Genomic DNA, 72,089 nt, shown 5'->3' with positions numbered 1-72,089 from the left:
TTTGGCTGAATATTTGAATAGGAACTTGAAGCATCCGGTAAATTTCTGCACCTCAAATAGAGGGGAACTGATTAGCAAACTTTTAGCCTTGACAATCCAAAAGGGTACCTCCCTGGTTTCATTTGATGTAAAAAATATGTATGCAAGGATCCCAACCGATCAGCTACACGAAATAATTAGTAAAAATTTAAAGAAAAATAGTGGCACACTATTAGAAGAGATAGAAGAGGTATTGCAGCTTCTCAAATTGGTATTAGGGTATAACTATTTTAAATTTGGGGATAGTACATACATCCAAAAACAGGGCTTGGCAATGGGAACTCCACTGTCTTATTGACTTACCAACATTTCTATAACATTTTTTGAGCGTAATATGATGGTCGACTTAGGCAGGTGCTCTGAAAGGATAATTTGTTGGGCTAGATATGTGGACGACATAATTTTACTGTATAACGGTTCTTTCCAGGATTGTAAGGCTTTCCTAGGTGAACTAAACAAAATACACGAGAGAATCCAATTTACTATGTAACAGAGCATTAACGGCAGCCTTCCCTTATTAGATCTATTGGTCAAAATAAATGGGAACTCGGTTAGTTTTGATATTTTCAGAAATCCCACCACTTCTGACGTCGCGATACATAGATCGTCTAATCATCCTTTGCAATTGAAAAATGCCACATTCAGGGATTTACTACACATGATGCTTACGGTCCCATTATCTCAAGGAGCCATGGATCGGGAATATAAAGTAACACAGTTTATCGCCTTTTCGAATGGATAAGACGCGGATTTTGTTGGAAAGATTAACAGGAGTGTATTATGGAAGATAAACATGAAGCATAACACTGCTCGCATACCAATCACACCCGGAACATTCACTAACCTACAGGCAGCAAATAGCGGATTAGCTATTGGGCGTAAACTCCACAGGATACCTTTCTATGGTAACATTTCAAGCAGAATCGGCAAATGCTTAAGATCTAAGGGAATAAATCCGGCCTTTTATGTTCCTAAAAACAATGGGCAGAAGTTCACGCAGAAGGAGGCTGTAATAGTTTCAAGTCGTCGGGGCCTGTGATGATTGTGATGCCGAGTACGTAGGCCAGAAAGGAAGAAGTTTTGAGACCCGCTGTAAGGACCATATCAGCGACTCAGGCTCAAAACTGGCCGTGCTTTTCACTATCTACACTCCTGGAAATTGAAATAAGAACACCGTGAATTCATTGTCCCAGGAAGGGGAAACTTTATTGACACATTCCTGGGGTCAGATACAACACATGATCACACTGACAGAACCACAGGCACATAGACACAGGAAACAGAGCATGCACAATGTCGGCACTAGTACAGTGTATATCCACCTTTCGCAGCAATGCAGGCTGCTATTCTCCCATGGAGACGATCGTAGAGATGCTGGATATAGTCCTGTGGAACGGCTTGCCATGCCATTTCCACCTGGCGCCTCAGTTGGACCAGCGTTCGTGCTGGGCGTGCAGACCGCGTGAGACGACGCTTCATCCAGTCCCAAACATGCTCAATGGGGGACAGATCCGGAGTCTTGCTGGCCAGGGTAGCTGACTTACACCTTCTAGAGCACGTTGGGTGGCACGGGATACATGCGGACGTGCATTGTCCTGTTGGAACAGCAAGTTCCCTTGCCAGTCTAGGAATGGTAGAACGATGGGTTCGATGACGGTTTGGATGTACCGTGCACTATTCAGTGTCCCCTCGACGATCACCAGTGGTGTACGGCCAGTGTAGGAGATCGCTCCCCACACTATGATGCCGGGTGTTGGCCCTGTGTGCCTCGGTCGTATGCAGTCCTGATTGTGGCGCTCACCTGCACGGCGCCAAACACGCATACGACCATAATTGGCACCAAGGCAGAAGCGACTCTCATCGCTGAAGACGACACGTCTCCATTCGTCCCTCCATTCACGCCTGTCGCAACACCACTGGAGGCGGGCTGCACGATGTTGGGGCGTGAGCGGAAGACGGCCTAACGGTGTGCGGGACCGTAGCCCAGCTTCATGGAGACGGTTGCGAATGGTCCTCGCCGATACCCCAGGAGCAACAGTGTCCCTAATTTGCTGGGAAGTGGCGGTGCGGTCCCCTACGGCACTGCGTAGGATCCTACGGTCTTGGCGTGCATCCGTGCGTCGCTGCGGTCCGGTCCCAGGTCGACGGGCACGTGCACCTTCCGCCGACCACTGGCGACAACATCGATGTACTGTGGAGACCCCACGCCCCACGTGTTGAGCAATTCGGCGGTACGTCCACCCGGCCTCCCGCATGCCCACTATACGCCCTCGCTCAAAGTCCGTCAACTGCACATACGGTTCACGTCCACGCTGTCGCGGCATGCTACCAGGGTTAAAGACTGCGATGGAGCTCCGTATGCCACGGCAAACTGGCTGACACTGACGGCGGCGGTGCACAAATGCTGCGCAGCTAGCGCCATTCGACGGCCAACACCGCGGTTCCTGGTGTGTCCGCTGTGCCGTGCGTGTGATCATTGCTTGTACAGCCCTCTCGCAGTGTCCGGAGCAAGTATGGTGGGTCTGACACACCGGTGTCAATGTGTTCTTTTTTCCATTTCCAGGAGTGTAGATAAATGACCTAGTAGATAGTGTCGGAAGTTCCATGCGGCTTTTCGCGGATGATGCTGTAGTATACAGAAAAGTTGCAACATTAGAAAATTGTAGCGAAATGCAGGAAGATATGCAGCGGATAGGCACTTGGTGCAGGGAGTGGCAACTAACCCTTAACATGGACAAATGTAATGTATTGCGAATACATAGAAAGAAGGATCCTTTATTGTATGATTATATGATAGCGGAACAAACACTGGTAGCAGTTACTTCTGTAAAATATCTGGGAGTAAGCGTGCGGAACGATTTTAAATGGAATGATCATATAAAATTAATTGTTGGTAGGGCGTGTACCAGGTTGAGATCATTGCGAGAGTCCTTAAAAAATGTATTCCATCAACGAAGGAGGTGGCTTACAAGACACTCGTTCGATCTATACTTGAGTATTGCTCATCAGTGTGGGATCCGTACCAGATCGGGTTGACGGAGGAGATAGAGAAGATCCAAAAAAGAGCGGAGCGTTTCGTCACAGGGTTATTTGGTAACCGTGATAGCGTTACGGAGATGTTTAGCAAACTCAAGTGGCAGACTCTTCAAGAGCTTGCTCGCCAGGTTTCGAGAGGGTGCGTTTCTGGATGAGGTATCGAATATATTGCTTCCCCCTACTTATACCTCCCGAGGAGATCACGAATGTAAAATTAGAGAGATTAGAGCGCGTACAGAGGCTTTCAGACAGTCGTTCTTCCCGCGAACCATACGCGACTGGAACAGGAAAGGGAGGTAATGACAGTGGCACGTAAAGTGCCCTCCGCCACACACCGTTGGGTGGCTTGCGGAGTATAAATGCAGATGTAGAAATGTAGATGTAGATGTAGGTGCGCATTTGCGGGAAACGGGTCACCATATCACCGGTATCCAGAACAAGATGAGGGTGTTACACTTGGAATGTAAGGGCAACACGCTTAATGTTTGAAAGAGGTTGAAATCTTCAGAGTTCTGAAGAAATCCCTTCGCTCCTCAGTTAATGCCCAGACCGATTTGAGGCACGAGCGTCTTTTAGAAAATTTTGATTACTTAAACACGTAGCCTTACCCCTATAGCTTACTTGTTAGTAGGTTCTGTCCAATATATTTTTATGCGTACTCCTGGCCTTAAGCATTCAGAACCACCACATCTATTATTCTTATGGTTTTAACTCATCATCATCATCATTTAAGACTGATTATGCCTTTCAGCGTTCAGTCTGGAGCATAGCCCCCCTTATACAGTTCCTCCATGATCCCCTATTCAGTGCTAACATTGGTGCCTCTTCTGATGTTAAACCTATTACTTCAAAATCATTCTTAACCGAATCCAGGTCCTTCTCCTCGGTCTGCCCCGACTCCTCCTACCCTCTACTGCTGAATCCATGAGTTTCTTGGGTAACCTTGCTTCTCCCATGCGTGTAACATGACCCCACCATCTAAGCCTGTTCGCCCTGACTGCTACATTCCCAGTTTTTCTTTGATTTCCTCATTGTGCACACCCTCCTGCCATTGTTCCCATCTACTAGTACCTGCAATCATCCTAGCTACTTTCATATCCGTAACCTCAACCTTCTTGATAAGGTAAGATACGACTTGGTTTTAACTAACTGCCCATTTTTTAAATTGGCCACCTAGTATGGTATTAGACTTTTTTTAAAAAAATAGACTCAATGAATCGTTTATCAAATGTTGAGTAGCCCCAACTGTTCACGCCTTGTACACGTCATCCGCCCTCTGGCGGTTCCCGAGCAACTGCGTGAGCGCTTTCCGGGTTTCGGCCAGTCAGTCAGTCAGGCCGCGTCCTCTCAACGCGCACGGTATCTTCTGATACGTTTACACGGCCGTAATTCCGCTGTTTGTTCATGCTAATGATCCGCTCTTCGTCGTTCGTTTTTAGGGGAGTTTCATCAGCAACGTATTTTATTTTTATTTTCTAGTTCATTGCCGCTCCCATCATTTAAAAAAATATTTAAAAAAGATTTTTAAATTTTAGCTACCGCTTTCACCAGATGACGGTATATTGGACGTGAATGGTGGGGAGTGGATACAGGGAAATGTTCAACGTTACTATGTTATAAATAGCGTATGTGAGTACTTTCTTGTTTCATTAAAAAAACTGGCTATTTAAAAGTTTAATTTACACCTCAGAAATGGGGGATCGAATAGTTTATAAGAGCTCTTATTGTATTATTTTTTGTACAGATTGCCTGAGGATGCACCGGTAAGTGCTGCTAAACCGGCCACACATCTAATAAAAATCATTCATACAGCCAGTGCGGAGTTTTCTTTGAAAATGTGTCCAAGTTTGGCTGTGGTTGCTCGCCCTACAAAACAACATTAAACAACAGCTTGTCTTTATACAGTAATGTCGTTACTTCCCCAGTATGTCATGAAACTACAATTCTTTCCATTTTTCTCGTTTTGTTGGTTTCTGTGTCCTAATGTAGCACAAACGTATTTGTTAAACTTGTATCATAACCACGTTCTACCGCTATTCGGCTGTTTTCATTGATTCTTCCTTATTCTTATAGCTTACTATTTTATGTTTATGGGAGTGGCATGGAGTCCTATCGTCAACGTGGGTTTCCTTTGTTACTACTCTAGCTTGTTATTCTTGTTCTGTCATCAAATCAAGGTCGTTTAATAGTCCCTCTTCCTCATGCTCTACTATAAGTACGATATTCTTATACACCTTGTTAAGGTCCGTAACCAATTCATTTATTTCTTCCTCTGATGTTCGAGATGCTATTAGTATTTTGGCAACAAACCTTCTGTACATGCGTAGTGTATAGCTGTACTTGGCATTTTTCAATAAAAATGCTCTTTCATTGGTGTTGAAAAAGGTGGCAGTCATCTGTAATGCTTCTGGTTAACATATTGATAAACAACTTTCTTGTACGTAAGACATTAGTTTAATGATAAGACAAACTTTAACAGTTCTATAAACCGATACTTTTCCATGTTCACTTAAGTTGATTTCTTTAATGTCTATCATTTCCTCAGCCACCGCAGATATGCGAGCAGACAAATTTGTTACGTCTAACGAAGCCAGCCTTGTAGCCCCATTAAATTTGCGCTCTTGTATTAATTTGCTACCTCCTGTTTTTAACCAAAAAGATTTCACTGTAGAAATATCATTTACGAAGCATCTCTTAATCGTTTGCTTAATTTTGCTCCAGGTACAGCAGAAACTCCTCTGATAATCGTAAATGTACTTTAAACAACTCATTGCCTAACATGGAGTGCTTACACAATGCTCTAATTTCGCTGGCTGTTAATATTTTCCAAAGAATTATTAAGTGGTTGTCTGAAAATGGACTCTCCCTAAATTGTGAATAAACGCACTATATTCAGTTTTGTGGAACAAATAGAGTGATACCAACAACTGATGCAGCACATGAGCCTGTGTCAATAAATGGGGCAGAATACTGCGAACTTTTGTGTGTACATATTGAAGAAAACTTGAACTGGAAGAAGCATATCACGGAGCTTCACAAACCAAAGTTCGGTTACCTTTGCTCTTCGCACAATTGCTAATCTTGGAAATAAACGTATCAACCTTCTGATATATTTTGCATATTTCCACCCAATAATGTCGTACGGAATGATTTTCTGCGATAAATCATGATTTAGAAAGGAAGTATTGATTGCAAATAAGCGAGTAGTAAGAATGATATGTGGTGTTCACCCACGGACGTCACGTAGCTCTTCAAAGAGCCACGCATTTTAACTGCTCCGTCAAAATACATCTATTTTCTAATGAAATTCGTCATACATAATCTATCACAATTTGAGAAGAACAGCGATGCACATACCTACAAAACTAGAGGAAAAAATAACGTTTATTACCGATTGTTACAGCTGTCAGTGGCTGAAAAGGCGTTCAATATGGAGCAACAAAATTTTTTGATCATTCACCCAATAACATAAAATAAAATGTCTGACAGACAGCGAAGCAAGTTTCAAATGTAATTTTATACAATTCAATCATGTTTCCAAACACAACCTGTAGAAGCAGTGAAAGTGGATATTGCAGTTTTCAATTCAACGATCGATTTTGGACTGTTTTTATAGACAGTTGCTTTCGCTGCACCCCAGAAGAAAAAGTCAGGTGGTGGTAGGTCAGGCGATCGTGGAGGCTGAAGTCCCTGTGAAATTACGCGATCAGCAAAAACATCAGCAAGCAGTGACACTGAATGGCGAGCTGTATGCACGGTTCCACCATCTTGTTGAAAATAACCGTTCAGTATTTCACTTAACACAAATTCTCCTATGAATGGGTACAGAATGTCACTGCAGTATCGTGCGTTTATTGTTTCGTTGAAAAATATGGGACCCACAATCCGACGTCTAGAAATTGCAAAATTGCAGTCCAGACTCCTGTTTACACAGAATGCTGTGGTTCCTCATGAATACACAATGGATTTGCAGTACTCCACATACGAGAATTTTACGAGTTCATTTGCCCGGATAAATGAAATCACGCCGCATCAGTGTAAAACATTTCATTAACAATATCCCTTCCATTTTCTTGAACGAACCATTGACAATAATGCAGTCTCTTGCCCTGATCAGTATTTTTCAGTTCTTGCACGACTGTCACTTTGTATGGGAAAAGCTCTAATTTTTTCCTTACAGCTATATGGGCCGTTCTGACACTAACATCGTTTTCCTGGGCGAGTTTTCTTACTGACTCGTCCGGACTTATGGGAATTTCATCGGAAATATCGAGTAGTTTATCCCCAGACAATTTGTACAGAAACCAGATGGCAGTTATAAGAGTCGAGGGGCATGAAAGGGAAGCAGTGGTTGGGAAAGGAGTGAGACAGGGTTGTAGCCTATCCCCGATGTTATTCAATCTGTATATTGAGCAAGCAGTAAAGGAAACAAAAGAAAAATTCGGAGTAGGTATTAAAATTCATGGAGAAGAAGTAAAAACTTTGAGGTTCGCCGATGACATTGTAATTCTGTCAGAGACAGCAAAGGACTTGGAAGAACAGTTGAATGGAATGGACAGTGTCTTGAAAGGAGGATATAAGATGAACATCAACAAAAGTAAAACAAGGATAATGGAATGTAGTGGAATTAAGTCGGGTGATGCTGAGGGAATTAGATTAGGAAATGAGACACTTAAAGTAGTAAAGGAGTTTTGCTATTTGGGGAGTAAAATAACTGATGATGGTCGAAGTAGAGAGGATATAAAATGTAGACTGGCAATGGCAAGGAAATCGTTTCTGAAGAAGAGAAATTTGTTAACATCGAGTATAGATTTAAGTGTCAGGAAGTCGTTTCTGAAAGTATTTGTATGGAGTGTAGCCATGTATGGAAGTGAAACATGGACGATAACTAGTATGGACAAGAAGAGAATAGAAGCTTTCGAAATGTGGTGCTACAGAAGAATGCTGAAGATAAGGTGGGTAGATCACGTAACTAATGAGGAGGTATTGAATAGGATTGGGGAGAAGAGAAGTTTGTGGCACAACTTGACTAGATGAAGGGATCGGTTGGTAGGACATGTTTTGAGGCATCAAGGGATCACAAATTTAGCATTGGAGGGGAGCGTGGAGGGTAAAAATCGTAGAGGGAGACCAAGAGATGAATACACTAAGCAGATTCAGAAGGATGTAGGTTGCAGTAGGTACTGGGAGATGAAGAAGCTTGCACAGGATAGAGTAGCATGGAGAGCTGCATACAACCAGTCTCAGGACTGAAGACCACAACAACAACAATCCCCAGACAAAACGCTAGGACGACCACTTCTCGGTGCATCTGTCACTGAACCCGTACTTCGAAATTTGTTAATCAAATCTCGCACGGTATCGCGATGTGTGAGTGTTGTCTCTGTGAAAACTGAATTAAATCATACGGCACGCGCGGCTAATAATCATGCGGCACTGCGGAGACTCTTATCCAACCTTCCAGTGCCCTCGTCCTAAAAGGCAGTGGTCTGTCTGTAGCTCGTTGCCTGTGCCAAAATGTCTTCATAGCCAGCGGTTCATGTGAGCAAAAACAAAACTCACTGGGAGCCAATTACGGGCTGTATTGTCGGTAATCAAACACTTTCCGTCGAAAACGTCTCAGGAGCGTCTTTATTTCCCCTACAGAGTGCGAGCGAGAACTGTCATGAAGAAGAAAACGCATGACAACCACGTTATGTGGGTTGAATAGCTAGGTGGCACTTTTCTCTGGGCCTCTTTACGTGTTCACTGAGCGCACAAAACTGAAAAGAGCGACTTGCGAGCGACGGGTATATTAGAGACACTAACATCATGTCGATAGGAAATCGTTCGAATGATCTGTGGAAAATGTAACTAACTATGCACATTTTACAAAACACTTTATCCAACCTACAACTTAAATCGCTCTTTACATCCACAACTCATGTTACGGCAATTTCCACACGTTGTTTTTGATGTACTTCATAATTTTGCGACGTAGACGAAAATGCCTGTTTATGATTACACGTATTTCCTTGTCGGAAGTAATAAGCTTCGTATCTTGCAGTCGCTCCACTTTTAATTTGTTAATGGTGTGTGGCCGGCTCGGTATATTCCAAGTTATCTGTTGTGAAGCCGTCCGTACAGCTTTCAAAACATAGAAAGCAATTAGCCGACGATACAGGTATCGGAAAGTTACTGACAGAAACTACATGACGGAGTCGGTTGCGTTCTTTAACCAACGTTCCCCGTCGTGAAGATAACGTTTGTCAGTCAGCGCATTTCAGTTTAGTACTAAGCCGTTTTTTTTTTTTTTTTTTTTTTTTTTTTTTTTTGTTTGATAGTGGTGCCGAAAGCGTCACTCGAATGTTATTAGCTGTGTGACCACTGGTCAGCTGCGCATTGTACGACGAAGAGCAGAAAAATATAGTAGAGCACCCGATATACTATATACGTTTCATTTCTTCCGTTGTCAGCACTGCTACAGAAGACGCGGAGATTACAGACTCATTTTTTCTGTCTGCTACGCTCGACGAGTGCCGAAGGAGAAGTTACTACTCTAGATTTGTCTTTAAGAGTGGTAAGTAGCTTGCGCAAGTTATTATTCGCGCTCTTTGTTTAATTTATTATTATCTCATAAGCTTACATAGCTAATCGAACATCGTAAATGGGAAATGATTCGACACTTAATACGAGTGTCATTTGATGAAAATTTCGTCCCAGTAAGCCAAACTTTCGAGTTACAGAACAGAAAGAAGTCACTTTGGGCCAAGTCTAGTGAATGGAGTCGATGAGGAACCAATTCAAAACCCATTCCATGCTCTTTCGCCATTGTTATCGCCGATGTGTGGGATGGTGCATTATCCTGGTGAAAGAGCACTTTTTTGCCAGCCAACCTTGGTCTTTTTCAGCCAGACCAAGTCTCAAAAATTCCAACAATGAAGAGTAATAGGATCTAGTTATGATCTTCTCATTATCTAAGTAATGTATAAGGATTATTCCTTGGGTATCCCAAAAACAGTGGTCGAATGTTACAAATGGCCTTAAGCACTATGGGACTTAACATGTGAGGTCATCAGTCCCCTAGACTTAGAACTACCTAAACCTAACTAACCTAAGGGCATCACACACATCCATGCCCGAGGCAGGATTCGAACCTGCGACCGTAGCAGGAGCGCAGTTAACAGTGGTCACCATCTCAACAGTTGACAAAATGGTTTTTCTCTTCTTCGGTGCACTTTCACCAGTCTTTGTCCACTGATTTGACTCTGATGTGTAGTGCTGAGTCCAGCTTTCATCAACATTCACAGATCTGCGCTAAAGGTCTTGCAGACTATAATTAAACATCGCCAGACATTGTGTTGAAACGCTTTTGGTCGACTGAGGGCAATAGCGTCACTTTTCTCGCACACAGATTTCTCACACCGAATTCTCTGTACAGGATATTATGCAGTCACTCAGTTGCGATGCCTGTTTTTATTCGGCGGTCTTGCATTACGTCAGCACGTACTTTGTTAGTGGTTTCCTTTGGGAGACCTTAACTGGGCGACGTGAGCGCGCTTCGTCTTCGATGCTTGTCCGTCCTCGCCTAAATTCGTTGAATTCAAAAGTATATGGTCTTCAGTGATGGTGCAGAGTCCGCGTGGACTTCGTCCAGTTCTGTTTTGATTTATATGGCAGTCCAGCCCTTCAAACAAATAAGTGTGATAACAACACGAAACTCGGTCTTCCATTTTCAATCACAGTCGATACGCCGATCAGGTGAGACTGCTGTCAAGAAGGAATTGCATGCTGTACGTTGTTGAAATTCTTTATACGATCCATGGAATAATAGAGCATACCAACATTCAAGGGCAACAAAAACGTTCCATTCTTTCATGGAAATTTAGTAGATTTGTCAAACCAACCTCGTACAAGAAACTTCCTGACAGATTAAAACTGTGTGCCGGACCGAGACTCGAACTCGGTACCTTTGCCTCTCGCGGCCGAGTGCTCTACCAACTGAGCTACCCAAGCACGACTCACGCCCCGCCCTCACAGCTTCACTTCTGCCAGTACCTCGTCTCCTACCTTCCAAACTTCACAGAAGCTCTCCTGCGAACTTTGCAGAACTAGCACTCCTGAAAGAAAGGATATTGCGGAGACATGGATTAGCCACCGCCTGTGGGATGTATCTAGAATGAAATTTTCACTCTACAGCGGAGTGTGCGATGATATGAAGCTGTGAGGACGGGCCGTGACTCGTTTTGGGTAGCTCAGTTGGTAGAGCACTTGCCCGCGAAAGGCAAAGGTCCCGAGTTCGAGTCTCGGTCCGGCACACAGTTTTAATCTGCCAGGAAGTTTCATATCAGCGCACACTCCGCTGTAGAGTGAAAATTTCATTCTACACCCTCGTACAGTTTACTGGTAGGCCTCTTTACACTGGCTGTTGTTGCGTCTTGATTTTGATAGGAGCCCTTCTATTTGCTGTTGTTAAACAGTTTTTTGGCCTGTCAGGCTGCCGATATTCACCACAATTCTTTTGAACGCTGTCATTAAAAAGTCCACTAAAATTTCTTGATATTTTGGTGTTTTCCGTATCTTCTCATGTTGGTTACATATACAAATTGTTGTTGTTGTGGTCTTCAGTCCTGAGACTGGTTTGATGCAGCTCTCCATGCTACTCTATCCTGTGCAAGCTTCTTCATCTCCCAGTACCTACTGCAACCTACATCCTTCTGAATCTGCTTAGTGTATTCATCTCTTGGTCTCCCTCTACGATTTTTACCCTCCACACTGCCCTCCAATGCTAAATTTGTGATCCCTTGATGCCTCAAAACATGTCCTACCAACGGATCCCTTCATCTAGTCAAGTTGTGCCACAAACTTCTCTTCTCCCCAATCCTATTCAATACTTCCTCATTAGTTACGTGATCTACCCACTTTATCTTCAGCATTCTTCTGTAGCACCACATTTCGAAAGCTTCTATTCTCTTCTTGTCCAAACTAGTTATCGTCCATGTTTCACTTCCATACATGGCTACACTCCATACAAATACTTTCAGAAATGACTTCCTGACACTTAAATCTATACTCGATGTTAACAATTTCCTCTTCTTGAGAAACGCTTTCCCTGCCATTGCCAGTCTACATTTTATATCCTCTCTACTTCGACCATCATCGGTTATTTTACTCCCCAAATAGCAAAACTCCTTTACTACTTTAAGTGTTTCATTTCCTAATCTAATTCCCTCAGCATCACCCGACTTAATTTGACTACATTCCATTATCCTCGTTTTGCTTTTGTTGATGTTCATCTTCCTTTCAAGACACTGTCCATTCCGTTCAACTGCTCTTCCAAGTCCTTTGCTGTCTCTGACAGAATTACAATGTCATCGGCGAACCTCAAAGTTTTTATTTCTTCTCCATGAATTTTAATACCTACTCCGAATTTTTCTTTTGTTTCCTTTACTGCTTGCTCAATATACAGATTGAATAACATCGGGGAGAGGCTACAACCCTGTCTTACTCCTTTCCCAACCACTGCTTCCCTTTCATGCCCCTCGACTCTTATAACTGCCATCTGGTTTCTGTACAAACTGTAAATAGCCTTTCGCTCCCTGTATTTTACCCCTGCCACCTTCAGAATTTGAAAGAGAGTATTCCAATTAACATTGTCAAAAGCTTTCTCTAAGTCTACAAATGCTAGAAACGTAGGTTTGCCTTTTCTTAATCTTTCTTCTAAGATAAGTCGTAAGGTCAGTATTGCCACACGTGTTCCAACATTTCTACGGAATCGAAACTGATCTTCCCCGAGGTCGGCTTCTACTAGTTTTTCCATTCGTCTGTAAAGAATTCGCGTTAGTATTTTGCAGCTGTGACTTATTAAACTGATAGTTCGGTAATTTTCACATCTGTCAACACCTGCTTTCTTTGGGATTGGAATTATTATATTCTTCTTGAAGTCTGAGGGTATTTCTCCTGTCTCATACATCGTGCTCACCAGATGGTAGAGTTTTGTCATGACTGGCTCTCCCGAGGCCATCAGTAGTTCAAATGGAATGTTGTCTACTCCCGGGGCCTTGTTTTGACTCAGGTCATTCAGTGCTCTGTCAAACTCTTCACGCAGTATCTTATCTCCCATTTCTTCTTCATCTACATCCTCTCCCATTTCCATAATATTGTCCTCAAGTACATCGCCCTTGTATAAACCCTCTATATACTCCTTCCACCTTTCTGCCTTCCCTTCTTTGCTTAGAACTGGGTTGCCATCTGAGCTCTTGATATTCATACAAGTGGTTCTCTTCTCTCCAAAGGTCTCTTTAATTTTCCTGTAGGCAGTATCTATCTTACCCCTAGTGAGACAAGCCTCTACATCCTTACATTTGTCCTCTAGCCATCCCTGCTTAGCCATTTTGCACTTCCTGTCGATATAATTTTTGAGACGTTTGTATTCCTTTTTGCCTGTTTCATTTACTTCATTTTTATATTTTCTCCTTTCATCAATTAAATTCAATATTTCTTCTGTTACCCAAGGATTTCTATTAGCCCTCGTCTTTTTACCTACTTGATCCTCTGCTGCCTTCACTACTTCATCCCTCAGAGCTACCCATTCTTCTTCTACTGTATTTCTTTCCCCCATTCCCCACAAATTAAAAACTGTAATTTCTCGTGTGTCGTAGGTGGTGGATGGAGTGCTCTGCGTGGTCGACCATACACGTGAAAGCAGATCTCTTGCAGGCAGGAACAGTTTGAAGTCTGGTGTCGTGACTGTTGTTGCGGCAGAGTAGTGTGGCGTGGTCCTCTTTATCCGACTGTTAGTTCATTGGTTTTTCCAATAGTCTGTGACCGTTAGAAACCTGTGCTCCAGAACGTCCAGATCCCTGTGTAGGACGCAGACGTCTGTCCTGATGAGGTGTGTGCCCCGTTACTTTTTCATAGGTTAGCATCGTCCTTGTATCACGTGCTGCGCTCTTCTGATGATAAAACAAACGCGCCGAGAGATTTTGCCATACCACGATTCCCGCTTAAGCGAGAATCTTGAGTCAGTGTCATTCCTGAGTGGGGTGCCTCAGAATGCGTTATGTATTTGCTTTGCACTCTTCTATCTGAGACTGAGGGCGCTTTTTTGTGGTCATCAGTCTTCTGACTGGTTTGATTTGGCCCGCCACGAATTTCATTGCTGTGACATCTTTTCATCTCAGAGTAGTTGAACCGTGATCTATTTTCAAAGAATATTCTTTAAATTTATTTTATTTCCTAGCGATTCATAAAGAACATTAACACATTTCATCACACTTTGTAAGCGTGGAAGTAGTTGCCAGAGAGTAACTGATGAAATTATAAACAAATTCCTTTTAACAAATGGGAATTTTATTTACTTTAATAGTGCCTAAAAGCATTTTTAAAAGAAACAGATTTGAAATTATAATCAGAAAGCACCCTCTAAATATCAAAGTTACAATTTATTCAGAGGCAGAAAGAAACAAGTTTTGACTGAATGGGCTCTCGGGCAGAGAACCTTGCCGCTCCCTTTTGACACGGCCATAGTTACGACCGCTCACAACAGCCTCTGAAAGACTACACTGGTGCAAATCTGCAACACACCAGATTACTTTAAAAGTTTTAACAATTTACACAAGCACACAAACTACGCACCCCTGTAGGAGGGATGGAAATGGTACAAAAGATTAAAAATTAAAATATTAACTTTGCCACCGAAGGTGCAACTTGATTTTAACTTCTAAGAAAAGTCTTACGGTGAAAGGGTGGAAGCTTTATATACTAAAATGATCATTTAAATAAAAGTCCATAAAATTCTACAACGTTGGCCAAACAATAGTTAAGATACTCTACAGTACACAGACACCGCCTCTCAAGATCATAGGCAATAATATCATAGTTTCCAAAGATCAAAACATCTTTCAGGTATTAGGCCGTTACACTCCAAGCAATACATTCGTTAACACACCAAATCCGACAAACATGACAGAGATTACCGAACAAACCGAACCGCAGGTTGCTCTAACCCGCCCCTACTCCACAAGGGAAAAACGGACCACCCAATTTAGAAACAACCACCTTCCCGCGGATGGGCAAACGGAGAAGAATGGTGGGACGACCCCAAAGCAAAACGGCTGGTGACCTCACCAAGAAAACAAGTAAAATTTAACGAGAGTAAATCAAACAAGATATCACGAATCACTTAACTTCTAATAAACTGCGATTTCTCGAGAAGACCTGGCGCAGCACCCCCAAATCGCTCTCCCGAACCGTCCGCTGCCAGCCGCTTCAACGGACGCAGGAAGACGCGCCGATCTCCCGTCTCACGGCGTCGCAGCTCGCCCCGGCCAGACCGATGTTGTGGGTTGACTCCTGTTGCTCTCGTGTCGACAGCGAAGTCACTACCCCTCGCTATACGCCGCGGCCCACTGGACTCACATGCGCCGACGCTCAAGAGGGACAAGTCGTCTTGTGTCTCAGTGCGCCACCAACCTACCTATCGATCCAACCGCCAGTGACCAATGCCTGAGCAAACTGGAGGCCTAACGCGCAGACTCAGATGCAGGAACGAAGACCCGACCGGGCGACCACTCGCTGAGTTCTCTTACTGGCGGAGTGGCAAGACTCTCATTCTGCCGGCTTTAAAGGTTGATCCGAACGAAAGACATACTAGCACTCCGGACGACAGACAGACACTAACTGCCCCACAAATCCGGACGGGAGACAGACTAGCAAGCTGGGGACGAGAGGCTGGCCCCCAGACTGACTCGTTGGCGAGCTCATAGCGCACCTAAAATGCACGTGAACAAGCTACCTTTCCCCTTTCCCACCAGAGGGAGACAACAAAGCTGCGATTGCCACAGCGGCGCCACCGCCAGAAACGGAGGGCGACTGCTTCACACTACGCGCTTCGACGCGCTCTTCAAAACAGCAATTTTTACCATGGCTCAATAGTAACTGCAACGTCCTCAGTTACTTTCTGGATGTATTCCAATCTCTGTCTTCCCCTACAGTTTTTATCCTCTACAACTCCCTCTAGTACCGTGAAAGATATCCCCTGATGGCATAACAGATGTCCTATAATTCTGTCCCTTCGTCTTGGCGGTGTTTTTCCACATATTATTTTCCTCGCCGATTCTACGGAAGACCACCTCATTCATTACCTCATCAGTCCACCTTATTTTCAAGATTTTTCTGTAGCCCCACATCTCAAAAGCTTCGATTCTTTTCTGTTCTGGTTTCACACGCTCCCAAAAAGTGCTGTGTCCGTAACGTACATTCTCAGAACTTTCTTCCTTACGTTAAGATCAGTAGACTTCCCTTCACCGGGAACCTCTTTTTCGTCCGCTGCTAAAGTCCGGTCCACGAACGATGGCGGTCCGCGCATGAACAGGCGCGGATTGTTGACGATTCCAAGCGACAGTTGCGTTACGCAGATGAGCTTGCTTTCCGCTTTCAGCTTAAAGAAAGCGTTTATCCCGTGAATTATGTCTCTCCCTTGCTTGTGCGGAATGTATCACTTACCACCACCATCAGCGAAGATAACTCGCAACAAATGGAATAAAAATTCACTGAACAATTCGGCACGATCACGTTTAATGCTCGTCTTAGCTACGGCATTCAGAACACTCCTGAACGTTCATTGGCCGTCAAAGAATGTGTGACATAGGTGTGCAGAACGAGCCTAAACTGGACCGCCATCGCTCGTGACTCCAGCTATAGTCTGCTTTTTACGTCGTGCTTGTTCCGTCCGTCATTGGTTATTTTGCTGCCTACGAAGCAGAATTCCTTAAGTTCACCAATCGTGATGTTTATCACTGTTCTCATTTCTCCTAGTTCTCATACTTCCGTCTTTCTTCGATTTACTCTCAATCTATGTATATTCTGTACTCATTAGACTGTTCATGTCGTTCAACACATTCTGCAATCCTTTTTCGCTTTCACCCTGAATTATAATCCCAGACTATACACGTTTCTTTAATTTCCGTCACTGTCTCTTCGATGTAGGCCTGTAGATTGAACAGCAGGGGCGAAAGACTACATCCCTGTCTTGCACTCTTTTTAATTCGAGCACTTCGTTCTTCCAGCCTTATTATTCCCTCTTGGTTCTTATACATATTATATATTGCCCGTCTTTCTCTATAGCTTACCCCTATTTTTCTCAGAATTTCGAACATCTTGCACCATTTTACACAGTCGAACGATTTTTCCAGGTCGACAAATCCCATGAACGTATCTCGCTTACAGCCGAATCCCAATGGAATCTTTGTGTGGTCTACGGGTGCTGTTTGGGACTCTGGTCAGTATTTATGGAGCAAGACCGCTGTCGGACAGGCCGGATTGTTTTCTACAATTTTGGGTGTCCTGTGCTTTTGCAGAGCAGCGCACTTCGACCAGAAATCGACTAGGCCGAGAATTCCTCCTTCTGGTTTCAGACTTCATGTCATGTGTGCAACCTTAAAAATTTGTTCACGCCACAGTAACCAGGAGACAGCCGATACTATAGCTTGACCCATTCTGTGGACAGGTTTAGAATTGGAGCTATAAACCAAGATTTTGACATTAAATATATATTTATTAACTGCATCTTCTCTAGCATTTCTTGTTGCTTTAGCTCTGGTAGAACATAGTATTGTTCACCAGTTGCAAGATGTCATTTTTTTGATTACTAGCTCGGACATGCACTCTGAAGATTTCACAAGGGGCTTTCGATAAGTAAAGGAATACATTTTTGTATTCTGAAGGCAGGGTGGTTTTATTCAGGATTCCAAAACGCGGTGTTACTCCCCACTCTTTTGGCTACAAAATCCTATTTTTCAACAAAATCTTCGTTCAGTCCAGCGGCCTGTACGCTCGCACGTTCCGGCTCTGCTGCCCATCGTCGGAGCCGACGTCGTGCTGCATGAGTAACCTCCCCATCATCCACGTACTGCTCCCCGCGGAGTGTATCCTTCATTGGCGCAGACAGATAGAAGGCGGAAGGTGCGAGATCCGGGCCGTAGACTGGATGAGAAAGAACAGTCCGGTGAACTTCTGTGAGCTCCTCCCGAGTGCACAGGCTTTACGTTGTCGTGGGCAACGAGACTCCACGACTGTCTAAGTTTCACGGAAGCTCGAAATTCAGTGTGGACGTCAATGCGAGATGTTTTTAATTGTTTCCACAATGAAACATTGTCTTAAAATATGGTAGAAAACCCAAAGAGATTCTGGTCGTATGTAAAGTACACAAGCGGGGGGGGGGGGGGGGGGGGGAACAGTCAATATCGTCACTGCGCGATAGCGATGGAAATGTTACCGATGATGGTGCCACTAAAGCGGAGTTACTAAATACAGTTTGTAAGTAGGCTGTTTATGTTTTCTTATTGGCAACGTTGCGTAGCGCTCTGTATGAATATCACTGGCAGTGCTGTGTGCAGTATGTGGCTAATTTGCATTGTTGTCTGCCATTGTAGTGTTGGGCAGCGGCAGCTGGATGTGAACAGCGCGTAGCGTTGCGCAGTTGGAGGTGAGCCGCCAGCAGTGGTGGATGTGGGGAGAGAGATGGCGGAGTTTTGTAATTTGTCATGAACTGCTATATATATATTATGACTATTAAGGTAAATACATTGTTTGTTCTCTATTAATATCTTTCATTTGCTAACTATCCCTATCAGTAGTTAGTGCCTTCTGTAGTTTGAATCTTTTATTTAGCTGGCAATAGTGGCGCTCGCTGTATTGCAGTAGTTCGAGTAATGAAGATTTTTGTGAGGTAAGTTATTTGTGAAAGGTATAGTTTAATGTTAGTCAGGGCCATTCTTTTGCAGCGATCTTTGATAGTCAGATTGCGTTGCGCTAAATAATATTGTGTGTTAGGTTAAGCACAGTCGTGTATAATTGTTCTAAGGGGACGTTTCAAGTTTTCCGTAATTCCTTCACGAAAGAAGATGAAGTAAATATTCCAGAATTCGAAACCAGAACAGCTGTTAGCATGAGTGACATAAAAGTAGATATCTTAGATGTTGCGAAACAACTCAAATTACTTAAGAAAATGCAAGTCTTCCGGTCCAGATTGTGTACTAATCAGCTTCCTTCCAAAGTATGCAACAACAACAGCGCCTTTCTTCGTAATCATATACAACCGCTCACTTGACGAAAGGTCTGTTCCTAAAGACTGGAAAGTACACTACTGGCCATTAAAATTGATACACCTATAAGAAATGCAGATGATAAACGGGTATTCATTGGGCAAATATATTATACTAGAACTGACATGTGATTACATTTTCGCGCAATTTGGGTTCATAGATCCTGAGAAATGAGTACCCAGAACAATCTTCTCTGGCCGTAATAACGGCCTCGATAAGCCTGGGCATTGAGTCAAACAGAGTTTGGATGGGCTGAACAGGTACAGCTGCTCATTCAGCTTCAACAGGATACCACAGCTCGTCAAGTGTAGTGACTGGCGTATTGTGACGAGCCAGTTGCTCGGCCACCATTGACCAGACGTTGTGATGCAGCGTCGAGGCAAATCGCAGCCATGGTCTCCGAGCTGATAGTCCATGCTGCTGCAAACGTGCGAGATCTGGAGAATGTGCTGGCCAGGGCAGCAGTCGAACATTTTCCGTATCCAGAAAGTCCCACACAGGACCTGCAACATGCGGTAGTGCATTATCCTGCTGGAATGTAGGGTTTCGCAGGGATCGAATGAAGGGTAGAGCCACGGGTCGTAACACATCTGAAATATAACGTCCACTGTTCAAAGTGCCGTCAATGCCAACAAGAGGTGACCGAGACGTGTAACCAATGGCACCCCATACCATCACGTCGGCTCATACGCCAGTATGGCCTTGACGAATACAGTCTTCTAATGTACGTTCACCGCCATGTCGCCAAACACGGATGCGACCATCATGATGCTGTAAACAGAACCTGGATTCATCCGAAAAAATGACGTTTTGCCATTCGTGCTCCCAGGTTCGTCGTTGAGTACTCCATCGCAGGCGCTCCTGTCTGTGATGCAGCGTCAAGGGTAACCGCAGCCATGGTCTCCGAGCTGATAGTCCATGCTGCTGCAAACGTTGTCGATCTGTTCGTGCAGATGGTTGTTGTCTTGCAAACGCCCCCATCTGTTGACTCAGCGATCGAGAGGTGGCTGCTCGAACCGTTACAGCCATGCAGATAAAATGCCTGTCATCTCGACTGCTAGTGATACGAGGCCGTTGGGATGCAGCACGGCGTTCCGTATTACCCTCCTGAACCCACCGATTCCGTATTCTGCTAACAGTCATTGGATCTCTACCAACGCGAGCAGCACTGTCGCGATACGATAAACCGCAATCGCGATAGGCTACAATCCGACCTTTATCAAAGTCGGAAACGTGATGGTACGCATTTCTCCTCCTTACACGAGGCACCACAACAACGTTTCACCAGGCAACGCCGGTCAACTGCTGTTTGTGTATGAGAAATCGGTTGTAAACTTTCCTCATGTCGGCACGTTGTGGGTGTCGCCACCGGCGCCAGCCTTGTGTGAATGCTCTGAAAAGCTAATCATTTGCATATCAGAGCATCTTCTTCCTGTCGGTTAAATTTCGCGTCTGTAGCACGTCATCTTCGTGGTGTAGCAATTTTAATGGCCAGTAGTGTAGCACAGGTCACACCAATATCCAAGAAAGGAAATAGGAGTAACTCATTGAATTACAGAGCCATATCACTGACATCAATTTGTAGTAGGATTTTGCAGGATATACTGTACTCGAACATTATGAATCACCTTGAAGAACATGACTTATTGATACATAATCAACACGGATTGAGAAAATATCGTTCTTGTGCAACGCTCTTTATTCCCATGAAGTAATGAGTTCTGTCGACAAGGGATCTCATATCGATTCCATATTCCTAGATTTCCAAAAGGCTTTTGATACCATTCCTCACAAGAGACTATTAATCGAATTGCGTGCATATGGAGTATCGTCTCAGTTGTGTGACTGGGTTCGTGATTTCCTCTCAGAGAGATCGCAGTTCGTAGTGATGGACGGTAAATCATCGATTAGAACAGAGGTGATATCTGGTGTTCCGCGAGGTAGTGTCATAGGCCCTCTGCTGTTCCTGATTTACATAAATGGTCTACGTGATAATCTGAGCAGCCCCCTTAGATTATTTGAAGATGACGCTGTAATTTACCGTCTAGTAAAATTATCAGAAGATCAATTCCAATTACAAAATGGTCTAGAGAGAATTTCTGTATGGTGCGAAAAGTGGCAATTGAAAAGTGCGAGGTCGTCAACATGGGTACTAAAAGAAATCCGATAAATTTTTGGTATACGATAAATCGCACGAATCTAAGGGCTGTCAATTCGACTGAATACCTAGGAATTACAATTACGAGCAACTTGAATTGGAAAGATCACATCGATAATATTGTGCGGAAGGCGAAGTAAAGACTGCGCTTTGTTGGCAGAACACTTATAAGGAGATGCGACAAGCCCACTAAACAGATAGCTTACATTATACTTGTCCGTCCTCTGCTGGAATATTGCTGCGCGGTGTGGGATCCTTACCAGGTAGGATTGACGGAGGACATCGAAAAAGTGCAAAGAAGGGCAGCTCGTTTCGTGTTACCGCGCAATAGGGGTGAGAGTGTTACTGATATGATACGCGAGTTTGAGTGGCAGTCACTGAAACAAAGGCGGTTTTCTTTGCCGCGAGATCCATTTACGAAATTTCAGTCACCAACGTTTTCTGCCGAATGCGAAATTATTTTGTTGACACCCACCTACTTAGGGAGAAATGATCATCATAATAAAATAAGAGAAATCAGAGCTCGAACGGAAAGATTTAGGTGTTCCTTTTTCCCACGCGCCATTCGAGAGTGGAATGTGTGAAGACATCGTTATTTTGCGATAGATATATATTTATCTTGTTTTTTTTTTTCGTCTGTTCATATATCTTTGATGTTGTAGCGCATTTTTCTTTTGTCCTGTAATGTAGAAATATAGAGATAAAAGTTGTTTTCTAGATGTAATACGTAACTGGAAATTATTTCTTTTTTTGTAAGTAGATAAATATGTTTAGAGTTTATTGATTGTGGAAAGCTTTAATTTTTTTTGTTTATCGTTTACTGTAATAAGTTTGGTAGAAAATAGTTGTGTAAAGATATATGTAATTTACTTTGATGTTGTACAAACTGTGGGCGAGAGTATTGAGAGAGAGCAATATCGATAGTCGATCCAACAAAGCGGGCGTGTGTTGTTGGGTAGCTAGAGAGGCGGACACATGTTTTACTGTGGGAGTCGTGACTTTTACGAGCTGGTGAAGATTGAGTTTAGTGGCAAGCGATGTACGTTTTTAATGACTGTTTTATACCAGGACGTGATATGATAATAGTGAGTGTAGAAACTGGGCGAAGTAAATACTGAGACTGTGCCGTGAGACGAAGTAACTATGATAATGCAACCGAGAATGGACGGTATTGTAGCTCTGTGTCTGTGAAATGAACTGCGCTTGTATTTTGACTGTGTTTTCGTACACTCAAGTACTGTGAACGTACGTATTTATTCGCGTTTCGATGAACTACCGGACGCCTATAATCAGTAACAATTGTTCTGAACATAGCGAACTGTCTATTGTGTGTGAGTGCATTCCCGCCCAAGACGCTTTTTCGCGATCGCGGCTCTCATAATACGAATTGACTTTCTACAGAATTCGCGGTCGGCAAGTTTTATGAACTGTGTGTGGCATAAGTAAACTTAATTTGTGTGCGCCAGAAACATTAAAACTGTGCACATACGGACATCCGTAACAACAATTACATCGACCAGCCTGTGGCCTGTAAAACGCCACTGTAATCAGATTTGCAGCTTAATGAATACCACCGCCCGCCCGATTACGAGGAAAACATCATCAGCTGCAATCGCACGACCGTGGGAGCAGATCTCAGCGTTTCACCAGGACCATCCAGCTGCCGTCGATTCGCGACCATCGTCACAACACACAAGATAAGATTTAAAAGCAGCGCTCTCCTCTCAAAGACTCAAAATTAACGCAAACAATTTTAATTTTTAATTTCTTTTCCTTTTGGCTGACATTCACATAACATTTGTCTACTTTAGAATAAAAGTGTTCTCCACGAAGTGGTGTGTTCTATGAAGACATTGTTGACTTTCATTAGCAGTAGCCATTTCCCTTTTAATTATTTCCATTTTTTTACATTTTAAATCCGCTACGCTGCATGTGTATTTTTTATAACTTTTGGAGGAAATGTGTCTAAATTCGTGTGCCGTAACGTTTACCAGAAGTATTGTAATGCCCGCATCTCGTGGTCGTGCGGTAGCGTTCTCGCTTCCCACGCCCGGGTTCCCGGGTTCGATTCCCGGCGGGGTCAGGGATTTTCTCTGCCTCGTGATGGCTGGGTGTTGTGTGCTGTCCTTAGGTTAGTTAGGTTTAAGTAGTTCTAAGTTCTAGGGGACTGATGACCATAGATGTTAAGTCCCATAGTGCTCAGAGCCATTTGAACCATTTTTTATTGTAATGCTTTGCTACTTGGACAAGGGCGCCCGCCATTAATTTCTTGAACGTCGACCAATGACAATGAAGCTCGCTTGCTATTGGTGCTAACATTCTATAGTGGGTAATTCAAAGGTGGGTAACTGTCAAACCACACGGGTTGTGATTACTTTGGATGAGAGTCGTGTAAAATTGTGGGTTCATCACTCAACTTTGGTATTCTTTTGTTTATTGATGTTAGAAGCAATTTTTTTTGTAAATGTCCTTGAATCTTATTTAATATGGTTATTCTATGCTAAACTGGGATAAATGCACGGCCAGGTATTGTGTTGGGAAGTAAAATTTGGAGAAACGTCTATTTAGATACGACTTGATTTTGACTGCATTAGTTAACACGGTACTTTTCGGGTATTTTGGCGATAGTGACAGGGTAGAATGGCAGTCGTCACAAATGGCGGAGTAGTAGTATGAAAATGACTCGATGAACCCTCTGCCAGGCACTTAAGTGTGAATTTTAGAGTAACCATGTAGATGTGGCATTTTTGTGGTGACGAACACGCGGAAGTCCTTCTCCAACTTCAGAGTTTATAGTTGCACCACGAGGGATGGCACGAAACAGAATAACCCTTTCAGCGACCCAGAAGAGCATCGTCATGACTTTACCGTCTGAGGGTACGGCTTTGAACTGTGTGGCAGCACTCCATGGATTGCCGTTTTGTTTCCGGTTCGCAGTGATGAACTCACATTTCATTGCCTGTGACGGTATTCGATAGAAACCGTAACGATTAGCCTCTTCGACGAGTAATCCAGCAGACACGCACTTTTAAATACCCCAACCGTTGCACGAGTGTGTCAGCACTAGGCGACAGAGACATCCGCTTGAGCAGTGTGGAGCTTGACTGTGATCCGTCGATCACCTTGGGTGAGAGTGTCCGCACGTTCCAACATTTCAGGAGTCACAGCTGTGTGCGACCGGCCGGCACGCGGGAGGTTGGACAGGTTTGCGCAGCCTCGTTGCGATAGTGACACACGCCTAACACAACGAGTTTTCTTCAGCGCTAAGTCTCCGTAGGCGTTCCGCAAGCGCCTATGAATATCTATGACGCTCTGGTTTTCCGCCAAAAGAAACTCAGTGACAGCTCTCTGACTGGAACGCACCTCTGTCTGAGATTCGTATTGGCGGCTACGATTAGCGCCACCACATATCAGAACTTCGTGAAACTTCATGGGCTGAAGCGAAGATATTCTACGATGTCCCACAACAAATTGCGCGCTTTTGCAACCGAAATAGGCAGAGAAAAAAAATGTTGTCCTCGTCACATATACCACTGAATATAGCTGCAAAATTATATCTTTGTACGACAAATAGTTCAGGATATATATATATACAGGGCTATTACAAATGATTGAAGCGATTTCATAAATTCACTGTAGCTCCATTCATTGACATATGGTCGCGAAACACTACAGATGCATAGAAAAACTCATCAAGTTTTGTTCGGCTGAAGCCGCACTTCAGGTTTCTGCCGTCAGAGCGCTCGAGAGCGCAGTGAGACAAAATGGCGACAGGAGCCGAGAAAGCGTATGTCGTGCTTGAAATGCACTCACATCAGTCAGTCATAACAGTGCAACGACACTTCAGGACGAAGTTTAACAAAGATCCACCAACTGCTAACTCCATTCGGCGATGGTATGTGCAGCTTAAAGCTTCTGGATGCCTCTGTAAGGGGAAATCAACGGGTCGGCCTGCAGTGAGCGAAGAAACGGTTGAACGCGTGCGGGCAAGTTTCACGCGTGGACCGCGGAAAATTGGCTCATGCTACAACTGGAGACCGACAGCGCCGACTTCATCTTTCAACAGGGTGGTGCTCCACCGCACTTCCTTCATGATGTTCGGCATTTCTTAAACAGGAGATTGGAAAACCGATGGATCGGTCGTGGTGGAGATCATGATCAGCAATTCATGTCATGGCCTCCACGCTCTCCCGACTTAACCCCATGCGATTTCTTTCTGTGGGGTTATGTGAAAGATTCAGTGTTTAAACCTCCTCTACCAAGAAACGTGCCAGAACTTCGAGCTCGCATCAACGATGCTTTCGAACTCATTGATGGGGACATGCTGCGCCAAGTGTGAGAGGAACTTGATTATCGGCTTGATGTCTGCCAAATCACTAAAGGGGCACATATCGAACATTTGTGAATGCCTAAAAAAACTTTTTGAGTTTTTGTATGTGTGTGTAAAGCATTTTGAAAATATCTCAAATAATAAAGTTATTGTAGAGCAGTGAAATCGCTTCAATCATTTGTAATAACCCTGTATATATATATATATATATATGACGTCATGGACACTGATATACGTAAAAACTGCTGCATCTTGCATGATGTTTAACTTTATTTTTAGTGACCCGTTGTACCGATTTAGATGAAATGTGGCAAGCAGATAGCTTGAACCCTGAAGAAGAACATGACCTACAGTAGGAATTGTGTAATGCAAGATGCTTATCGATCTCTACATCTTTCTCGGGACAGTTTACTTCGCTCTGCCAGTTCCATTCCTTCAGTATCTCTGTGACACACTGTCATGGATCAGACAAACCTGTGACCGTTCGTTCTGCCCTTCTGTGTATAAGTTCATTATCCACCGTTAATCCTATTTGGTACGGGTTCCACACACGTGATTAATATTCTAGAACCGGTCACACAGGTGATTTGTAAACAATGTCCTTTGTAGACTGATTGCATTTCCCTAGCGTTCTACCAATAAACTGAAGTCTACCCACGAATAAACCTATGTGGTCATTCCATTTCATATCCCTACAAAGTGTTACACACCGGTATTTGTATGAGTTGGCAAGTTCCATTGACAGATTTTCTTTTCGTTTTGTGAAGCTCGCAATTTTACATTTCTGTAAATTTAAAGCATGTTGTTAATCTCTGCACCACTTTGAAATCTTATCAAGATCTAACAAAACATTCATGCAGCTTCTTTTCAAAGAGTATTTCATCACATGTAACTGCATCATCATTATAAAGCCTGATATTACTATTAATATTTTCGACAAGGTTCTTAATATACAACATAAACAGGGAGAGTCCAACATACTTGCCTGGGGCTCACCCAGTTACTCCTACATCTGACGATGACTCTCCATCCAAGATAACATGTTGTGTCTCCCCTACCAAAAATTCCCCAGTTCAGTCGCAAATTTCACCTGATACCCCATATGAGCGTACTTTTATCAATAAGCATAGGTGTGGTACTGACTCAAATGCTTTTCGTAAATCAAGAAATACTCATCTACCTGATTGCGTTGATCCAATGCTTTCAGTATGTCATGTGAGAAAAGTGCGAGCTGGGTTTCATATAATCAAAGTTTTTGGAATCCATGGTCACTGGCATTGAGGAGGTCATTCTGTTTCAGATACCTGTACATGACTGAGCTCAGAATATGTTCTAAGTTTCAACAATAAATCGATGTCAAGGATATTGGACGGTAGTTTTGTGGATCACTTCTATTACTATTCTTGTAGACAGGTGTGACCTAGGCTTTTCTCCAAGAACTAGGCGTGTTTTTTGTTTTTGTTTTTTTTTTGTTTTTTGAGGGATCTACCACAAATTATAGTCGAAAGAGGAACTAACTCAGCCGCAAATTCAGTATATAACCTGACAACGATTTCATCGGACGTTGGAATTTCGTTCAATTTTATCGAATTCTGCTATTTCTCAAGACGACTATTACGCGTATTAAGGAAAAACATTTGTCCTTTAGTAGTTACTTTCTTGAGCTACGATAAACCAGAATATAATCATCATCATTAGTTTTCTGCTATATTAGCAGGTCCTTTGCATTTTCTGCGATCTATTGCTTCCTTCTTAAGGCTGCTGTATGTTGTACCGTCCATCACGTCATCCAGTATCTGAAATCTCTTTCTTCCTCGCTTCCTTTTCCCATCTAAATAACCGTCTAAAACGATTTTTATCAGTCCGTCATTCTTTCTTAATATATGCCCAATCCAATTTCTTTTTCTTTTTATTACATCTAGTAACTGTCTTTTCTTTCCCACTCTTCTCAGTACCTCTTCATTTTTTACTGTCCATACAACTTATTCTTTCCATCCTACGCTATGTCCACATCTTACAAGCCTCCAGCCTTTCTCTCTTCCTCAAAGTCCATGTTTCAGCGCCATACAGAACACTCCATACAAGGCATTTTATGAATCTTTTCCAGAGTTCTCTGTCCAGACTGCTGCAGAAAATTCTCCTTTTCTTATAAAATGCGCCTTTATCCATAGCTATCCCTGTTTTAATTTCTGTGCTGCACTTCCAGTCGGTGCCTATTCTGATGTCAAGATACTTAAAATTTTGCACCTGTTCTATTATTTCTACATTCAGCATAATTTTTATTTCTTTATTTCCTCCTAGTGCGAATAATTTTGTTTTCTTTGTGTTAATTTTCATACCATAATTTTTCCCTTTAGCTTCGATGGTGTCCACTAAATCCTGTAATTCTTTTCCCCCTTTACTAGAAGGACCATGCCATCAGCAAACCTCAAACACTCTACTCTTCTTCCCCCAATTTCTACTCATTTGTCATCTAGTGTGCATTGGTCAATCATATTTTCCAAGTAGAGATTGAAAAGGGTACCTATGTATTCCTTCCCAACTTCTGTGATGGCCCTTTTTAGAGATGTCCATTCCTCTTCAACTGTACTGCCTACTGCGCTATTCCTTATTGCTGTATCTATAGCGTTAGAGAACTTCAAACGTATCTCGTCATTCCTTAGTACTTCCGTATCCCACTTCTTTCCGTATTGATTCTTCCTGACTAATGTCTTCAACTTCAGCCTACTCTTCATCACTACTATATTGTGATCTGAGTCTATATCTGCTCCTGGGTACGCCTTACAATCCAGTATCTGAATTCGGAATCTCTGTCTGGCCATGATGTAATCTAATTGAAATCTTCCCGTATCTCCCGGCCTTTTCCAAGTATACCTCCTCCTCTTGTGATTCTTGAACAGGGTATTCGCTATTACTAACTGAAACGTGTTACGGAACTCAATTAATCTTTCTCCTCTTTCATTCCTAGTCTCAAGCCCATATTCTCATGTAACCTTTTCTTCTACTCCTTCCCCTACAACTGCATTCCAGTCGCCCATGACTATTAGATTTTCGTCCCCATTTACATACCGCATTACCCTTTCAATATCCTCATACACTTCCTCTATCTGTTCACCTTCAGCTTGCGACGTCGGCATGCATACCTGAACTATCGTTGTCGGTGTTGGTCTGCTGTCGATTCTGATTAGAACAACCTGGTCAGTGAACTGTTCACAGTAACATACACTCTGCCCTACCTTCCTATTCATAACGAATCCTACACCTGTTATACCATTTTCTACTGCTGTTGATATTACTCGATACTCATCTGACCAGAAATCCTTGTCTATCTTCCAATTCACTTCACTGACCCCTACTATATCTAGATTGAGCCTTTGCATTTCCCTTTTCAAATTTTCTAGTTTCCCTACCACGTTCAAGCTTCTGACATTCCACGCCCCGACTTGTAGAACGTTATCCTTTCGTTGATTATTCAACCTTTTTCTCATGGTAATCTCCCCCTTGGCAGTCCCCTCCCGGAGATCCGAATGGGGGACTATTCTGGAATCTTTTGCCAATGGAGAGATCATCATGACACTTCTTCAATTACAGGCCACATGTCCTGTGGATACACGTTACGTGTCTTTAATGCAGTGGTTTCCATTGCCTTCTGCATCCTCATGTCGTTGATCATAGCTGATTCTTCCGCCTTTAGGGGCAATTTCCCACCCCTAGGACAAGAGAGTGCCCTGAACTTCTATCCGCTCCTCCGCCCTCTTTGACAAGGCCGTTGGCAGAATGAGGCTGACTTCTTATGCCGGAAGTCTTCGGCCGCCAATGCAGATTATTTATCAAAATGTAAATCATGAAATTCTGCTAGACAAGCTCAAGTATTGTGGCATGAGGAGGACAGTGCACAAATGGTTTAATTCGTACCTAACTGGAAGAGTGCAGAAAGTTGAAATAAGTAGTTCTCATACTATGCAAAGATCAGCACATTCCTCAAACTGGGGAACTATCAAGAATGGGATTCCACAAGGGTCAGTCTTGGGTCCTTTGTTGTTCTTAATATATATTAATGACTTGCCATTCTATATTCATGAAGAGGCAAAGTTAGTTCTCTTTGCTGATGATACAAGTATAGTAATCACACCTGACAAACAAGAATTAACTGATGAAATTGTCAATACTGTCTTTCAGAAAATTACTAAGTGGTTCCTTGTAAACGGACTCTCACTGAATTTTGATAAGACACAGTACATACAGTTCCGTACAGTGAATGGTATGACGCCATTAATAAATATAGACCTTAATCAGAAGCATATAGCTAAGGTAGAATATTCCAAATTTTTAGGTGTGTTCATTGATGAGAGATTAAATTGGAAGAAACACATTGATGATCTGCTGAAACGTTTGAGTTCAGCTACTTATGCAAATTTTGGTGATAAACATCTTAGTAAATTAGCTTACTACGCCTATTTTCACTCGTTGCTTTCATATGGCATCATATTTTGGGGTAATTCATCACTGAGGAATAAAGTATTTATTGCACAAAAGCGTGTAATCAGAATAATAGCTGGAGTCCACCCAAGATCATCCTGCAGACATTTATTTAAGGATCTATGGATATTCACAGTAGCTTCTCAGTATATATACTCTCTTATAAAATTTGTTATTAACAACCAAACCCAATTCAAAAGTAATAGCAGTGTGCATAACTACAATACTAGGAGAAAGGATGATCTTCACTATTCAAGATTAAATCTAACTTTGGCACAGAAAGGGGTGAATTATACTGGCACTAAAGTCTTTGGTCACTTACCAAATAGTATCAAAAGTCTGACAGATAACCAACAAGTATTTAAGAAGAAATTAAAAGAATTTCTGAAAGACAACTCCTTCTACTCCATAGAGGAATTTTTAGATATAAATTTTAAAAAATATATATTAAAAAAATAAAAAAAGTAAAAAAATAAGAATAAAAAACACAAAAAATTGAAAAGTTGTTATATTAACTTAAGTATGTTGTTAAATTAACTTAATTATGTCATGTATTGGAAAATTTGACTCGTTCCACATCATTACGAAATATCGTATTCATGATCCATGGAACTAGTATTAATCTAATCTAATCTAATCATAAACAACAGTACTACACAACACATCAGATTACAACCACTATAATGGCGTCCAGGCGAAGGTTTAAATTATCCCGCGACTGCAGCGCCATCAGTGGGTCTAGTTATTTTTTACAAGGTCTTTGAATGTGTAGGCCTACGCTACAGGAACAATTCCCTTTTTGCCATTAATTCGCGGTGGTATGGAACTTAGAGCAACTAAGGGAACGACGGAAAACAGATAAAAATGATCACAAATAATTGATCATAACACCCGCCACCCGAATCGCATGATCGATTTACAACCGCACGTTCGATATTTATAGTTTGGACCCCGCGACTTCGACAGGCAATCGTTCTTGTAAATTACCAAAAATTCACTGAAACATGTATACATAGTCAATGAATTATATAACATCATACATAAGCCATACTACAAACTGACATAGAAATACCGATAGAGATACAAAATAGGTCAAAAATAGGTGTTACAAGTCGAGTTCCGGTTTAATAGCAGCAAGGGACAAACAATGGAGATTTATGGACTTGTATTATGAATCAGCAGAAGACTTATTTTGGAGAGAAAAAGAATTGATTTTTACATTCACATATTTGTGAATAATGGATTACAGGTAATGATTAAGTTTGTTTTCTTGGTGGTACCTGTTTGATTATGCGGCATTCTTTGTTTGTCAGACATCTACATCAGGAATCTCTTCGCTTTTCACTTTTTTCTTAGGATTTATCACTCACTGAGAATGAAGTGAATTGAAGAATTAGATTTTGAAATTTGATTTAAGAAGAGGTTATACATATAAAGTCCATATTTTAAAGTTCAATTATTATAATTCTTGCATTACTGTTACGTGGTTTCAGAGAAAACTTAAAGTATTTTTGAACTTTCATTAAAACTTAGTTACGAGTACTAAGTCTAAGGGACTGGAAATGGAGTTTGGTTCATTTAGCCCAGAGTCATTGTCCACATCCGAAGAGTCAATTAATTTTCAATTATTTAAAAACCATTATCAAAAAATTACGACCCAAGAATGATAGCAATGTTTTTTGAGAACGCATGGCATCTCTGTGTATCTCTGTAGTTAGATTTTGCAGCGCTGTTATCGACACGTGCTGTAACTACAAGAGCAGTTTGCACCCAGGTAACACTAATTGTGTAGTGAACAGATTTTTTCTTTAATTAAATCTCACAGGGATAAACTTTAATTTCAAAGTAATCAATTTTATTTATCCAAGTTTATAGTCAGATTTTGTGATTACAATAAGTTTCTGACACGGCACGATTTTCGTAAGATTCCCGCAGTTAGCTTTATCTACCCATTTCTGCAGTTGAACTTTGTCTCCAACATATTCAGTTTCACTTTAAGATTCACTTTCACTCACCTTAACAAATCGAAACAGATACGTTTCACTGTCGAAGGAGACTGTTTTGTGCCCACCGTTCTGGTCTATTTCGAAGGTGTTTGTATGCCTTGAAAGTACCTTGTACACTGAAACTTTCAGGACACATTCCTCACACACAAATAAAGAAAAGATATTATGTGGACATGTGTCCGGAAACGCTTAATTTCCATGTTAGAGCTCATTTTAGTATCGTCAGTATGTACTATACTTCCTCGATTCACCGCCATGATTTCATACGGGATACTCTACCTGTGCTACTAGAACATGTGCCTTTACAAGTACGACACAACATGTGGTTCATGCACGACGGAGCTCTTGCACATTTCAGTCGAAGTGTTCGTACGCTTCTCAACAACAGATTCGGTGACCGATGGATTGGTAGAGGCGGACCAATTCCATGGCCTCCACGCGATCCTGACCTCAACCCTCTTGACTTTCATTTATGGGGGCATTTGAAAGCTCTTGTCTAAGCAACCCCGGTACCAAATGTAGAGACTCTTCGTGCTCTTTTTGTGGACGGCTGTGATACAATACGCCATTCTCCAGGCCTGCATCAGCACATCAGGGATTCCATGCGACGGAGGGTGGATGCATGTATCCTCGCTAACGGAGGACATTTTGAACATTTCCTGTAACAAAGTGTTTGAAGTCACGCTGGTACGTTTTGTTGCTGTGTGTTTCCATTCCATGACATGTGATTTGAAGAGAAGTAATAAAATGAGCTCTAACATGGAAAGTAAGCGTTTCCGGACACATGTCCACATAAAATATTTTCTTTCTTTGTGTGTGAGGAATGTTTCCTGAAAGTTTGGCCGTACATTTTTGTAACACCCTGTATAAGACAAGTGTCGGGTGGAGTCGTTAGATCGGTTACTGCTGCTACAATGGAGGGTTATCAAGATTTAAGAGAGTTTGAACGTGGTGTTATAGTCCGCGCACGAGCAATGGTACACAGTATCTCCGAAGTAGCAATGACGTGGGGATTTTCCACAGCAACCATTTCACGAATATACTGTGAATATCAGGAATCTGGTAAAATATCAAATCTGTGACGTCGCTGAGGTCAAGAAAAGATCCTGCAAGAACAGGGCCAGCGATAACTGAAGAGAATCCTTCAACGTGACAGAACTGCAACCCTTCCGAAAATGTCTGCAGATTTCAGTGCTGGGCCACTGAAAGCATCAAATATGGGAGGTCTTCAATTACCAATATGTAATAACCTCTCATTTTATTTGTGGGGTCATGCCCATTCGCCTCTTATAGCGTGCGTAAAGGATGGTGCTTTCTTTGATACCTATACAACAATTCAAGCAAACCACATTAATCGTTTTTTATTTCAATAAAGCAGATTGACAATACTTAACTTTGTATGTGTAAGAAAGTGTCGCAAGCGATGGGCGACATGCAAACAAGTCGGTGTCCTTCACTACATACAGTGTCCACGTAAGCAATTCACATGGATCACTAACAACTATTCCGTGAGTGCCGTCATAGTCAGCAGGCTATTGGCTGAAGTCGTCTCACAGCCTTCTCTGCTCTTGCATTCTTCATCTTCCTGCCGGCACTTGTGGTTACACTGGAACATTATTGTAACAAATTGTACCCTAAACGACGTGTTTTCGACAGCCCCTCAGTGTGTTGGTTCTTCGAAACAGCTTATATTCATACCACACACACTATAATATCAAGGGGCTGCTACAGTCACAGTTTCGAATCCTGTCTCGCGGATGGATGTGTGTGATGTCCTTAGGTTAGCTAGGTTTAACTAGATCTAAGTCTACGGGACTGATGACCTCAGATGTTAAGTGCCATAGTGCTTAGAGCTATTTGAACCACTATAATATAAAAACCACCAAATACGGTACTCAACGCAGTATGCCTTAATTCAAAATGGCGTTTGATAAGTTCTGTTTGTGACGCGCGCGCGCGCGCGCGCGCGTGTGTGTGTGTGTGTGTGTGTGTGTGTGTGTGAGGGTGAAACTTCAGTTTTATACACTCTAAGACAAAATAGGACGCACCACGAAAGAGTTATACAGACAGAAATCGATAGCTGTGATGTACACATACAGACAGACAAATGATTACAATTTCAGAAAAATTGGATGATTTATTCAAAAGATAGAGCTTCACAAAATAACGCATTACTCCGCCTTTGACCCTTATGCAAGCAGTTATTCAGCTCAGCATTGATTGATAGAGTTGATGGATGTCCTACAGAGAGATATCATGCCTAATTCTATCCAACTGGCGTGTCAGATCTTCAAAATCCCGAGCTTGTTGGAGAGTTCTGACCATAACTATCCATACGTTCTCTACTACGGAGAGACCTGGCGATCTTTCTGGCCGAAGCAGGGTTTGGTAAGCATGAGGGCAAGCAGTAGAAAGTCTCGCCATGTGTGTTCGGACATTATCGTGCTGAAACGTAAGACCAGGATGGCTTGCCATGAAGGGCAACAAAACTGGACATAGAATATCATAGATGTACTGCTGTGCTGTTAGAGTGCAGTGGATGACAACCAAAGGGGCCCTACTATGAAATAAAATGGTTCCCCAGACCATCACTCCTGATTGTCCACCCAGATGGCGAGTGACAGCCAGGTTGGTGTCCCACCGCTGTCTGGGCATCTCCATACACATCTTCGTTGGTCATCAGGGTTCAGTTGGAAGCGTGTCTCATCACTGAAGACAATTTTACTCCAGTCATTGAGATTCCAGGCTGAAGATTTGTCTGGAGATGCCGTGGACAGCAGTGGGAGACCAACGTGGCTGTCGCCCAGCAAACGGCCCGCCAGCCACGAGTGGTGGTCTGAGGTGCCATTTCGTTTCATAACAGGGCCCCTTTGGTGGGTCATCTGCGGCACAGCGCTACGTTCACGATACTCTATGCGCAGTTTTGATGCCCTTCATGGAAAGCCACCCCGGTATTACATTTCAGCACGATAGCATCCACCTCCACTCGGCAAGAGTTTCTACACCTTGTTTTTATGCTTGCTGAAACCTATCTAGGCAAGCTATGTTGTAAGATCATCTCCCTAGATGAGAATGTTTGGATCATTATGGCCAGGGCCCTCCAACTCTTTGGAGATTTTGATGATCAAACGCTGCACTTGGACAGAATTAGGCACAGTGCCCATCAGGAGGACAGTCAATGACAAGCTTAATAACTTCTTGGGTAGGGGCCAGAGGTGAACCAACACACAATGTTGAACAAATAATCCACCTTTTCTGAAACTGTAATCATTTGTTTGGCTGTAAATGCACATCATATCTACCCATTTCCATCTTATTCGGATGGATCCTTACTGGTGCGTCATTTTCGTATTTTTTTTTTATTTTCGTCAGTGTATTTTATTAAACTCCTGACCGAGTTCCATCACATTCAACACAGAATGTTTTTGGAGTTACTTCCATTTTTATAGCTTTTTCCTCTATGTACAGGTAGCTCGCAGCGCTACCTGCAACATGCCCTCGGTGCCCTACGCCATCCGGCAGCTGACGGCTAGGGACAGCCCACAGGTGGTGGACTTCCTGCGTCGGTTCTTCCTGAGGGACGAGCCGCTCAACGCAGCCATGGGTATCATGGCCAACGGGCGACAGTCCTGCCCAGAGCAAGAGCGCTTCCTTCTCAAGCCTCTGTCCCAAGGTACAGTGCAGCATATCAGTCTGTTTTACTCCATAACAGTTCAAATAAGTGTGAATCTGTAGGGCTGAGGTCATCGGTCCCTAGATGTACACACTAATTGAACTAACTTATGCTAAGACCAACACACACACCCATGCCCAAGGGAGGACTCGAACATCCAGGGGGAGGGGCCGCGCAGTCCACGGCATGGCGCCTCTAACCACCTGGCCACTCCACTTGCCGTAACGGTGAATCAGCCCATATGGTTCCAGAGAAGCCGCCATACACAGGTGTTTGTTTTCCCTTGAGACAACTAAATACCCCGAAAATGACGCATCACACGAAAAAAAATGTTCTAAGTAAAAACCTGCCCACGCGACCGCTACCATCGCAGGTTCGAATCCTGCCTCGGGCATGGATGTGTGTGATGTCCTTAGGTTAGTTAGGTTTAAGAAGTTCTACGTTCTGAGGGACTGATGGCCTCAGAAGTTAAATCCCATAGTGCTCAGAGCCATTTGAACCAAAAAGCTGCCACTGGCTACCTCCAAACCATGCCTCGTGCATGGAGGGTTAACTTTGTATTTTAAAATGGGAACTCTTCACACATTTTATTTTACTGCATTCCACAAATATCAAGTGTGCCTGAATTTACAATTAATAACAGATACATTTGATCCTACATTTCATTTATGATGTCAATGTATACTTTTGTGTTCTAACTTCATGTTCTGCTGTTTAACTTGAGCTTCTTAGCTCACCATGTATGTTGACAATTATAATCTCATACAATTTATGTGACTTCCTTATGAGGAAGACATCCTTAGTGGTATCGAAACCTGATCATGGTATTGACATTGAACTTATGTATCCTGTTGGGTGCATACCTTATATATTGAGTTCATATTTGTGTTCTAAATTTACTTTAGTCTTGCACATTTGACATTATAGTACAATATGGTTACATGTTTCAATGACTTGTTATAAATTATGTTTAGCATGATCCAGGAACAACGATGTAGATGTACTTGATACTGGTCAGTCCCCTTGCCTTTCACCATTTGCATGCTTGGTTTCAGTGAGTCCCCTAGCCTCTCACCACTGGGGTGCTTGATTTTGGGGAGTCTCCTTGCCTGTCACCATTAGGATGCTTGAATTTGGTGAGTCCCCTTGCCTGTCACCATTAGGATGCTTGATTTTGGTGAGTCCCCTTGCCTCTCACCACTGGGGTACTTGATTTTGGTGAGTCCCCTTGTCTCTCTGCTTGCAGCCTTGCCATAAATTGAAATTATTTCAGTCTTCTCTGCATCGGATGCAACATCAGTTACGTAGCTTGCCAGAACAGCTTCCAGATAGGAGTAGTGCCAAGAAGTTCGCTGTTCATGCTTATAAACCCCCCGGCGCTGCAGCGGCATATTATGTGGTGGGGCACCGAGCATTGATGGCTCAAATGGCTCTGAGCACTATGGGACTTAACTACTGAGGTCATCAGTCCCCTAGAACTTAGAACTACTTAAACCTAACTAACCTAAGGACATCACACACATCCATGCCCGAGGCAGGATTCGAACCTGCGACCGTAGCGGTCACGCGGTTCCAAACTGACGCGCTTAGAACCGCACGGCCACACCGGCCGGCTCGCTATCGTTTATGGACATTATTTAATGGTTGTGGATTGCATTCCACCAGTGCGATGGTTACGGTGGTTGGATGGAGACAAACAGCGAACTTAGTGAACCTAATGGTGGATTCGAGGGTGGCTACCAAAATCAATCATTCAGATGATTTGGGGACTCACCACAATCAACCCTGTAGAGAACAGAAAACTGCGTTACCATACATTGTAAATGTAATGTAGAATCAAATACGTCAGTTGAAACACGAAAACAGGCACACTTGATATTTTTCGATTACAGCGCCATATAGCATGAATCGGCAGTGATGCTTTGAGTGAACTATACACATTTTTTGGCATAGAATCCTAATACGTAATACAAATGGGAGATCCCATTTTAAATTACAAAGTTGACCTCGCCCACGCAGGAGGGGCTGGTTAGGTTCAAATGGTTCAAATGGCTCTGAGCACTATGGGACGTAACTGCTGTGGTCATCAGTCCCCTAGAACTTAGAACTACTTAAACCTAACTAACCTAAGGACATCACACACATCCATGCCCGAGGCAGGATTCGAACCTGCGACCGTAGCAGTCGCGCGGTTCCGGACTGAGAGCCTAGAACCTCTCGGCCACCGCGGCCGGCGGCTGGTTAGGAAGTGGCCACTTGCAGCACAGACAGATGTCCTCTTTACTGATGCTAGCGCTTCACATACAACGATTTTCTGTATGTAGCATAATTTTTTAGATATTTAGTTATCTAAAGTTAAAACAAACACCCTATATATTACTAAACAGTTAAATCAGTCACACAGTCACTGATGAACCTTCCTGGTTGTATGGCCACGGGCACTGAAACCTTTCCGATTCTAACGTTTCGTCCACATCTGCGCTCGACATCTTCAGAGCTTCTCGTGGTCCCGCAGAGTCTTACCAACTGATGGTTCGCGTGCATGTTCAGCTATCTGCTCTTCCTGGGGATGAAGGACGCAAGGAAGTGTTTACCCTGGGGCATTTACTGCAACAGCAACGTGTACAACTTTCATTTATTACTTCCACGTGTTAGCGAGTCGTTTAGTCAGCGATAGTGACATGAATTGCAGGGCTGTAATAAGCTGGCCTTACTATAAGTCAAATAAGGCCACTGGCCGCCAAAATTGTCCTCTGTCGCAATTTAATCGGTCGAGTTGGTGGACGAGCCGCGAGGGGGTTCCCTTGTCTTTTTGTGCGTCCTGCAGGCATAATGTTAGAATAGGCAAGGATCTCCATTACTTGGGCTGGGTCGTGCAAGGGTTGTGCCAGAAACCACCGTGTTACATGAAATATGCAGGACGGTGTGACGTTCAACGTCTGCTGTAGGTAGCACTGGCGGTAGTTGGCCGCAGAGCCCCATGCCTCACACACACACACACACGCATAGTCCATGATGGGCCCCACACGAGCCCAGAAGAGTGGGAGGCGACAGTCGACCGGCAGGGTGGATCCTTCATGCAGGAGCGGGCAGTGTGCGCCAAGTCGTTGCTGCACCTTGCAATCAACACTGTGTATGTGCCTTTGCCAGGTGAGCGTAGGGTCAAAGGTGACATAAAGGTATTTGGCATCATCGGTCCATGGCATAGTGTTGCAGAAGAGCTGCAGTTGTGGCTTCATTGGATGGTGGTGGTGGTGGTTAGTGTTTAACGTCCCGTCGACAACGAGGTCATTAGAGATGGAGCGCAAGCTCGGGTTAAGGGAAGGATTGGCAAGGAAATCGGCCGTGCCCTTTCAAAGGAACCATCCCGGCATTTGCCTGAAACGATTTAGGGAAATCACGGAAAACCTAAATCCGGATGGCCGGAGACGGGATTGAACCGTCGTCCTCCCGAATGCGAGTCCAGTGTGCTAACCACTGCGCCACCTCGCTCGGTTTTCAATGGACAATGTCTCTTGGCTAATAATATTGCTTGGCTCTTAGTCGCTTTGAAGCCTATCCACAGAGGCACATGGACAATCTTTCTTTCCACGAACAATACGAGGCTGGACTAGGAGTACCGATAGAGATACTCAAGGTACCCTCCGCCACACACCGTCAGATGGCTTGCGGAGTATGGATGTAGATGTAGATACGATGGAGCCAGACGTTGTGCGTAAAGATATTGATAAAGGTGACGAGCAGCTCTTCCACTACCGTGAGCTTCGCCATACAAAAGAATCGGGTCGGTGTGTTCTGCAAATGTGAGCTCAACCGTGTTGCTCTGACACTCACAGACACGTGAATGTCGCTCAAACGAGGTCAGAGGTAGGACGGAAGTCAAATGACTTCAGCCAATCAGACGTAAGCACTCCCCACCACGATTACCCTGTTGCAAACATACCTAGCAAACATGTTTTAAAACGGCTGTACGTTTCCAGTCATGGGTTACTATTCAAAATACAGGGTGTATCAAAGAGAAGTATCCTATTTTTAAAAAATCAATTATTAGGTTATTTGAGATATGTGGGTGAACAAATTACTATTGGAAAGAGCAAACTGTCGAGTTTTACATGCTTCCCGCTAGGTAGCAGCAGTGTGCGCCCGCTTCAGTTCTAGTAAAAATTGTGTCGGGACAACAGTGATAACTGTTCAACGTGATTTTCGTGCTAGGCACTGGATCCTCCTATTAGCACAGAGCATTAGACGATAGCATGAACAATTCCGAACAGGTCGTTTGTGTAAAGGCAAATCACCAGGCCATCCCCGAGTGTCTGACACACGTCGAATGCACCCGCTGTAGTTTCACAAGGAGTGTGCAGAAATCCAGTTGTCGAGCAGCTCAACGTGCCCTCGATGTCCGTCTGGCGTGTGTTGCGTCGACGTTTACACATGAAATCGTACAAAATTCAGTTACTGCAAGCTTTAAATCAAAGGATTACTGGACGATGGATCGGTCGCACTGGAGCAAACGATTTAGCGTTACATTACTGGCCTCCAAGGTCACCGGACCTAACTGTATGTGATTATTTCTTCTAGGGGTTTATAAAAGACTCTATTCATGTGCTCCATTACGAAAAATAGTGAATTAACTGAGACATCGTTTAACAGCAGCTGTGGAAGCTGCAACTCAGGACATGCTCACTGCACTGTGGGAACAATTTGAATATTGCATTGACATATTGAATACCTATGAAAAGGTTTGAAAAAAACTTTGAGTTTCCCATTCACCAAAAAATAAATTCATTGTATATGTTTATTAGTTTCAGAAATATAGACGTGCCAAATCGGATGATTCTTTTTGATATGCCTTGTATACAAAAGAAAAAGTTTTGTTTCACTCCGGTTCCCAGAACTCCTGGAGATAGACGTTGACTGTGGGTATTGTATCACAGACACAGTCCCTTTGACTGTTCAGTGAGCTGGCCAAAGTGGCCGAACGGTTCTAGGCGCAACAGTCTGGAACCGCGCGACCGCTACGGTCGCATGTTCGAATCCTGCCTCGGGCATGGATGTGTGTGATGTCCTTAGGGTAGTTAGGTTTAAGTAGTTCTAAGTTCTAGTGGACTGATGACCACAGCAGTTAAGTCCCATAGTGCTCAGAGCCATTTTGAACGGTTTAGTGATGTAACTAAACCCACCCGAAGATGTAAACAACCATTCATTAGCAGTGCCTATTAGACGGAGGGTGTCAGACAGTCGATCAGTTCCAGTCATTCCACCAGGAAGGAGGTGCACGGCTCGTGTTGCCTGTAGTTCAACCGTGCCTAGACAGTCAGTACCGCGGTTCGATCGTATCTGCATTGTTGCTTTGTGCCAGGAAGAGCTCTTAACAATGGAAATGTCCAGGCGTCTCGGAGTGAACCAAAGCAATGCTGTTCGGACATGGAGGAGATGCAGCAACTGTCGATGGCATGCCTCGTTCAGGCCTCTCAAGGCCACTACTACTGCAGTGGATGACCGCTACCTGTGGATTATGACTCGGAGAAACACTGACAGCAACGCCACCATCTTGAATAATGCTTTTCGTGCAGGTCATGATGCGCAACTTCACTGCCAACGTCTATGGCGAGGTCCATCTTTGCAACCACGACACCATGCAGTGCAGTACAGATGGGCCCAACAACATACTGAATGGCCTGCTCAGGATTGGCATCAAGTTCTCCTCACCGATGAGTGTCACATATGCCTTCAACCAGACAATCGTCAGAGATGTGTTTGGAGGCAATCCGGTCTGGCTGAACACCTTAGACACACTGTCCAGCGAGTGCAGCAAGGGAGGTTTCCTGGTGTTTTGGGGTGGCATTATATGAGGCAGACATATACCGATGGTGGTCATGGAAGGCGCCATAATGGCTGTATGATACATGAATGCCATCCTCCGACCGATAGTGCAACCATATCGGCAGAATATTGGCGAAGCATTCGTCTTCATGGGCGACAATTCGCGCCCCCATCACGCCACATCTTGTGAATGACTTCCTTCAGCATAACGCCATCGCTCGACTAGAGTGGGCAGCATGTTCTCCAGACATGAACCCTATCTAACATACCTGGGATAGATGGATGTTTATGGACGACGTGACCCACCAACCACTCTGGGGGATTACGCCAAATCGCCATTGAGGAGTGGATCAATCCTGACTGACAGTGCCTTGATGAACTTGTGGATAGTATGTCTCGACGAATACAGGCATGAATCAATGCAAGAGGACGTGCTACTGCGTATTAGAGGTACCGGTGTGTACAGGAATCTGGACCACCACCTCTGAAGCTCTTGCTGTATGGTGGTACAACATGAAATGTGTGCAAAATGAGATTATCACTCTGCAGCGGAGTGTGCGCTGATATGAAACTTCCTGGCAGATTAAAACTGTGTGCCCGACCGAGACTCGAACTCGGGACCTTTGCCTTTCGCGGGCAAGTGCTCTACCATCTGAGCTACCGAAGCACGACTCACGCCCGGTACTCACAGCTTTACTTCTGCCAGTATCTCGTCTCCTACCTTCCAAACTTTACAGAAGCTCTCCTGCGAACCTTGCAGAACTAGCACTCCTGAAAGAAAGGATATAGCGGAGACATGGCTTAACCACAGCCTGCGGAATGTTTCCAGAATGAGATTTTCACTCTGCAGCGGAGTGTGCGCTGATATGAAGGTAGGAGACGAGATACTGGCAGAAGTAAAGCTGTGAGTACCGGGCGTGAGTCGTGCTTCGGTATCTCAGATGGTAGAGCACTTGCCCGCGAAAGGCAAAGGTCCCGAGTTCGAGTCTCGGTCGGGCACACAGTTTTAATCTCCCAGGAAGTTTCATATCAGCGCACACTCACGTGCTCCTCCACGGAACTCAATGACGCCATCCAATGGATCCACCAGTATGGACGTCTTTCTGGTAGCATTCTTAAAGTCCGTAAATCGACTATGATGCACATTGGGCGCGGCCTCCCGGCTATGGTGCCGACCCCACTCCCAGTCAGTGCCACCCTTCGTTACTTGGGTATCGAATTTACGAGCTCCACACACCGCACAGTGGCCCTGGCTTACCGGCGGCTTTTGCAGTCGATTCGGCACCATGTCCGCGGTCAAGTGCACCGTAACTTAAACCAACTCCAACGTGTGTCCTATGTCAACATGTATGTCGCCCCTAAACTGGTACACGTCGCCCAGATCCTCCCAATGCCGTTACTCCTTGGCTGCCGCATCCAATCAGCCTTTGGATATTTCGTGTCAGCAGGGGCACTTTTCAAAGTCCGCTACAACACTCTAACACTGCCTCCTGCAAAAGGTGGCCTCGGACTCATCAACGTGCGGGCACGCTCTTCTGCACTCTTTGTCCACACTCTGTTGCGACACTGGCAGGGGCCGGTCCCGTCCTTAACACGCAGTCTCTTATATATCCTCCGACCAGCTTCTCTCGATCCACCGATCAATGTGGCACCTATTTCTCCATTATTGTACTACGTCGCCAATTGTTTCATAGAACTCAGCTACGTTCGGGCCGATCTTCCAGTCACCCGTCCTCCCCGTACAAAAGATTATTATCGTTTGTTTATGCTGTCCAACCTTTGCGGCCCCACGGTGCTACAGCATCCTGACATTAACTGGCGCACGGTTTGGGGGTGTGTGCATGCACCCTTTTTACCGTCGTCTGTGTCTGCACTCTGGTATGTTTTAGTCTATGGAAAATTCCCGACTAATAGTCGACTTTATCGCATAGCACTGGCCACCTCCCCACTCTGCCCTGACTGTCAGCTCGAAGACACCGACGAGCACCGTCTTACGTGCCCCCTGAAACAAAACGTATGGCTCCTCATCCAACGAATCGTGGGCTTTTACCTCCGTGCCCCGCCAACGACAGTAACCCCGGATTTCCTGTTGTTGCCCCAGACATTTCACTACCCTCTTGCTAAGCACCATACCCTAATCTGGTTTCGAGGACAGGCTTTAGAATATCTCTTTCAGAGTGGTCCGCATACAGTCCTTGACTTCTGGTACAAAGTTGTGACCGCGCATAGCACCCTCACCCGAAAACCATCTTACCGACAAACTTTTGCCGGTTATCTCCGCAGCGTCTTCCTTGACCCCCCTCAAAGTTGGGGTGTACCATGCCTACCTGCCACATGATGCAACACCCTTATCCGTGTTCTCATGCATCGACCAAAAACAAACACAAATAAAAAAAATAAAAAAAACAAGGAAGAAGACAGAATATGTTATATTTTGTTGTATTTAATGTTTTTCTTTTTTAATATTTTTTTTGTTTAACTAACAGTCATTTGTATATTTTTAAATGGTACCTTGAAGAACTCTTGCATAGTGTATATATATGTACTTTTATTTTGTTCAATACAAATTTTAAACAAAAAAAATGGTAGAGCACTTGCCCGCGAAAGGCAAAGGTCCCGAGTTCGAGTCTCGGTCGGGCACACAGTTTTAATCTGCCAGGAAGTTTCATGAAATGTGTGATTTTCATGAGCAATAAAAAGCGCGGAATGATGTTTATGTTGACCTCTATTCCGCTTTTCTGTCCAAGTTCCGGAACTCTCGGAACCGAGGTGATAAAAAACATTTTTTGATGTATGCGTTATGCACTCACACCCCTTTACAAGTTGTAGGGTGTTTGCAATGGGAATTTCCGAACACCCTGCACAGATTAACATCCTTATATTCGGCAAAATCGGAAATACCATAGACCCCAGAATCCACTAGAACACAGGTTATGTTCTCCAGTTTTGTATTTTTTTGGATCATCTCTGTCCTTTATATCAGTTTCTAGTAATTTGATGAGGAGCTTCATCTATACCATCTTTTCTTTTGTTCAGATATCAAGCTCCTCATTTGTTGTACTATTAAATAGCCATAACTAGGACATTCGTCCACGGTTTTGACGTACACTTTTCGTAAATTATTCTTCTCTGTTTCCGTAAGTCGACACCATTTCTTTACAGTGATATTATCAGAAACCGTACTGGGTCCTATTACTTAAGAAGTCTTCGAGCCTCTCACATACCTGGGAACCAATCCCATGTGCTCGTACCTTAGTTAGGAGTCTGCAGTGGGGCACCGAGTCAAACGCTTTCTGAAAGTCAAGGAATATGGCATCCCTCTGATACAGTTCATCCATGGTTCGCAAGATATCATGTGAGAAAAGGGCGAGTTGCGTTCGCAGAATCCTGTAATGTTTGAATACTCCATTAGCAGTGTAGCGCTTGACACAGTCACGTCGATTAAATATTTGGGCGTAACATTGCAGAGCGATATGAAGTGGGACAAGCATGTAATGGCAGTTGTGGGGAACGCGGATAGTCGTCTTCGGTTCATTGGTAGAATTTTGGGAAGATGTGGTTCATCTGTAAATGAGACCGCTCATAAAACACTAATACAACCTATTCTTGAGTACTGCTCGAGCGTTTGGGATCCCTATCAGGTCGGATTGAGGGAGGACATAGAAGCAATTCAGAGGCGGGCTGCTAGATTTGTTACTGGTAGGTTTGATCATCACGCGAGCGTTACGGAAATGCTTCAGGAACTCGGGTGGGAGTCTCTAGAGGAAAGGAGGCGTACTTTTCGTGAATCGCTACTGAGGAAATTTGGAGAACCAGCATTCGAGGCTGACTGCAGTACAATTTTACTGCCGCCAACTTACATTTTGCAGAAAGACCACAAAGATAAGAGAGATTAGGGCTCGTACAGAGGCATATAGGCAGTCATTTTTCCCTCGTTCTGTTTGGGAGTGGAACAGGGCGAGAAGATGCTAGTTGTGGTACAGGGTACCCTTCGCCACGCACCGTATGGTGGATTGCGGAGTATGTATGTAGATGTAGATGTAATAATTGAGGCTCAGGGCAGCACATCTCAACTTTTTATTCAAATAAGCTTTAAAAGCTGCATTCCATATGCTTTCTCTTTATCTGTAATCGTCTATAAATTTGTTATTGCCCGCAAGTCGCCTTCAGGCGTAACCTCGAGATACCACAGAAGGAAACACAGTTGCGCCCATCTGCTTGTCGTCTTCTAAACAGCGCAAGAGATTTCCACTGAACCCGAGAAGCAGTAAGCTACACGCCTGGAAATTGAAATAAGAACACCGTGAATTCATTGTCCCAGGAAGGGGAAACTTTATTGACACATTCCTGGGGTCAGATACATCACATGATCACACTGACAGAACCACAGGCACATAGACACAGGCAACAGAGCATGCACAATGTCGGCACTAGTACAGTGTATAGCCACCTTTCGCAGCAATGCAGGCTGCTATTCTCCCATGGAGACGATCGTAGAGATGCTGGATGTAGTCCTGTGGAACGGCTTGCCATGCCATTTCCACCTGGCGCCTCAGTTGGACCAGCGTTCGTGCTGGACGTGCAGACCGCGTGAGACGACGCTTCATCCAGTCCCAAACATGCTCAATGGGGGACAGATCCGGAGATCTTGCTGGCCAGGGTAGTTGCCTTACACCTTCTAGAGCACGTTGGGTGGCACGGGATACATGCGGACGTGCATTGTCCTGTTGGAACAGCAAGTTCCCTTGCCGGTCTAGGAATGGTAGAACGATGGGTTCGATGACGGTTTGGATGTACCGTGCACTATTCCGTGTCCCCTCGACGATCACCAGTGGTGTACGGCCAGTGTAGGAGATCGCTCCCCACACCATGATGCCGGGTGTTGGCCCTGTGTGCCTCGGTCGTATGCAGTCCTGATTGTGGCGCTCACCTGCACGGCGCCAAACACGCATACGACCATCATTGGCACCAAGGCAGAAGCGACACTCATCGCTGAAGACGACACGTCTCCATTCGTCCCTCCATTCACGCCTGTCGCGACACCACTGGAGGCGGGCTGCACGATGTTGGGGCGTGAGCGGAAGACGGCCTAACGGTGTGCGGGACCGTAGCCCAGCTTCATGGAGACGGTTGCGAATGGTCCTCGCCGATACCCCAGGAGCAACAGTGTCCCTAATTTGCTGGGAAGTGGCGGTGCGGTCCCCTACGGCACTGCGTAGGATCCTACGGTCTTGGCGTGCATCCGTGCGTCGCTGCGGTCCGGTCCCAGGTCGACGGGCACGTGCACCTTCCGCCGACCACTGGCGACAACATCGATGTACTGTGGAGACCTCACGCCCCACGTGTTGAGCAATTCGGCGGTACGTCCACCCGGCCTCCCGCATGCCCACTATACGCCCTCGCTCAAAGTCCGTCAACTGCACATACGGTTCACGTCCACGCTGTCGCGGCATGCTACCAGTGTCAAAGACTGCGATGGAGCTCCGTATGCCACGGCAAACTGGCTGACACTGACGGCGGCGGTGCACAAATGCTGCGCAGCTAGCGCCATTCGACGGCCAATACCGCGGTTCCTGGTGTGTCCGCTGTGCCGTGCGTGTGATCATTGCTTGTACAGCCCTCTCGCAGTGTCCGGAGCAAGTATGGTGGGTCTGACACACCGGTGTCAATGTGTTCTTTTTTCCATTTCCAGGAGTCTATTACACACGGCATCCATGTCCAGGAAATAACGCGTGCACGTTTGCGTAAGCGCAGTTGCGCTGTTGGAAATGTAAGCACATACGCGAAGTTGAACGGAAAAGAAGGTTCCTGTGGACGAACTACAGACGCCGTACTCGCCGAATGTTAGCGGGGATAGCCCAACTGCGCGAGCTGCTTCAAAGGCTCACCCAGGGAAACTTGGCAATATCGCGCCATGTCGAAAGTGACAGAAATATCCCTCTTGTAGCTCTGAAATCTGTAGCAAGAATATTACTACTGCTTACACCCGTGGTCTAGCGGAAGCGTCTTTGAGTGGTAATCAAACAATCCTTGATCACGCGTGCTATATACATCTACTTCATACTCCGCAAGCCACCTAATGGGGTGTGGCGGAGGATACTTTCAGTACGGCTATCTGATCCCTCCAATTCTGTTCCACTCGCGAACAGTGCGTAGGAAGAATGATTGTCGGTAAGCTCTAATTTCTCGAATTTTCTATCTCCTCGTCGGGGAAGGGGGGGGGGGGGGAAGGAAGTATTACGTTTTTAGAATGAAATTTTCACTCTACAGCGGAGTGTGTGCTGATATGAAACTTCCTGGCAGATTAAAACTGTGTGCCAGACCGAGACTCGAACTCGGGACCTTTGCCTTTCACGGGCAAGTGGTCTACCGACTGAGCTACCCAAGCACGACTCACGCCCCGTCTACACAGCTTTAATTCCGCCAGTACCTCGTCTCCTACCTTCCAGACTTCACAGAAGCTCTCCTGCGAAACTTGCAGAACTAGCACTCCTGGAAGAAAGGATAAGGCGGAGACATGGCTTAGCCACAGCTTGGAGGATGTTTCCAGAATGAGATTTTCACTCTGCAGTGGAGTGTACGCTGATATGAAACTTTCTAGCAGATTTGGAAGGTGGGAGACGAGGTACTGGCGGAATTAAAGCTGTGAAGACGGAGCGTGGGTCGTGCTTGGGTAGCTCAGTCGGTAGAGCACTTGCCCCGAAAGGCAAAGGTCCCGAGCTCGAGTCTCGGTCCGGCACACAGTTTTAATCTGCCAGGAAGTTTCCAGTAATATGTTGTCCAACTCCTCCTGAAAAGTGCTGTCCCGAAATTTCAATAGTAAATCTCTCCGTGGTGCACAATGCCTCTCTTGTAACGTCTGCCAGCTGAGTTCGTTTGGCATCCCCGTAACACTTTCGCGCCAGCTAAAAGACCCCGTGACGAAACGCGCCGCTGTTCGTTGGATCTTCTCTGTCTCCTCTCTCAGTTCTAGCAGATAGTGATCCCAGACAGATCAACAATAGGTACTCAAGAAGTGTGCGAGCAAACGTCTTATAAGCCAGCTCTTTCGTGGTTGAGTTACATTTCATTAAGAGTCTTTCGATGAATCTAAGTCTTATGTCATCTTTTCCCACTATGTGTTTTATATGGTCATTCCACGTAAGATCGTTCTGGATAGTTATGCCTAGATTTTTTAAGGCAGACGCTGCCTCCAGCTGTTTGTCATCAATAGTGTAGTTGTACAGTAGTCGATTTCTTTTTCTATGTAAGCGCAATATGTTACATTTACTTACGTTCAGGGTCAACTGCCAGTCTGCACCATTCATCAAATCCCTGCAGGTCGTTCTGCAAATTCTTACTACCTTCTGGCTTTGCTCCTTTGGTATGAACAACTGCATCAACTGCGAATAGCCTTAAAGAGCATCCAACACGTTATACTAGATCATTTATCTATATTGTAAACAGCAACGGTCCTATCACTGGTCCCGATGGAGGTTCGAGTCCTCCCTCGGGCATGGTTGTGTGTGTTTGTCCTTAGGATAATTTAGGTTAAGTAGTGTGTAAGCTTAGGGACTGATGACCTTAGCAGTTAAGTCCCATAAGATTTCACACACATTTGAAAATTTTGGTCCTATCACACTTCCCTGTGGTACTCAACATATTACCTTTACATCTGTCGATTTAGTTACGCTAAGAGTGACGTGTTGAGTTTTATCTGCAAGAGTCTTGAATCTAGTCGCAGGTCTGCTCTGATACTCGGTAAGCTCGAATTTTTTCATTAAACGGCAATGGGGGATTGTGTCAAATGTCTTAGTGATATCAAGGAACACGGCATCAACCTCAGCGCCGTTGTCCACGGCACTGTGGATCTCGTGGAGTAACGGAGTGAGGAACAAATTTTCTCAGGATCTCTGTTTGTGGAATCCATGTAGAGGAAATGTTCCATTTCCGAGAACGTCATAATTCTTGAGCAGAAAACCGCTTAGATTTCGAACAAAAATAATCAGCAGTGGCAGTCGAAGATTTCCAGCGTAAGAAGTCACCCCTTATTCAGCCAACGGCCTTGTCAAAGAAGGCGGTGGAGTGGACAGAGGTTCAGGGCATTCTCTAGCCCTTGGGGTGGAAAACTGCCCTTACAGGCAGAAGAATCAGCAATGATCAACGATGCTGGCATGGTAGCTGAACGTGTTCAGTCAGAGGGTTAGCTGCCCTGTGTAATAAAAAAACTGAGTGAATAGATTAACTATGAACTTCAGCTTCTTATAAGAATTTTTGTATCTGACTGAAATCTGTCTGTCTGTCTGATTGCGAGTTTTAGTGTCTGGTAATCAGCTGGTGTGCTACATTGGAAAAGTAGTAGTTAAATTTATTAGCCACTACTGTGGGTTGATTATTTTATTGTTATTTTCATGAAGTTCTATATTTTGTGGGCTAATGATGTAGTACCTGTTTCTCTTTTTATGATACTCCAGGTTGCTTTAGTCTCATTCCTGGAATTTTTTATTTGTTTGTCATTTTCCATTTTCTTTGGTTTTGTTATAACTTGTCTAAGTATTTGGTTATATTGTTTAAAGTAGTTGATAAATACTGGATTTGTGGTTTGCTTTGAGTATTCATATAAGTTCCTTTTATTCTGGCATGATATTATTATTCCTATTGTGATCATTTATTTGGTTTATGTAGAGAATTTATAAGTGATGTTTGTTTAGGAAAACCTATTAAAAAAAAAATGTTTGTACGTGGTCATAAATTTATCAAACTTGTCATCTGTGTCATTTGAACTGTAAACATCAGTCCAGATTTCTCTTCTCAAGAGAGAACAAAATTAATCTATGTTTTCATTATTAAACTTCCTGACAATAGCTCTAGTTTTCTGGGCTTTTGTGTTTCCTGGAATAGCCATTGTTAGTATTTGGGCATTGTGATCACTGAAACCAGTGTTTCCAGTCTATGTGTTGCAGGTGTGTTTATCTGTATTTACAAACACCTGATCTATGGTTGTTGCAGAAGTAGTGGTTATACACGTTGAGTTAGTTATAGTTGGTTTTAGGTTAAAGGACTTCAGTAAATCTTTGATTTCATCTTTAAATTTACTGGGTTTGGAGAAATCAACATTTAAATCTCTACATATGATAATATTTTTTTTGAAGGTGTTGAAATCCTCAAACAGGTCTTCCATATGAGAATAAAAAACTGTATCACCATCTGGTGACCTATATAGACAGATGATTATAGAATTTCTAGTTGGCAGTTCTACTCTTGAGAGTTCTATGTGTCTTTCTTTAGACAAGCTGTCAAATTTGGTTATGTTAGTGGTCTATATCTTCTCAAACATATATGCAGCTATGCCTGAGTACTTCTCTACAAAATGTGCCAGCTAATGTAAACTGAGGTAGGTGTGCTAGTTCTATCATGCCTTTATTTAGCCAGTGCTCAGTAAAGCATAAAACAGAAATATCACTCATATCATTTAACAAGATTTGTATTTCATTCAGCTTATTGGAAAGAGACTGAACATTCCGTTGGAACAATTTAGAGTATGAAACAGGGACTATATGTGTCTTGGTTGACCACTTACCTCTTTTTTACGTCTAGTATTGTTAGCTGTAAAAAATCCTCCTTGTTTTGAGGTGTGGGTGGTGTCTTCTTGCTAGCTGGTTCCCTGGATTCTGGGCCCTGCCTTTTGTGTGCTGTAGTGCTTCTAATGGTAATCCACTTGTCCAGTAGCATTTGTTTCATTTTAGGCACATGTATTGCACTGATTTTCACATTGTATTTGTTTTGGTGAAACACTGATGTCTTCAGGTAGACTGGTCGATTCAGAGATAAATACATCTGGTTTGTATGGTTGTTAATTTTAATTAACAAAGACAGTCTATTACATACTTGCTCCTTCCCCTGTCTCTTCAAGTGGAATCTGTGATGTGTCCTGAGTGCAAAACTTACAGCCACAGATATTCGTGCACATGTCTCAATTCGGGTGTAAAATGGAACAATGGAAACTCCAGGTTGGCATATCAACAATATAGGAAAAGATAGAACCTCCAGGCTGGTGTATCAACAATGTAGGGAAAGACAGATTGCTACTTACCATAAAGATGACATGTTACATTGGAAACAGACACAATTAAAAGACATACACATAAGCTTTCAGCTGTAGCCTTGGTCAGAAAAGGAAAGAGAAACACACACCAGTCCTTAACACAAGCAAGCACATGTCATGCACATATGACCGCCAACTCAGGGAGCTTGGCGGTCATGTGTACATGAGGTGTGCTTGCTTATGTGAATGAGTGGTGTGTGTTTCTCTTTCCTTTTCTGACACAGGTTGTGGATGAAACCTTAAGTGTAAGTGTCTTTTAATTATGCCTGTCTGCAGCTTAACAAATCATATTTATGATAAACAGCACTCTATCTTTTCCTACTTTGTTGAGTGTAAAATAGGCAAGTACATACACAGCGTAAGTCACTCATTTTCAGACTCTGGCCTCCACGGAAAATGATGATACACTTGTCGTAGTCAGATCTTTCTGCCCTGAACAAATGAGAAGAAAAACTGCTGCACATAAGTAAACATCACACTTGTAAGGACCCTGTGGCACTGAAGGAACAACATGACATATTCAACTATGAACTGTTGGGCTTAATGAATGAGATCTCTACAGCTAGTGAATCTTTGAAGTGTGTCGTCAGACTGGAGAGTCTACACAAGCCATACTGTCCTGTTCTCGATTGTGAAGCCACCATCACAACTGCGGAGTTCACATTCGGTTGGCCTAGCAAGATACCAAAACTAGGATGCCTGCCTCTCTTTTTGCCTACACCACGATCACCCAAGTGGGGCTTCCATATGCTAATAATGTGGCCTGCTCCATCTCACATGATCACAGATCATTAAGGTTCTATTTGCCACCTAAAACTTTTACGTGTTTTGTTATGATGCTTGATACCTAACTTGGCCTATTTCATTTTTCCCACTGTCTCTGTTCACATGTGTGCATAAACTCTGGCGTTTAGTTGCTGCAATTGCATTTACTGTTTACTTCGTTATTTGCAAGAAAACAGTAGATTCTACAGTTTTTGCCAACAAGGTAATTTCGTTTTTCACATGTGCACCAACAGCGTGGATCCGGCATTGGTTCATCGTTATGACAGCAGCAGCAGCAGCTTGAACAGCAGTTAGAATTGCTTTGTCAGTTGGTTACAATTGCCACAGTCCTTCCGCATCATCCCACATCCTCAGCTTTTCCACCCTGCTGGGTGGCGAAGGAAGAGTGGGAATTGTTTGTGTAGTATTTGCAATAGCATTACACAGTGTTTCAAGTAATGGGCCAACTGTGCAAATGTCCTTTCTTGCTAATCGAAACCAAAAAATTTCATTTGCTTCAGAAAGTAGCCCCATTAACAGATCCATGTGACATTGTCATTTTTTCAATGTGTGAGTTATCCAGTGCTTACTGTCATAAACAAACCCGCATTGTCGCTGCCTGTACTGAACTGAAAATTGAAATTTTACTTGTGATCATTACTACATTTGCATGCAACATATCTTCCAAAAGATGAAAACTGAATTCCGGAAACCATTTTTTATTGTCGTGCTTATATGTTAAGGTTTGAACTCTAAAGAGGACTTACTAGCCCAGTTAAATATGGCGTCTGGGAAATATCTTTTCCAATTTTTTATTTAGTCAGCACCAATGCTGCTGCTCTTCACTTTATTGTCACTGGTAGACAGCTTCGTGCTGAGTCTAATATTTCTGCTTCTCCCCAGTAAGTCACTGCATCCATTTTAGCCGAATACTTTGTGAACAAGACATAACCTACAATGTGAGCACATTTCAAAAATGATTGTGGGTTTACATGGATTGTGAGTGTGGAAAACTGGCAGGTGAAACAGATCTCCAGAATCAGATTAAGAGTGTTTACATGAACAACCAGAAACAGTATTCTGAAATCGGTTTAGGAAATCCAGTTTTGGAAGCCCAATATAAACATAATGATAGTAAACAGTCCTATGCCGACTTTCTAATATGTAACTTCATTGTCCATTCTGCTCCGAACAGAGATGTGTTTTGGGAGGCGTTGCATTTAGAAGATCCCACAGTCGAAGTGGTCTCAGCTGGCACATGACCATTTACAGTGTCACAGGCTGCAACTGAACAGTTTGAAGATGTAGCAATTGTCGATCCCTGGAGCAACTAAGGGTACCATACTTAGCGACTGGAACAAAGCACATGTCATTCCCTATTCAAGACAGGCCTCAGGACAGATGCATACAATTGTAGACCTATATCTGTTGTAGAATTATGGAACATGTTTTATACTCAAGAGTTATGATGTTTTTCGGAGAACAAAAATCTCCTCTATAAAAATCAACATGGATTCCATAAAGAGAGATCCTGTGAAACTCGGTTCACTCTGTTCCTTCTTGAGATCCATGGCTCTGTAGACAATGCTGCTCAGGCTGTTGCCTGGTTCCTTGACTTCAGGAAGCCATTTGGCACCATACCACACTGCCATTTGGTAAAAAAATAAAATCTTACTATCAGACCAGATTTGAGACTGCATTCAAGACTTCCTTCCAGACTGAACTAAACATGCCATTCTTAATGGAACAAAAGTGACAAATGAAAAGGTAATTTCCAGAGTACCCTGCAAAAGTGTAGTAGGACTGTAATTTTTACAGTGTAGTCCTATATAAATTATCTAGTAGAAAGCATTGAATGCCCTTTAAGACTGTTTGCTGATGATAAGGTTGTCTATAACAAAGTAACAATGCCGTAAGACAGTATCGATTTGTACAATGATCTGCAGAAGATTGATGAATGGTGCAGGCTCAGGCATTTGAATGTAAATGTAAATAAATGCAACATATTGGGCGTACATAGGAAAAGAAAACTACAACTGTACCATCACACTATTGATGAGAAACTGCTGGAAACAGTATCTACCACAAAATATCTAGGAATAACCGTTGAGAGGGACCTTAAATGGAATCAGACAGAAAACAAATACTAGGAAAAGTAGATGTCAGAATTAAATTCATAGGAAGAGTCTTAAGGAAATGTAACTCATAAACAACGGAAGTGGTTTATAAGGCATTTGTTCAACTGAGTCTTGAGTACTGTTCATCAATAGTGGACCCTTACCAAGTAGGACTGATAGAACAGGTAGAGAAGATCCAAAGAAGAGTGACATGTTTCATCATTGGTTCGTTTAGTCAGCATGAGAGAGCTGCCAAAGTGCTCAACAAACTCAACTGGCAGACGTTACAAGACAGGTGTTGTGCGTCATGAAGAGGTTTTCTGTACATGGTGGCAGACAGTCAAGGAATATTTTATGGGATTGGTTTAAAAAATTTATTTCTAAGGCCCAGTCAAATGCCTCCCCCGAGAGGGAGGGGAAGGAAGCCTTTTATATTCCAATATATTCTAATATGGCTACTACAGTCGGAATTTCTCTGTTGTCGCCACATTCAGCCTTCTGTGCTCCTCTAGCAGCATTCGTTCCGCACCCTGTCTGTCTTTACGCTATTCACTTATTGTAATCAGAGGTCTAATCAGTATCATGCTCTTGGACTATCTACCCATTGCAATCCCTTGTATGGAAACATGGCTGTACCATATATAGTCAGGGATTTGATCAGTGATGATACTACTGCAGCAAACCCCCCCACCTCTCTACTTTTCCCTGGTGTGAGGGTTAAGCACTTTACAGCACTGCTTCCCTCTACTTTTCCCTGGCATGGGAGTTAAGCAGAGCTGTTTCTCAACCAACAACACAAACATACATTCACACACTAGTAACTCCAGATATTTGCCACTGTCCTCCCACACTAACACGTCCTACTGTCGAGGCTATGTGACTTTCTTAGTCCCGGGCAATGAGATGCCCCACCTTAAAACCCGCTAGTACGAAGTTTGTGACTGATTTTACTAGATGGCTCACAAGCCACCCAAGAGGTTTCTTGAAATTCCACCACCCCTCTTCGTATAATATTAGTAATTACCTTTGCCCATCTCTCTTGCTTTAAGGACATCGCACCCCCTCCCCTCCCCAAGGTGCTACATACTCAATTCACTGCTGGTGAACTAAGAAGAGACCTGTAAAGACCAGATGGTAAACTTGGTTTAGTAGAGGTCAAATTTCTTTGACTCAGTTCCTTACTCTCCTGCTAGGCCAGCGGTAGGCAACCGATTCTGCTGTGGAAGTCCATGTGGACAGTATGCCTTACTGCCGTATCATTCGCCGCAGATATTTTTTTGCCCTCCCCATTTCTCTTACCCTACTGCTCCATCAACGTTTCTACTCTGTGTTTTTCCTTTCTGCTGTCAGGGAAGTGATGCTTGGCTATGCCTTCCAGCAGCACCACAAGAACTAATATAACCCTGTATATCAGACACACTCTTCCAGCCATTTTATAGAGATATCGCACGAAGCTACGAGATGACTTCTGGCTGTTAACCCCCAGAGGGCAGTGAGGTTTTGTTGACATGAAGTGATGTATGACGTTGTTTTATTGAGGTTACTGGTGAGCAGTCAAAAGGTCCTGTGTGTGTTGTTTTAAGTGATGTTAAATGGTCTGTTTTATTCTGCCACCCCAGAGGTCAGAGCAGAACCATTAACCATGATTCACTTTATCATACAGTGAGTTTCCAGTTGAGACAGTCTTTTTAGTTGTCTAAATTGTGGCCTATGTTTCCAGTGAAGGCTTGCTATAAGCAGAGACCGCATGGCACAAACACATGGGCTGGCACAGAGGTCGCCTTGCGATAAGCTAGTCACACCCCCGGACGCTACCATTTCTCTCCCTATTCTTCTCCTTGTCTGCCATAATTGATTCTAATTTTCCTACAATTTATCAGTCATTTATTGCATAAGTTTTGAGTGACAATGTACGCAGAGTATTATATAGAGTATAACTCTAAGAATACTTTTGAGCAACCCAGCCCTGCTACTTAACGGTAGCGGTTCACTATTTAATAGCTCTCCATGTAGTATCACTACCCCACTGAGGAAATTATCTTTATTGGTTTATCACTATGAGCAGTGTTTAGAAAAGGACCTTTGGCGTGACTTCGGTCATCTCTTCCTGCTGTCCCTAAACAGCAATTTCCTGTAGAATACCATGTTAAGTTCTGAGATGCAAGCAAGAGTGTTCCTTGATGTGATAGTAGTTCAGTAGAAGATAGTAATGAGTAGAAAGGAATAGTAAAAAAGTAAAATACCCCCCAAAAGAAAAGGCATGGCCCTCCTTTAGATGTAACGAACTATGTATGTGTATGAAGCTACCCCCCCCCCTCCCCCCCGTGATCTATTCATCGCCCCTTTCAGAACCCCCCCCCCCCCCCCCCCCCCACTTATAGCTGCCTGTCACAGTCAGCAACCTCCGCCACTACCACCACTAACAGCTGATTGGTGCAACCAGTGCTGCCACTCGCAGTGTCCCACACCACCACCGTACCATCCGCCATCTTCCAAATTTTGTCAAGCAAGCAAACATCACCCAATTATTGTCATTTTTTAATACAAATCTAACACAAAAACACAAATAATCAAAATGTATTGTTAAAATTATGTAAGGCCATCCTTCGCAGGAGCCCCTCTAGTAACTGTCAGTTTACCACCCCCTCCCCTGCTTCAATCCTGCGGAGGGGTGAAGGGTGTACAATGGGGGCCATTATTGAATGGATTTATTAGTATAAAAATTTGATTTTTATTTTTCACTCGATGTTCGTCAGTGCCTTCTGCCTGGCAGCTAGTTGCAGCATCTTAGTCACGTTGCCCAGAAATGGATAGAACCACTCTGAAACTCACGTGTTGAACCATCGGCAGCTAAATTCACGTCTTGCTGATGAGGTAACGCTATCGAACTGTCCGTCTTACGATCTGGCCGACCAATAGGGAGGCTTGGAGGCCGTCAAGTGGGGGTGGAACCACGGCCAGCTGCTGGGAGCAGACACACTGTTCGCCCTCTTCTGCCGGCAGGTTCCAAACTCATCAGACTCCCACCTCTCCTGCTTTCTTGGGCGGTAGCCCATTCAGTTCCCGTGGCTTCTCTAGGCCTGCCTGTTTGGCATTAAACAGTCATGCATATAAAAAATGTGTAATTCTTCATGGGTGCCTACAGTTTTCCCCTCCTGGCCAATCCTGACGCATTAACATTACTACAGAAATTTCGAGAGTACTTTCCAGGATGAGTCAGACAACATACTACTTCCTCCCACATACATCTCCTGTAATGATCATGAAGATATAGTTCGAGAAATTAGAGACAATACAGAGGCTTACCAATGATCATTCTTCCCACCCTCCATTGTTGTTGTTGTTGTTGTGGTCTTCAGTCCTGAGACTGGTTTGATGCAGCTCTCCATGCTACTCTATCCTGTGCAAGCTTCTTCATCTCCCAGTACCTACTGCAACCTACATCCTTCTGAATCTGCTTCATGTATTCATCTCTTGGTCTCCCTATATGATTTTTACCCTCCACACTGCCCTCCAATGCTAAATTTGCGATCCCTTGATGCCTCATAACATGTCCTACCAACCGATCACTTCTTCTTATCAAATTGTGCCACAAACACCTCTTCTCCACAACTCTATTCAATACCTCCTCATTAGTTATGTGATCTACCCATCTAATCTTCAGCATTCTTCTGTAGCACCACATTTCGAAAGCTTCTATTCTCTTCTTGTCCAAACTATTTATCGTCCATGTTTCACTTCCATGCATGGCTACACTTCATACAAATACTTTCAGAAATGACTTCCTGACACTTAAATCTATACTCGATGTTAACAAATTTCTCTTCTTCAGAAACGCTTTTCTTGCCATTGACAGTCTACATTTTATATCCTCTCTACTTCGACCATCACCAGTTATTTTGCTTCCCAAATAGCAAAACTCCTTTACTACTTTAAGTGTCTCATTTCCTAATCTAATACCCTCAGCATCACCCGACTTAATTTGACAACATTCGATTATCCTCGATTTGCTTTAGTTGATGTTCACCTTATATCCTCCCTTCAAGACACTGTCCATTCCGTTCAACTGCTCTTCCAAGTGCTTTGCTGTCTCTGACAGAATTACAATGTCATCAGCGAGCCTCAAAGTTTTTATTTCTTCTCCATGGATTTTTATACCTACTCCGAATTTTCCTTTTGTTTCCTTTACTGCTTGCTCAATATACAGATTGAATAACATCAGGGAGAGGCTACAACCCTGTCTCACTCCCTTCCCAACCGCTGCTTCCCTTTCATGTCCCTCGACTCTTATAACTGCCATCTGGTTTCTGTACAAATTGTAAATAGCCTTTCACTCCCTGTATTTTACCCCTGCCACCTTTAGAATTTGAAAGAGAGTATTCCAGTCAACATTGTCAAAAGCTTTCTCTAAGTCTACAAATGCTAGAAACGTAGGTTTGCCTTTCCTACTCTGGCAATTCCGAGAAAATCACAAGAGAAGTTTTACACATCTATTATGTGCTTATGAATCTGTGCGTAGGTGCTGGGTGTTAAAATCTGTGGTGGTGAGGTGGTTAGTGTTTGAGCTCCATAAGATGAGAGTGTATGACACGACGGTTTGACTCCCACTTGAACTTATTTATTAATCTATTTTTTCATCACTGGTCATATTTTTTAATTTATATGACATTTGAGGGATAATATTATGAAAAGAACATGTGTATTTGCATGAACTTTCAACTTATGTTTTCTATGCCTGTATCTCAAATATTATCCTGCAACATGTGATGTCAAGAGCACATCTGACAAGTAGTTCTTCATTACTCTTGTGCTCTAGCACATCATGACTTACTATATTAATGATTGATAATAACATCATTCGCATCATTATTTATCAAGGTTTGATTTGGGCTTTCCAAGTCTGTGTCTGTTCCTCATCCTTGAAAATTTAATTACAAGTAGTAAGTAGTCAAATAATATGGGATTCACTACAACTTCATGAAAATGCCCATGAGGTTTTTTCATTATATTACCTCTCAAATGTAAAATAAATTAAATAATGTGACCAGTGAAGAAAAAATGTAGGTTAACAAGTAAGTGTTACCAGGATTCGAACTGTGTCCTCATCCATGACCCTCATGCAGTGTGCTAAAGCTAACCACTTTTTTTAATCTCATTTTGCTCATTATTGTTCATTGCATTTGATCAGGGTGGGTGATCCATCATGACACCTGTTCAAGAACATTGTTGATCCATTAACTCAGTTTTTCAATTATAGAAGACAGCTAACCATCTGACCTAACACTTTGAGCTACTGTGCTGGCAGCTACTTGACCGCAATGCCTTAGGCTCGGCACCTTCACTCAAATACATGTGTTACACAATAGACATGTAAAACTTCTGTTGCAGAACTGCACCTTATTACTTACACATTATGTTGTTTTGATGGCCTACTGAATGTGTACAAAGTTTGAAGTAAATCTATGATCCCAACGTTGTGGCGTCCCCTTGTGAGGAGTAGCAATTAAGGTCCTGTAAACTGACAATGGCGGGGAGAGCAGTGAGCTGGCGACATGCCGCTCCATATCCACATCCACAGATGTCTATCAGTTGAGGATATACGGTGGTCGGTCAGTACCGTTAAGCCTTCAGAGGCCTGAAACTTCCTGGCAAATTAAAACTGTGTGTCAGACTGAGACTCGAACAGGGGACCTTTGCCTCGAGTCTTGGTCCAGCACACAGTTTCAATCTGCCAGGAAGTTTCATATCAGTGCGCACACTGCTGCAAACTGAAAATCTCATTCTGGCTTCAGAGGCCTGTTTGGACAGAGTTTGGTTTTAATTTTTAGCTGTGCAACATAGCCCTGGGGTCTAAGGCATCTTGTAACGGTTCATGTGGCTCCCCCCATCAGAGGTTCGAGTTCTCACTCGGGCATGGATGTGTGTGTTGTTCTAAGCATAAGTTAAAGTTAGATTAAGTCTTGTGTAAGCCTAAGGACCGATGACCTCAGCAGTTTGGTCCCATAGTCTAAACCACAAATTTCCATTTTTTTTTTAATTTTTATTTTTATTGCCTGATCTCCCATGATACACAACAGGTCTGTGCTAAAATTATGTATTTTATACCTACATAAGGCAAAATGACCATCATATCAAAATAAGAGAAATCAGATCTTGTATGGGAACATTTAGGTGTTCATATTTCCCATTTGCTAGTCAAGAGTGGAATGACTGAAAAATAATCTGAAAGTGGTTCTATGAACCTTCTGCCAAATACTTTAGTGTGACTTGCAGAATGACCAAGTAGATGCAGAGATGGTGCAGGACTATTTTTGTTGTGACCCAGTAACTAAAGTGAGGTACAAACTTTGTTGTATTTTATGATTTCTCACAAAGGTCAAAGGATGTGACCTTTTTGCACATCACTTTACAATTGGGCATTGCATTCACCTGTTTGTGTAGTCCTTTTGTAGGTTAAGTGAGGAGAGAAGTACAGGGGGGCATTAGCAATGAGGCCTCACTAGAAAGACTATAATAGGCTCATTTAGAATTAATCTGATAAAGATGCAGAGAATAAAATCAAGATAGTTTGGCTAGGATTTAAACTGAGGTTCATATTTTTAGACTCTGAAGAACAGAACTTACAGACTCAGAAAACAACTTATGTTGACAGGTGTTTCTTTGCAAGCAGTCGATACCATGAGTGGCAAGATTATGGGAGTCATCATAAAGCACATACACCAACCTGGACATGAAGGGGAGGCTGTCAGAGAGGTTGAGACTTGTCAAGATCCAGCCTTCCGTGAGATCCTGCGGTTCACCACCTCTGTTGATCTCCAGGTGAACCTACCATTTATAAATGTTATCATATAATGTACTAGTGAACCAAGCAATGATTCACAGATGCTAATTTTCATGGGCTTTGGGTATATGTCCTAATCTCCTTTTCCTCTATCTTTCTGACCATCTCTTCTTCCCCCTATCTTTATCCATCTTATCCTCCTCCCCTCATCTTTGTTCATCACCTCCTCCCACCCCTTTCAGTCCATCTCCCCCTACCCCACCCCACTCTCTCTCTCTCTCTCTCTCTCTCTCTCTCTCTCTCTCTCTCTCTCTCTCTCTCTCTATCTGCAGACTCACTGAGAAAGAACATGTAAATAGTAGTAAGGAAAAGTGGGGGAACTGTGCAAACTTAAGCAAAAGTTATTATTTTGGCATATTTTTTGTAGGTAATCTAAAACCAACTGCATGTAAGATTACTGTAATTTCTCTACTTTCAGTACACTAAATCAAGTTAACTGTAAACAGCACAAATATGTGGTTGGTTGGTTGGTTTGGGGAAGGAGACCAGACAGCGTGGTCATTGGTCTCATCGGATTAGGGGAGGATGGGGAAGGAAGTCGGCCATGCCCTTTCAGGGGAACCATCCCGGCATTTGCCTGGAGTGATTTAGGGAAATCACGGAAAACCTAAATCAGGATGGCCAGACGTAGGATTGAACCGTCGTCCTCCCGAATGCAAGTCCAGTGTCTAACCACTGCACCACCTCGCTCGGTCACAAATATGTGATTATAAACCGTTCCCCACACCAAGTGGTAATTTTCTGCAAGGTTGGGGAATTATGCTATTGAGAAGGACGCTTGTATTACACATAAATGAGTGAAAATAATTTCCACTTAATTTATCTGCTAATTTATGTTAAGAAATCAGAGTACTGAAATGTATTTAAACACTAACATGGAATGTGTAAGTACTTTCATTTTTATATTTCAAAACATTTTAGAATATTCATTTCTTGTGCAAGTAGTCATCATACACACAGTCTTGGGGTGTTCCTTTTCCAGTAAATGTGGCACAATTCCAAGCAGAGCACACACCCTGTACCAAGTTCTCCACAACTGCAAAATAACTCATTCATTAGTTACCACATTTGGATAAGGAGTTCCAAGATCCAGTAAATTGGTTATTGTAGTCGTCATTGTGGTGTCACCGCCAGACACCACACTTGCTAGGTGGTAGCCTTTCAATCGGCCGCGGTCCGCTAGTATACGTCGGACCCGCGTGTCGCCACTGTTAGTGATTGCAGACCAAGCGCTGCCACACAGCAGGTCTAGTGAGACATCCTAGGACTCGTCCCAGTTGTACAGCAGACTTTGCTAGCGAAGCTACACTGACAATTATGCTCTCATTTGCCGATACGATAGTTAGCATAGCCTTCAGCTACGTCATTTGCTACGACCTAGCAAGGCGCCATTACCAGTTTATATTGAGATTGTTATTAATGTACCGTCAAGAACGATGTACACCAATTATGGATTAAAGTTAAGTATTCAAGCAACTACGTACATTATTTACTAGACTCAACTCCTTTAACTGTTCCAGTTTGCATGAGCTTAAACACGTGCCTTTCGGCCTCCTCTAGCTACACAGTGTTGGCTCTTCTGCCAACACATCAGTCATCATCAACATAATCAGAAATGCTGGGAACATCTAATACCTCTGATTACCCTGGTGTTTTCTGCATATTTCAGATTTTCTTTTTCTCCCTTCTAGCTGCTCAGTAAAGCACCCACATACACTTTTCCCATTCTTGTTATTCAAATCAGTCTGTCAATTCCTTTGATTCTTTACTGTCTTCTTCATTTCAGCTTCTTCCAACTTCTTTTTCATGGGATGCACACCTGTTCTCTTTTAGTGCACCATGACACCAGTGTGTCATTACATGGCTAGTTCTGTATGTTAAACCAATGGCACAGCGTGGTTGACACTCTACGCCAGGAGCATTTGGGTTCCATTGCTGATGACTTTATTTTGAGAATTTTAGCACTGACTGGCACCAAACATGATAGCCAAGATGTTCTGGTTACTAGTCAAGAACATTGCATCTTTTTTATTTCAGTTTTTGTTTTTTTACTTTTATTATTTATTTCTAATTTTGGATTTTATTTTATTTTTTATCTTTCAGTTTATTTTTATAATTTTATTTTTATGTTTCTTTTTACTCCTACATCAGATATACCAAGAAACAAAAAACAAAGATTTTCATGTAGGATGCATTCAATGCACGTATTTCAAAAATGTATAACTTTTTATCTCTCCTACTTAATCTTGAATATTTTTTTATTCTAGTAGTTTTTTAACATTTAGTCAAATATTAATGTAACACTTTATCCGTTATGGTTATGGAACACTGTAATTATGTTTCTTATTGAAAACCTTTAAACATTAATGTTCTTGAAATGGGCCCCTCTTATCATTACTTTTAATACTTCTTCTATACACAAAATTTCACATCTGTGGCTTCTGTATTGAACTGTTCAGCTTACTGCCTTAAAAATTTAGAGGATATGGGAGTTACTCCTACAACTCATTCTTCAATCATGCAATCCTACTGGTATCAATATTTCCTGTACTCTGAATCGGTCATTGTTTGTGGTTTCTATACTGTGGAGGTCTGTGAATCTGCCACTATTGGGGTAAAATTCTTCAGATCCTACTGATTTTGTGACCCTTTCATCATAAATTGAATGTTCCCTTTGCCATCCACACCCAAAGAATAAAAGCAACACTATTATATCTGCCTGGATCAGTCTGCATGAGTCACTTGATGCGTTCACTTCATAATGGAAGCTGCAAGTCATTGCCATAAGTGTGATCCTCAGGTGGCTGTAAGCAGCAAAATCTTTAAGCTTTGGCAAGTGAGGCTATGGTCTATTTGAACCTCATTTCATAAATTTGAATTTTTGTGTGAATTTTATGAAACTGTGAAAGACTAAATGGCATTATGTGCCTCATCCATTTTGGTTTCATGAGTTTTTGTGTGCCATGCATATCCACAATCATTGGCAAGCAGAGAATAGGACTTTCCACTTCCAGGTGAGCAAAACTATCACTGACTAAACTGGCCAATGTATAATGTAGGCAGAAACTATAGTGCTGAGGAAATAATACAAGTTGTATGAGATTTTATTGTTTCGCATGTGCAAACAAAAGGAACTATGAATACATGGAATAATTTCTTGTAACTGTGATGGTATATGTGGATTTTTCCCCGGGAAAGCACAAAACAAGTGCCTAATAATGGCACACTTGCAGATAAAATCCTCTTTACTACTTACAGTGGTGCAAACTGATGCATGGCTGTACATGCACTAAGCTCAGAGTACACTGCTTTCCTCTCAAGATATTCCACTCACAGCCCTCCTGTGATGATCAGAGATTCTTATCTCCTCATATCACTGGTGAATTCTGCACATGTTTCTGCTGGACACTTTATTACTCAAGAGGTTTTTCACCTGAGGGCAATTGGAATGACAGCAAGCAGAGAACAGACTACAGGTAACTCTTTACAACTATTTTGAGGTTGCCTGTGAAAGCAGTTTATGGGCTCTTGTTGCATAGGCAGACCAAAGCATAGCAGTCACTGTTTGACAATGAGTCTGGACTTTTACTCCACAAACTGAAATAACTGACACATGTTTTGCACAATCATTTTATCCGACCATTAATTAGGCTTTCACTAGGGGGTGACACTTGGGTTAACTGTATTATAGTGTACTCTAGTGAGACATAAACAAACTTAGCATATCTTTATTACAGTGGGCAGAATATCGGACATCAGAAACAAAACTGTTTCTTTGACACTACCAAAACATTGAGATTAAACATTACTTGAAACTTCCTGGCAGATTAAAACTGTGTGCTGGACCGAGACTTGAACTCGGGACCTTTGCCTTTTGCGGGCAAGTACTATAGCAACTGAGCTACCCAAGCATGGCTCATGCCCTGTCCTCACAGCTTTACTTCTGCCAGTATCTCATCTCCTACCTTCCAAACTTTACAGAAACTCTCCTGCGAACTCTGCAGAACTAACACTCCTGAAAGAAAGGATATTGCGGAGACATGGCTTATCCACAGCCTGGGGGATGTTTCCAGAATGAGATTTTCACTGAGTGCTTGGGTAGCTCAGTTGCTAGAGCACTTGCCCGTCAAAGGCAAAGGTCCCGAGTTCGAGTCTCTGTCCGGCACACAGTTTTAATCTGCCAGGAAGTTTCGTATCAGCGCACACTCCACTGCAGAGTGAAAATCTCATTCTGGAAACATCCCCCAGGCTGTGGCTAAGCCATGTCTCCGCAATATCCTTTCTTTCAGGAGTGCTAGTTCTGCAGGGTTCGCAGGAGAGCTTCTGTAAAGTTTGGAAGGTAGGAGATGAGATACTGGCAGAAGTAAAGCTGTGAGGACGGGGCGTGAGTCATGTTTGGGTAGCTCAGTTGCTAGAGCACTTGCGCACGAAAGGCAAAGGTCCCGAGTTCGAGTCTCGGTCCGGCACACAGTTTTAATCTTCCAGGAAGTTCCATGTCAGCACACACTCCACTGCAGAGTGAAAATCTCATTCTGTAAACATTACTTAATGGTGATTCAGAACATAATACATACAGAGACAGAAATTGGAGAGTGGAAGTCCAGACACTCTGTTTACTTCCATTCCTTGTACACAGCAGAAGTGGGGGTTGATGTAACTCCATTAGGCTAAGCTAGGTGAAGCTTTACAAGCCCATACGAGCTGGCCTCAGTACAAGCCCGGACCATATGCCTCTTCTACATGGAGGTTATCAGAATAATCATGGCAAGGGGTTCAAGCTAGCTACTAACAGTTTAGAAAATGTCACTCACCATTAACAGCTGGACCCTCTCAATCCATGAACTTCCATTACATTTCCTCCTCAGCTTCTGTGTACTTCACCTTCTTGGCAGGCAGTGTGTATTAGCTACCTGTGGAGTCTGGTATAGATGTAATGTGTTTTTCAGGTGTCTGAGAAATTGCGTGCCCTGTTCCCTGATGTACACCTTCACCGGTTGGAGATTGTAGCTGGGTCTGTCGACCCAGCTGCCAGGAATTGTGGAATTGGCATTGCCCTCGTCGAGCACACCAAGTCAGTATCTAACATCTCCATCAACATCCTGTGCTGAAATTTACTAGCAGATTAGAGGGTAAAGACTGAAAATTGTTGGAGTTATGCTGTGTGCCATTTTGAAAAATTGTATTCTGAGTAAAATGCTTTTGAAGTTTTGAGATGTGTTATAGACATGAACAAAAGGAGAAAATTCTATTTGTAGAAAACCCTTACCATTAATCTGCTATCCCAGGAGTGGTCTGTCATAGTTTTGTAATTGTGATAGAAATCATATCCACTCATTTATCATACAATGATTGAAATATTGGTTGTGGGGTCTATGAATGTACAAGACTTTACAGTCCCGTTTAGCCCGACTCCAAACAGGCACATTATTAGGATGATTCAATGACTGATTGCATATGCATTCCATATAAACTTACTACTTAGTATAACAACTGCTGAGCAGTTTGAAAAAGAAATTATTATTGTGAAGCCTAAGTCTCCAGGACTTTGTTCTTGCAATGTGATGTCTACATTGCATGTTTCACATTTCATATGTTGAGAAATAACAGAGAAAATGCCAGGAAAATTTATAATCCTACAGCTCAATCCATATTTCACATCAAAGTCCTGGCCACTGTTATTCAGTTTCTCTGCAAAGTCAGTGACTCCTTTGAACTGCTTTCAGCCTCATATCTGTTCTTTGGTCACCTTTGACACCACATCGGATATGATATTTTTATACCCTTCTTACCTGATTACACTTTCATATCACTCAATCTTACATAAAAGACAAAGCTGTGTATTATAAGCTCACAAATAAACTATCAAAAGTCACACTGCAAACAAAAATCGAGATTCAAAGCAAAAGAATTGTCTTCTTTGTGCACATACTGACATTTGCTGATGCCAAGCTAATATACTGTTTGCTGTGAAATGCATCTAACTATAAACACTACAGGGGGTATTGATTTGGCACAGGTAGGCCATTTCAGGTCATCCAAGGCACTAGGGGTAGTTCAGAATTCCATAGAACAAGTTTTTTCAGGGATTAGAGTTTTTGCCTCTTATTTTAGAAGGTTCAAAGCCTCTTTTAAGCCATTAGAAAATGAATTTTTTTGTTCTAGTTACCTATAAGGGCTTTGTGCTGGACCAGGACTCAAATGCAGAAAAGCAAAGCTGTACCGGATGAACTACCCAGCATAAGTCACAACATACCCTCTCAGCTTTACTTCTGCTAGCACCTCTTGTATGCAGTAGAATTTGGGAATTAGTGCATTCTTAGCAAAGCAATGTTCTGCACAGCACACAGTTTTGATCTGTTAGGAAGTTTTGTACATTTAAGTATATTTAAGTATATCAGAAGAAAAACAGCTTCACTGATACAGGCCAGTGGTTCTGCCCTTCTACTCCAAATGATCATGTTCAATATTCTGCACAAACATCTTTTAGTTGTCAGATTGGCAAACTCAAGAGCTGTTTAATACAAAGTTATGTGCAAATTATTCTGCTTCTTCTTTCTGCATATATAAGGGATTGATCTGCTGTGCCTTCTTGAGTGAAATTTTTGGTCTTTACACCTTTCCCTTGGTCTTTGTGAAGATCTTCAGTACAGGGGGTAATAATTCACAATTACTTCATGTATTCTGCAGTCTTCCATTTTTCTGACACTGTTCTTCTAGTTGTTGCTGTATTCCTTAAACTGCTTATTTATGCTTTAATTTGCCAGTACTTTTCCAATGCCAGCATTCCTCCTCCTGTTGGATAGTATGCATCCATCTCCTCTTCTTAGGCATAGGATCTCTGATGCTTCTAATCTTTGTTAATTTCTTTTTGTTCCAGTCCATGAGTCACACTCATACTGACATTTTTTGTACAACTTCTAACCTCCAATCAAAAAACTAAGATCGTTATTATTGCAAACATTGTAAAGATAGACCAAAAAATCTGCTCACCAGGGGGTGGCAGTAGAAAACACATAAAAAAAGATATTACTTATGCTCCTTCTTTCATGCAGCAGGGTTGAAGAGGGAGGAGGAGGGGTGAAAGAAAAGGACTGGAAAGGTTTAGGAAAAGGGATAGAGTTCATAAAAGTCACCCAGAACCCCGGGTCAGGTGAGACTCACCAAATAGGATGAGAAGGAAAGACTGATTTTTGGGAACTGCACTGGATGAAATTTGAAAACCTGAGAGCTTAAAGGTGGAAGATAGGGTAATGAAAGATGTAGAAAAATGAAACAGGGTGAGGAAAAAATGTTTGCTATGAAGAAATGCTGGGATGAAAGAAGTTAATGTAAATTAAAGCCAGGTGGGTGGTGAGACCCAAGGACATGTTGTAGCACCAGTTTCCACCTGCGGAGTTGTAAGAAAGTAGTGTCTGGGAGAAGAATCCAGATGGTGTGTGTGGTGAAACAGGCACCAAGTTAACAGATTTCGTGTTGTAGAGCATGCTCTGTGACAGGATATTGCGTGTTGCCAGAATACACCCTCTGCCTACCTTATAATTTGGTGGTAGTCATGCCAATTTAAAAGACCAGACAGTGTTTATATAACAGCTAGTACATGACATTTGTCATTTCACAAGTGGCTCTCCCTTTCATAGTATACATTTTGCCAGTTGCAGGGCTGACTTAGTTCGTGGTAGGAGGGTGCACAGGGGAAGTCTTGCAGCGGGGGCAGTCACGGAGGTGGGAGCCACATGCTAGGGGATGGGTGCACGAGGAGTGTAGGGCCTTCATAATCAGCAAATTCGACAAGGACATGACTTCCTCAAATCATGTCCTGAAATGAACTCCATTCTGTCTGAGATTTTGTCCACGACACCTGTAATGACTTTCCATCATCCTCCCAATCTCCACAATACCCTTCTCAGACGCTATGCTCCTTCTGCACCCATCTCCCAACTCTATAGATTCTACTCCTGTGACTGTCTGCACTGCAAGACTTACCCTATGCACCCACCTACTACCACCCACACCAGCTCCACAACTGGCAGAATATATACTATCAAAGGGAAAGTCACTTGAGAAATGACATGTCATATACTACGTGTTACAAAAACACTGTTTGGCCTTTTACATCAGCATGGCTACCACCAAATTATCAGTTAGGATTGACGGGCTTAGGCAGAGGGTGTGTAGTTGCAACACACTATACGCTGTCGCACAGCACATTCTAACCAACGGCCTCGCCGCAGTGGCAACACCGGTTTCCATCGTATCACTGAAGTTAGGCACTGTCAGGCTGGCCTGGCACTACGAGACTGCCTGGTCTGCCGAGCACTGTTGGCAAGTATGGCACTCTGTCCTTGTGAGGCAAACTGAGGAGCTAAGTGATTGTGACACAGCGGCTCAGGTCTCATAAACTGACATACGGCCAGGAGAGCGGTGTGCTGACCACGTGCTCCTCTATATCCGCATCGAGTGACGCCTGTAGGCTGAGGATGAGACAGGGACCGTCAGTACCATTGGGCCTTCGTGGTGGGTTCAGGCAGAGTTCAGTTTGTAGAGTATGCTCTACAACATGACAGTCGTGATCTCGGTGCCTGTTTCTCCACACGTGCCATTTGGGTACTTCTCCCAGGCAGCAGTTTCTCAGAACTCTGCAGATGGGAACCAATGCTACAACATGTTCTTGGGTCTCACCACCCACCTGGCTTTAATTTAATTTAATTTCTTTCAACTTTATACTTTTTCACAGTAAATATATTTTCCTCATTCCATTTAACTTTTCTCCATCTTTCATTTTCTGACCTATCTATTTTTTCCCACCTCTATCACATACAATACACTTAGTTTTTCAGTCTTATTAACTCATGCCTAATGTTTTAGGAGTAATCTATCTTGCATATTACCCTATAATCCACCTTTAAGCTCTCAGGTTTTCAAATCTCGTCCGTTGCAATCCCCGACTTCAGTCTTTCCACATTACCCTGTCCAGTAAGTCTCACCTGATGCAGCATTCTGGACAACTTTTACAAACTGTACCCATTTTCCTGAACCTCTCCAGTCCTCTTCCTTCACCTCTCTTCCTTCCCCTTCATCTCTTCTGCCAGAAGAAGAAGTCACAGGCTCAAAATGCTTGCATAAGTAATACCATTTCTTATACACTGAAGCACCAAAGAAACTGGTATAGACATGCATATTCAAATACAGAGATAAGTTAACAGGCAGAATATGGCGCTGCAGTTGGCAATGCCTATATAAGACAACAAGTGTGTGGCACAGTTGTTAGATAAGTTACTGCTACTACAATGGCAGATTATCAAGATTTAAGTGAGTTTGAATACGGTGTTATTGTCGGCACACGAGCGATGAGACACAGCATCTCTGAGATAGCGATGAAGTGGGAATTTCTTGTATGACCATTTCACAAGTGTAGCATGAATATCAGGAATTCAGTAAAACATCAAATCTCCAACTTTGCTGTTGCTGGAAAAAGATCCTGCAAGAACGAGACCAAAGATGACTGAACAGAATCGTTCAGCATGACAGAAGTAGAAGCCTTCAGCTAATTGCTGCAGATTTCAATGCTGGGCCATCAACAAATGTCAGCATGTGAACCATTCAATGAAACATCATCAATATGGGCTTTCAGAGCTGAAGGCTCACTCGTGTACCCTTGATGATTGCACGACACGAACATGCATGTCCAGCTGGTGGAGGCTCTGTAATAGTGTGAGGCATGTGCAGTTGGTGTGATATGGCTCAAATGGTTCAAATGGCTCTGAGCACTATGGGACTTAACTGCTGAGGTCATCAGTCTCCTAGAACTTAGAACTACTTAAACCTAACTAACCTAAGGACCATTATGACAGCTGCCACCCATTCCACATCAAACAGTCCCTTCCCTACAGCCTAGGTCTTCGTGGCAAACAAATCTGCTCCAGTCCGGAATCCCTGAACCATTACACCAACAACCTGACAACAGCTTTTGTATCCAGCAACTACCCTCCCGACCTGGTACAGAAGCAAATAACCAGAGCCACTTCCTCATCCTCTCAAACCAAGAACCTCCCACAGAAGAACCAAAAAAGTGCCCCACTTGTGACAGGATACTTTCCGGGACTGGATCAGACTCTGAATGTGGCTCTCCAGCAGGGATACGACTTCCTCAAATCCTGCCCTGAAATGAGATCCATCCTTCATGAAATCCTCCCCACTCCACCAAGAGTGTCTTTCCGCCGTCCACCTAACCTTCGTAACCTCTTAGTTCATTCCTATGAAATCCCCAAACCACCTTCCCTACCATCTGGCTCCTACCCTTGTAACCGCCCCCAGTGTAAAACCTGTCCCATGCACCCTCCCACCACCACCTACTCCAGTCCTGTAACCCGGAAGGTGTACACGATCAAAGGCAGAGCCACGTGTGAAAGCACCCACGTGATTTACCAACTGACCTGCCTACACTGTGACGCATTCTATGTCGGAATGACCAGCAACAAACTGTCCATTCGCATGAATGGACACAGGCAGACAGTGTTTGTTGGTAATGAGGATCACCCTGTGGCTAAACATGCCTTGGTGCACGGCCAGCACATCTTGGCACAGTGTTACACCATCCAGGTTATCTGGATACTTCCCACTAACACCAACCTATCCGAACTCTGGAGATGGGAA

At 43.2% G+C, this 72,089-nt stretch overlaps 1 protein-coding gene across 1 annotated transcript; it reads left to right on the top strand.

Moving 5' to 3' along the window:
• Positions 1-35,625: 35,625 nt before the first annotated feature.
• Positions 35,626-66,544, top strand: LOC126106271 (arylalkylamine N-acetyltransferase 1-like). Its single transcript, XM_049912494.1, has 3 exons — positions 35,626-35,806; positions 61,248-61,414; positions 66,383-66,544. The coding sequence occupies exons 1-3, from the start codon at positions 35,626-35,628 to the stop codon at positions 66,542-66,544; spliced, it is 510 nt and encodes a 169-aa protein (XP_049768451.1).
• The last annotated feature ends 5,545 nt before the right edge of the window (positions 66,545-72,089 follow it).

This window comes from Schistocerca cancellata, chromosome 10, assembly GCF_023864275.1.
Source record: "Schistocerca cancellata isolate TAMUIC-IGC-003103 chromosome 10, iqSchCanc2.1, whole genome shotgun sequence".
NCBI lineage: Eukaryota > Metazoa > Arthropoda > Insecta > Orthoptera > Acrididae > Schistocerca > Schistocerca cancellata.
This window is presented reverse-complemented; position numbering and strand designations above follow the sequence as displayed.

What these genes read in the sequence shown, in the direction of transcription:
- LOC126106271 (XM_049912494.1), top strand. Translation starts at nt 35,626, where the DNA reads ATGCCCTCGGTGCCCTACGCCATCCGGCAGCTGACGGCTAGGGACAGC. An exon ending in TCTCAAGCCTCTGTCCCAAG is followed by an intron (nt 35,807 to 61,247) that starts GTACAGTGCAGC and finishes TTATGTTGACAG; the next exon opens with GTGTTTCTTTGCAAGCAGTC. An exon ending in CCACCTCTGTTGATCTCCAG is followed by an intron (nt 61,415 to 66,382) that starts GTGAACCTACCA and finishes TGTGTTTTTCAG; the next exon opens with GTGTCTGAGAAATTGCGTGC.